Below are 72,089 nucleotides of genomic sequence, written 5' to 3' on the forward strand. Positions count from 1 at the left end.
GGAACATGCATGGTCAGTTAAGTCACTTGGCCACTGTAGGTGGTTTTTTAAAAAACATGATTCACATCTGCTTCAATCACATACACATTCATTGCAAGTGTTTTGTTTTGTTTTCTTTTCCTGGCCACACTGCATGGTATGTAGGATCTTAGTTCCCTGACTAGGGATCGAACCCACGCCCCCTGCATTGCGAGCACAGAGTATTAACCACTGGACCACCAGGGAAGTCCTGCAAGTGTTAAATTAGACAATTGATGCTAACAACTTAAAACTATGATCTTAAAAGAAAATTCAGTTTAATACAAAGAAACTCAAGAAGAAAATTTCAGGACCCTTGATCAGAAGCTTTTGATGCCTGTCACACTACGCTAGTGTACACAAAGGTTCAAGTAAGGCTGATAAAGAAGAGTTGTTTCCTTTTCCCTTTGAAGACATGATCCAAGAAATAGGGGAACTGCACATTCTATAGCAACTAGCCATCCATCCATACACTGCTAATAAAGGACTCCTTACATTAGTAACTAACCACATTTTAAAAGCCTTGGCCAATGTTACAAAAACAAAACATTTAGAGTAATATTTACGAATACAAGCATAATTGTTTTTTTGCCTTCTATAAATAATAATCTTTGAAATGCTAAAAGTGAGTTCCAGCTGTGGTTCTTTTCTGGTGTGGGAAGCTGCAGGTGCACGTGGGATGGTCTACTGATTTACCTTCTCAAAATATTCTTTGGAAGCAGTCGGATGGGGCTTGATTGTAGGAGAATCTGGTGTCCAGTTGGCTGGGCAGACTTCTCCATGGGTTTCTACAAACTGGAATGCCTTCACCAAGCGGAGGGTCTCTTCCACGCTTCGGCCCACTGGGAGATCATTGACGCTCAAATGCTTGATGACTCCGTTGGGGTCAATTATGAAGAGACCTCGTAGTGCAAGGCCGGGACCTTCTAACAGCACACCATAGTCTCGGGAAATCTGTTTAGTCAAATCTGACAAGAGTGTGATGTGCATGTGGCCCAAACAGCCATTCTTCCTTGGTGTGTTTATCCAGGCCAGGTGGGTGAAGTGGGAATCCACTGACACTGCAACGACTTCACAGTTCACATCATGAAATTCATTGGCTTTGTCACTGAAAGCAATAATTTCTGTAGGACACACAAAGGTGAAATCCAAAGGATAGAAGAAGAGCACTAAATATTTCCCCTTAAAGTCATCAAGGCTTATTTCTTTGAACTCTCCATTGACAACAGCTGTACCCTTAAAATCGGGCGCATGCTGGGTGACGGCAGGGGCATGGCATGAGGAACTGGTGCTAAAGGCGAATTTTGCTTGAGCAGAGCCAGGCCACAGTGCATTTGTCAAGCACGTTCTTCGAGAAGCAGCAGGCCTAAGGGCTGCAGAGGCAGAAATGCCCCAAGGAATGGCACTCACTTGTCGGACAAGCGAAGTCCGGAGCAACCTTCCCGCCACGGCCGCCATCTTCAGGGTGCACAGCACCCCCACTTCTCTTTATTTATCCAAAGAATACAAGAACACTAGTTCAATATGATATATGCACGCCTATGTTCATCACATTATTTTTAATAGTCAAGATATGGAAACAACCTAAGTGTTCATCCATAGGTGAATGTATAAAGAAGATATGGTATATATTTATAATGGAGTACTACTCAGTCGTTAAAGAAGATGAAGTCTTGCCATTTGTGAAGACATGGATGGAATTTGAGGTTATTATGCTAAGTGAAATAAGTCAGATGGAGAAAGACAAATACCATATGATTTCACAAATGTGGAATTAAAAAACTCTAAAAGTAAAACATAATAAATGAACAAACCAAGCAAAAAGAAACATACAGATACAGAGAACAAATTGGCTGCCAGAGAGTAATGGATAGAAAAGGTCAAAATGGGTAAAGGGAGTCAACAGTATGGTGAAAGATTAAAACTAACCCTTTGGTGGTAAGCACACTATATGCACACAGAAGTTGAAATATAATGTTGTACACATAAAACATATAATATTATAAACCAATGTTAATGCAGTTTTAAAAAGTTTAGTACATTGCAACAATAATCAAGACTGTGGTATTGTTGGAGGGATATATGCATAAATCAATGGATTAGAAGAGAGACTTCAGAAAAAGACCCCAAAAATATGCCCAATTGATTAGCTTATAAATGTTTTCATTTCAAGATATATTTAATTTATATAAAAGTTGCAAATATAGTAGAGACAGTTCCCATAACCTCCACATCAATTTTCCATATTATTACAGCACATTTGTTACACTTAATGAACTAAAATTGATAGAGTGTTATTAAGTGAAATAGACACTTTACTCAGATTTCCTCAGTTTTTCCCCAATATCATTTTTCTCTGTCAAGAACCTACACTGAATATCACATTACTTCTAGTTATCATGTCTCCTTAGTCTCCTCTTTGTTTTGACAGTTTCTCGGACTTATAATGTTTCTGGTGACTTTAATAGTTTCAAGGAGTATTAGTCAGGCATATTGTAGGATGTTGCAGAATAACTCTCTATGTGTCTAATGATTTTTTTTCTTATGACTAGAGTGGGATAATATGTTTTGGTGAGGAAGACCAAAGAAGTTGAATTCCATTTTCATTACATCACATCAAAGGTACATACTATTAACATGGTGTCACTGTTGATATTGACCTTTATTACAAAGCTAATTAGTGTTTCTCAGATTTCTCCACAATGTATTTCCTCTTTTTTCTCCTGTTCCATACTCCACTCTTTGGATGAAAGTTATTATGTGCAGCCCATACTCCTCCTCCTTGATGTGCCTGAAAGTAATGGATTGCTCAAAACTTTGATGGCAGTATGTCAAAGGGGCACAGGAGCCAATTGAAAAAGCTCTGAATGGCCAAAGCTGGAAAAATTTGAACAAACAAATGAATAATGCAGTATTGGACTATTACACAAAACATGAAATAGTTATCCATGAATCCAAACTGATATTAATAACTGACTAAAAACAAATGAAGGAGATGAATCTCCCTTAAAAAAGAATTCCAAATAATTTATGTACTACTTAGCCCTCAAGAAGTGGGAGTATAACTCTCTACTCTGTAAGTGAAGGCTATATATAGTGATTTTTCTTCCTAAAGAAAAACAGTAACTTCACAGTGGACAGACCTGACAAACACTATTCATCCCAAATGATCAAAGTCAACATCAATAATGGTAAGTCATGTTGATAGTATGTACCCTTGATATTATTTAAAAAGTATTCTGTTTTCTTTCTCCAAACAAATGCACTCCCTCGGTCTATTTATGACAAAATCATCGGGTAAATCACAACTGAGGGAAATTCTACAAAAGGCCCAACCAGTACTCCTGAAAACTGCCAAGTTTATCAAAAACAGGGAAAGTCTGAAAACTGTCACAGCCAAGAGGAGCTTAAGGAGACATGACTGTTAAATGTAATGTGGTATTCTAGATGGGATCCTCGAAGAGAGAAGATATTAGGAAAAAAGTGAGGAAATCTGAAGAAAGTATAGAGTTTAGTTAATAATAATATATCAGCATTGGTTCATTAAGTGGGGCAAATGTATCATATGAATGTAAGATGCTAATAATAGGGAAAACTGGGTGCAAGGTATACAGGGACACTTTGTACCATCTTTGTAATACTTCTGTAAATCTAAAACTGTTCTAAAATTTAAAGTTTATATAAAAATTGTAAAAAATGAATTATTGGTAAAAACAAATGAAATAAATAACTAAACCATTCCAAGTTAACCATTGTTATCATTTTGGGATATTTCCTTTCATTTTCTTCTTATAGGTTTTCCACCTACAGATATACACATAATGTTTTATAAAAATGGAATCAAACTGTATGCAGGGTTCTGTATAAACTGAAAAATTTACACAGAAGAAGATAATATAAATATATACATATTATTTGGGTCCTTATTTAGCATTATAATTATCAAGAACATATGCCTAGCATTAAACACATTCTTATTATTTAAATAAATTAAAGATAAAAATATTCCAAAGACCATATATATCAGTTATCACCTGATACAATAATTGGAACAGAATAGACAGTCAAAAATGTTAAGTAAATTAAATGGAATCTTCTATCTTCCCAGAAGCTCACATTGTTTCCTGGACCATATAAGACATGCTATTTACTTAAAAATAGATTTAAAGACAACTTTGAAAGATACTTTAACATTAACTTGGAAACCAAACCCAGTGGTTTTTTTTTTTTGATTTTTAGTTTTTATACTTGCTTAAATCTGGTAAATATGTGTCATAATCTGTTTTGAGTAAATTTTGAAAAATAGAAACGTGTAAAGAAGTAAAAAATTCACAATTACCCCACTCAGTCATTTCTTAATATTCTGGCACACTTCTTTGCTAACTTTTTCTAAATATTTTTTTAAAGAAAAGTTTATTTTAAGGATAAAAAAAATCCAATACCTTCCTTGTTTATGATGTCATCAGAGCACTTTCATTTTCATTGTTTTTTTTTGGATAATAGGGTCCTTGCAGAGGGAGAAGACAATGCTAAGGTTTGAGAAATTGAGTCAGTGGAGGGGATGGGAAAGGGTGGGGATGGCAGGAGAGAGGGGTTTGGAGCAGAGTGACCATCCCTGTTTTGCCTAGGACTGAGAGAATTCCTGGAATGCAAGTCTAAAACCAGGAAAGCCTAGACAAACTGGTGAAGCTGGTCATCCTAGCAGGGAAAGGGGATTCTTACATTAGATTTTATATTTTCTGGACCTTCCATAAGTGTCACAGAAGATATTCTATAGATTCAAATATACTACCATAAACGGAAAGCTGGTTCGTTTATGATTACTCACCTGATTATCCAGGCAGTGGTCTCATCAAGGAAGCTTGGGGTCATGGTCCACCACAGAACTGCCTTTCTAAGTTGGAGTAGAAGTCATCACCATTTTTAGATCCTCCAAAACTGCATCATTCCAGCTATTGGATATTCTTCATCTGTATGAAGAGTTCTCACTAAGAAAAAACGGTCTAAAATTTAATTCCTTTCTCCCTATTCATTCTTCTGACTGCCTCTCCCTTTCTCTCCTCCAGTAATAGTTTGGTAATTATCCTTACCAACAGCACATACTCTAGCACTCTCATCAGAACTTGTCTTCTCTCACCCCTCACTTCCCTAGCCTACTTCCTCCTCAAAAGACCACAAATTTAAACGAAATTAGAAATATTTGTTGGACACAAAAATGTATCCTGTATACTGGGATGACAGTGTAATGAAGCAAGAATTCAAAGCTAGTTTCTACTGCTTTATCAGACCAGTTCATGGACTGGAAATTAATGCACAGTGATCACTTACCCATCATTCTTTTTATTCTATGGCAATATGATAAAATTAAAAATGCTGACTCATCACTGTTTTAATTTACTTGCAGGTGACCGGGTGGTTTCATGATACGCCCACTTAAGAATCACACACACAAGATATTTGTATGAATCCACACATCACCGAAGGTCTGAGAAGCAGAGTGGAGTGGAATTAAGTCACAACAAGACATGGGAAACAACTTAACACTGAACATTTACAACCTAAATGCTGTCCAACAATTCTACCAGCAGCAATTTTTCACTTGTCCACTTCTGTAGGCTCTATTCTTGCACCTTCTTCCATGGCCCCATTCATCGCTTCTAGATGTTTTGCGTCCCCTCTTTCTAGGCACCTTTCCCTTAGGCATCACCCACCACACATACAACATGTACTCACATCACTACTGCCCCACATCTATCTTAAGTTAAGCTCTGCACCTTCTTCTACACAGACTAATTAATGGGCTCTGCTAAACAGTGGACCGCACTTTAGAAGCACAAAAGAACCAGCAGAGGCCTTAAATGTTTAATATGTTTAATATCATGATTCTCCTTTTCCCCAGTATTCTCTTAGGGAGGAAGAGATCAATAAACACACTTACTTCCACACTGGTATGAGTTATGACACTCACTATAGAAGACAAAGCAACCATAGTATATTCCTTTTAAAATGTTTTCCTCTCTCTATTACAAAACCACATATATACTCAAATTTCCTACAATGAAGAGATATTAGTTTCATACATTAAGAACTAAAACATGTTATTTCAAAAAAAAGTTTTTGAAAAGATATTTCTGCACAAGCCAAACTTATGAACTGCATCAAATTAACTGATCTGAAATACACACACATATATGCAATTGCAATCATGACACAGGGATGGCCATGATATCCTGTTGCAGAGTAATATGTTATTACACAATCTTGTTTTTGCATAAGTAAAACATGACAGAAACAAAAGACATACACACACATACATGTAGGTATGTCCATGAAATTTATAGCCAAAATTCATATGATTGGAACTTTTGTAACATAACGTTCCTCCCAAAATATTGTATTGTAAGATCCCCTGTCTGAGAGGGTTTTAATTATGAATATATATTCATATAAATTAATGCATACTTAGGAGCTTGGGTATGTTGCAAAATTATTATTTGGCAAATACCTTTTGCAACACATTGCATTAGTGTTCCACATTATTTTCTACCCTTCCCTGTGAAAGGATTATACTTTCCTACTCTATTGATATCAAGTTTGATATTTACATTCCATGCCTAAGCTCTTAGAGACATCTTTGCATGGTTCTATCATTCCTCCTCATTGTATAATAAGAGCAGCTGGTATCAGATAAGGGCTGCTCCTCTAACCTAGATTCTAGAATGAAAATGATATAGAGAAGAACCCCAAAGCCAACAAGTAACATTTTTTTGTTATTGTAAGTTATTGAATTTTGGGGGCTGTTTCTTCTCAAAGTATAAACTAGCAAAAACTAATAGATCATGGTAACTCTTATTTTAGAATATATCTTGGAATTATATATTACATTCACATTGACACCTGAAAGAAATTCCAAACTGTTTAAGCTGAAGTTTGAAATAGTTACAAATTCTGTTGATGTGGGGCGGGTGATTGGGGAGCTGGCAGAAAGAGTGACTTTGCAGCCATTTTGCAGCTTCAGACCACTAGGAAAAGACCTTCTACCAACCTAAACTCTTGAAGTCTATACCTGTGAGCTATATTGGAGTCATCAATCTAAGGTAATCAGAATGTAGGAAATCCAAATTTCACTGTGAACTCTTTTAAAAAATATTCTGTGGGTCATACATAACTTGTAAAGCATCATAATACCCTCTAACTGGAGTGAAATTGCTCTGTATTCCAAGTTAATGAGAGGAACATTAAATTGGAATGTTTATTAACATTCCAATTTAATGTTTATTAACATCCCTTGGCAAATCTTGTTTAGGGAAATAAGTAATTAATAGTATTAGGCTAAGCAATAGTTATGTGTTGCTGCATTAATAGTGTACTTACATAATAGGAAGCCATTATGCACAGGCTTAGCATCTGTGAGGACTGGAAATAATGTGCTGGCTATAAGAACTTCACAATTTGTAAAGGGTGGCCTTTGTCAAAATACAGAGTGTTTTAAAATATACTCATTTCATTCTTAAAAGTTTCATGTTACAAACCTAAGACAAGATGTTAAAAGGACAAATCTTATGTAGGAGAAAAACTTAGTGAATAGATTTACATACTCTGAAAAAAATCTCATGCTTGAGTTTTTCAAAATTATATTTTAATTACAAAAGTAATACATAGTATAAAAATCAATACCAAACGCATATGTAAAAAAGTGAAAGTCTCATTTCACCTCCCCCAATGTGAATCTCTCAGAGGCAGCCATTTTTAAAAGTTTGGAATCTATCTATCTACGTGCGTGCACACACACGCACACAACACACACACGCACACAAATATATACATATCTATAAATAACATAAGCTTTTTCCTACTTAAACTATACATTTTATTCAATTATTTGCTTTCTTTACTAATCATTATAACAGAGACATCTTTCCATGTCAGTACATTGAGCTCCTCCCTCACTGTTTCTCAAAGTTGCATAGTATTACAGTGTGAATACCTCCATAAAGTATTTGACAATTACCTGTTTGTGAGTGCTTAAGCTATTACAAATATTTTTTTTCTTTTACCAACCATGCTGCAATGTATATTCTCATACATTATCAATTTAGAATATCACAAAAAAATCCACAATCCAGAAGTAATGCTACTAAACCCTAAGCAAGATCCGATAATTTGGTCTCCTTGCTCAAATGGGAGAAAAATGCATGAAGATGCCTACATGAGCACTCTTAGGTAGCACTCTTAGGATCGTGATGGTGATGAGGTAATAGTGATAACTCATATTTAGTGAGTACTCATGTGCCACACACTTTACACTTTTAAACTTATTTACTCGTCACAAAAACCCTATAAGGTAGACACCACAATATCTCATTAATTCTAAGATTCATATCTTTTAATGTTCTAACACCTCTGAAATCAAGATGTGCATCATTTTATTTGGAAGTGATTTTTCTGCCATAGTGGCATAAATCGTAATAGTGTAGCTTACTATTGATTGGATTTGATAATACACAGTATCGTTATTATTTCATAGATGAGGAAACTGAGGCTCCGAGGACTAAAGTACCCTATCCAGCATCAGGCAGCTAGTAATTGGCAGAGGTGTGATTCTTACCCAGACAATCTGACTTGAATCTGTGCTTTTAAATGCTCTTCCTGAAGTGCAGGAAAGTGGAACAAATGTTGAACAACAATCCACCCCCCCAACACACACACACACCAAAATTTAACACTGGTTATAATTATCCAGTAGATTTAGAGATGATTTTTATTTACTAATACTCTTCCATAATTTTCTACCTTGAATTAGTTTTTTTTTAACTTATGGAAAATCCCGTACACTCATACAAAAGTAGAGAGAATAATAATAATGAACTCCCCCATGTTCCCATCACCCAACTTCAGTAATTATCAATCCATCTATTCCCTAATCCATTAGTCAATACCAATTATTTTCAGGCAAATCCCAGATATCATATTATTCCATATGTAAATATATCTGAATTAATCCCTAAAGACAAAGATTCTTTTAAAACATAACTATGATCCTATTTTCACATAGAGAACTAACAATAATTTCTTAATATCATAAAATATTCAGTGTCCAGATATCCCTAATTGCTACTACAAATAAAGCTTAATGAATACATTGTATGTATGTGTGTGAGTATGTTTACATTTCTATTAGTAATTGTGTTGGATAAGTTCCTCAGATAATATTTCTAGGCCATAGAGTAACAGGTTTTCAGATTTGTTACATAAACCAAATTGCCTAATACAAAACTGTTTTGCTAACTTACACCCTTAACAACACTGTTATTTAGTGTCAGTTTTCCTAAACCCTGCACAACACTGGGGATAAACTATCTTTTCCCATTCTTGTCAATCTTAATATGCTATCCTGTTTTATTCATGTGTGTTTATTATTGAAGGCAATTGACTTTTTCAAAAGATTACTGCTCCTGTGTGTAAATAGTGTCTTCTGAGTCTTTGCCCATTTTTCCATATTTTTAACAGCTCTTTGCACCTGTCAGGAAGGCTAACAGAGAACTGGCTCAGGAGCCAAACTGCTTACATTAGAATTCAGGTTCTGGAGCAAAGAAAAAGTGTAAACAGGAAAAGAAAGAATAAGGAGGAAATAGAGAGTGAAAGAGGACCAGCAAAACAGGACCCGAGCGTCTCAGGATCCTCCCACTTCACTGGCCCTGTTCCTTGCTTCCCCCACCCCCACCTCTAGCGGCATGCTGGTCAGTTCAACGTCCCCCTGGACAAAAGAAGAATCATAAGGAACTGTGTCCAATCTCATCTTCCCTTACTGACTCCCACCAGGTGTTCAAATCTAACTTACCGGACAGTAGCTGTCATAAGGCTGCCTGCCACGCTCCACTTCGCCAACTTCTGTGCCTTGGCCACAGGATCTAAGCTTTCTGGTAGGCTCCAGCTCGCCCAGACTGCCCAGCCAGTGCCCTTATTGGTGCCAGGGCCATCCACTAACCTGTCACCAACACTTGCTCCCACAGCATTCACTGGAAGCGCAGACCCCAGCTCAGGTCAGAATCCCGACACCCAGTTTGTGTCCAGAGGTTCCCACGTGACTTGTTTCCCAGGCAATGGTTCCTTCCTCCCGGATGTAACCCACCCCAAGGAATGTGGAGAGTGCTTCCCAGAGGTACAGCTCAAATAGCTGTGACTAGCGAAATGCAGAATAGCCTGCTGGAAGTGTTGTCTATTTCTATGGCATTAAACTGAGAATTATAAAGAAAGGAATGAAAGGAATTGGAGACTTTCACCAAGAACTATGCATAGCTCTGTATTGTTAGGATTCTTAGGATGAGTGTGTGTTATTTTGTAATTAAATCAACAAAGGGAAAACAAATTGTAATGAATAAATAACAATGGATTATGTATACAGGAAAATCCAATGATGACAGCACCCTATGTAGCTTTAGAACTATGTAATATTTTATAAGAGGGGTAATAGCAATGTGAAAATGTCCGTTCAGAATTCAAGCAGGAAGAATCTTCACAAAAGGGATTTTGAAAAGCCCTCTTTTACTGTCAGAGGGCCTAGGAGAATCTGATATTCTGAGCACTTCTGTCAGAAATACAGAGCTGCTGCATGTTGAATGTACATCAGAGTTAACCAAGACAAAGAACCTCTTGTGATCAGTAATAATGTCAAGTCCCTAAAGAAGAAACAGAGAAAGCCATGAAGATAAAAATTTAGGAGACTCAGACTTTGCAGAAATATTAAGCACAGGGACTCTGAAGCCATGCTACCTTGGTCAGAATTCAGATCTGCTCTTTACTGAGTTATGGGACATTTGGCAAGTTGCTTTATCTGTGCCTCAGTTTCTTCATTTGTTAATGGCTTGTCATAAAAATTAAATTAAACAAGTTAATATTTAAACAATGTCTGGCTAGTGGGAAGTCCTATGTTTGTTAAATAAATAAGTAAAATGTGGAACACAGAGAGACAAAATGTGCCAGAACAGGCCTATTAGCCACACTTAGTAATAGGAGCCACATGAGTAAACTGTTTATTGAGTTCATGGTTATGGAGTCAACAAAGCTTTTTGGCATTCACATAAAATTTAGAGATGACCAACTGCACTAACACCAGATGGGCCTCACCTGTGTATCAGAATCAAGTTTTGGTACTGAGGATGGGTTAAACCAAGTAAGCATCTCCACTTATACAACTATGTTCTTATGAGATACATTTATGTCTTGTTCTGTTAGAGCCTTGGGCAAACACAAAATGTCCAGCCACCTATCATTCCTAAGTAGGGAGGGAATACAAGAAGACCCTTAGATATGATGCAAATGTAGCATGTCTGACACATGGCAAGATCACAAATATTTTTAAAAATCAGATCTTTTGTAAAAGTGTTAGGGATTTTTTTTATTGGAGTAAAATTGCTTTACAATGTTGTGTTAGTTCTGCTGTACGAGGAAGTGAATTAGCTATATATATACTTATATCCCCTCCCTCTTGGACCTCCCTCCCACTCCCCCAACCCACACATCTAGGTCATCACAGAGCACTTGATATAGCTCATATTTCCCTTCTCAGAAGCTTATGGCGCTCTATAAACAAGTAACAGATGTGTCATGAACATTCCTTCTTAGATGGTTCAATGGTCTAAACTTTTTCAAACACAGCACATTCCGTTTCCAGCTCCCTACTCACCCTGCTTTGGGACACAGTGACACTCATTTTAGTTAAAGTAAATCATGGCAATTAAAAAGAAAATGCTCTCCTAAGATAAAAAGGCTCCAGTCATTGGCTCAAAAGAAGTAGGGTCTAAGTTTGTTAATCAGATAGTAGGAGAGAGGGATGGGAATACCATTAAGAAAATTAGCCCTTGAGGTCTGCACTGTGCAATATAGTGACCGCTGGCCAGAGGAGACTCTTTAGCATTTGAAATGTAACTAGTTCAATTTGAGATGGGATGTTAGTATAAAATGCACACCAGATTTCTTAGGCTAATTACAAAAATGTAAACTATTTCACTCATAACTTGCTTTTTAATATTGATTATATGTTGCAATGATAGTAAATTGGAAATAGTAGATTAACTAAAAATATTATTTAAATTAATTTTACTTATATTTCTTGCACTTTTTAAATATGATTGTTAGAAAATTTTAAATTGTAAACGTGGTTCACTTTATATTTTTGTTGGGCAGCACGGCTCTAAGACCTAAGTTTATTTAAATATGGATGTTATAGACTAAATCTACAATTGCAAAAGTAGGGAGTGTACATGCCAAGAGATATGCAAGATGATCCAATAGTCTGTGGAAAAATGTATTAGAACATCGATTCTTATTTATTTCTCATCTCATCTTTTTAAATCTTTATTTGTATATGTTTTATAATGTAATACTGTGAGTACAGAAATACACGTTATATATATATAAGTATGTATATGTGTATATGCATATATGAAACACTTTTTAAATATTTACACTTTTTCTGGTGACAAAGGTGAAAGAACTTTTCTCAACCATGCAAGCTCCTTTCTGACTTAAGGTTTTTTCACTTGCTATTTCCTCTGCCTGAAACATCTGTCTCTAGATCTTTGAAAAATTGACTCCATTTTGATGCTTGTGTCTTGATTCATATGTCACCCAGTATGGGCTTCTCTCTAATCTTCGAGCCCTATACAACCATTGCAGTCAGTATCATTTTCCTTCATCACCCTGTTCTATTTTCTTTTTAACAGTTCTCTCTGAAATATTCTTGTTTACTTGTTTATTTAAATATAAACTAGAAATCATCCAGAACATTATTCTTTTGTTCCACTGAGCTCCATTTTAGAAGAAAAAGCGCAGGAAGTGGAGCCAGACAGATCCAGAGTATGAAGTTCAGACTAAGAGAATAGAGAACCATGAATTTGTCATTTAGTGTAATCAACCGAGAGTGAAATTCAACCAGGTCCCTGAAGGGGCTCTCTATTGCAGCACAGCAGTGCCTTTATCACCAGTTCTAGGCTTCCAAAGAACACTGCTGATGCTAATTTAGCTGCAAAGGGAGGTGTCCTGTATGGCTGGCATAAACTTTTCAGGGTTTGTAAAGGAACTTTCATACATCATTTTTTGTGTGAAAAATAAAAAACATTCCAAGTATCAAAAGTCAGAATGAACTCTGGATCTAGGCTGCCTAGTTATGGATTCTAGCTCTGCCATTTATTAGTTATGTTATTAGCTCAAGTTATTTAACATTTCTGAGCCTCAATTTTTTCATCTTTAAAATAGGGATTGTACCTTTCTCATAGTTTTTTTTTGTGTGTGTGAAGAGTTAATATGTGTAATAAACATAATAATGCCTGGCATGTAGGTAATATATGAATACAAATTAAAAATAAGAGACAAAAAAGATTGGGAAACCAATACATAACCAACACATAAACCAACATATAACTACATCCCTGGCCTAAAGTGAATCAAATGCATGAACACTGCCAGAGACCTCATCAAGGTATTTAAGGTAGGGAAATGTTGTGAAATGATTGTATTGTAAAGCTGACAGGATTGTAATGTCCTTAGAAAATAAGGACAGACTCCTCAGAGATCTGAAGCAAGGATGCTCACACATACACACACAGAAAGTGAAATCCAACCAGACTAAGGCGAAGAAATGCTAACCAGAGCTAATAGAGTAGGTGTCAGTAAATGATAGCTCAAGGACCAAATCTGATCGGCAAGCTGTTTGAATATAGTCAGAGAACTAAGAATGATTTATACATATTTAAATAGTTGAAAAAATTAAGAGAATTACATTATGTGACATGCCAAAATTATATGAATTTAAAATTTCAGTATCCAAAAATAAAGTTTTATTGGAACACAGTCACAATCATTCACTTACATGTTATCTATGGCTGCTTTCACACTACAACTACAGGGTTGTAATTATTTTCCATCTCATGTTGTTTTATGCAAAACTAACTTGCAATACATTAGGCATCAAAATCATCACTGAGAAACCCAAATGAACATGAAATAACTAGGAAATCACCACAGTTGTATTTAACAATGAGCCAAATAATCCCAAGCTTTCTTAAACTTATACTAGGTTCTTCAAAGGCCTGAAGAGAATTACTAAGGTACATACTAGGTATTAACTAAATACATGATTTACCTGATTACCTAAGGGAGTAATCTTATCTACATAGGATTAAAAGACAAATGCATACAAAATAAAAATAAATGTATGTTATTGAGTACACATCATATAAAGATGTAAGTTGTGGCAATCACAACACAAAACTTGGTAGGATAGAGTTTTATAGGAGTAGAATTTTTGTATGCTATTGAGGTTAAGTTGGTATCAATTCAAACTAGATTGTTGTAAATTCAGGACATGAAATGTAATCTTTATTGTAACCACACAAAAAATCATAAACATTATAATAAAAAAATGAGAAGGGAATAAAAATGGTTGAATCCAAAAAAACAAACTAAATGCAAAAGAAGGCAATAATGGAGGAAATAAGGTACAAAGAGTGTATAAGACCTAATAAAAGCAAATAAATAAGTACCTGAAGTAAGTCCTTTCTTACCAGTAACTACTTCAAATGTAAATGGATTAAACCCTCCAATCAAAAAGCAGAGATGGGCAGAATGGATTTAAAATTAAAATGATAATACTATGTCCCATCTACCAAAAACTCACATTAGATTCAAAGACACAAAGAAGCTGAAAGTGAAAGGATTGAAAAAGCTTACAAATAGTAAGCAAAAGATTGCTGGGGTGGCTATCTCAAAATAGAATTTAAGTCAAATGTTGTTACATGAGGCAGAGAAGAACTAGATAGATAGATAGATAGGTAGATAGATAGATAATAAATAGATAGATAAAACAATTAATTCATCAAGAAGATATAATTAGGGCTTCCCTGGTGGCACAGTGGTTGAGAGTCCAGTCCGCCTGCCGATGCAGGGGACACGGGTTCGTGCCCCGGTCCAGGAAGATCCCACATGCCTTGGAGCAGCTAGGTCCGTGAGCCATGGCTGCTGAGCTTGTGCGTCCGGAGCCTGTGCTCTGCAACGGGAGAGGCCACAACAGTGAGAGGCCCACGTACCGCAAAAAAAAAAAAAGAAGAAGATATAATTATAACCATATAGGTATCAAATAATAGAGCTCACAAATATATGACACACAAATATTGACTGAATTGGAGGGACAAATAGACAGTTCCATAATAATAAATCAATAAAGAAATAGGACATGAATGACATTATAAATTAACCAGCCTTAAAAGACATATATAGACTATCCTAAAACAGCAGAATACACATTCTTCTCAATTTCACATGGAACATTCTCAAGGATAGATCATATGTTAGGCCAAACACTACACTTAATATTTTTAAGAAGATTAAAATTATATCAAGTATGTTTTTCAGCCACAGTGGTATGAATAAAATTAGAAATAAATTACAAGAAGAAAACTGGAAAATGCACAAATATGAGGAGGTTAAACAACATGATACCAAACAAGGAATAGGTTAAAGAAGAAGTTTTAAAAGAGAAATCTAAAAATATCTTGAGACAAATGAAAATGGAAATACAACATGTCAAAACTTATTAGATGCAGCAAAAACAGTTCTAAGTGGGGCGTTTATAGCAATAAATCCTTACATTAAGAAACAAAAGGTCAGTGATATCAGCATCATGACAACATAAAGTCATTTCCTCTTCTCTCCCATTTGATTCAGTTATTTGGCTATCCATAAGGAAGCAGAGGTGCCTCTGCACAGCACATGAAGATTCTCAATGGATCTTTCCACCTGTGCCTCTTTCAGCTGACTTGGACCTTGGAGGAAGCTGAAGAGCCCAGGGACATGGCAGCAGAGGTAGCTGTGGGACAGCTGTGACCTTGCTGGTAGAGAAGTTGGAGGGTGAAAGATGTGAGTGGGGTTCTGTCAGTCCATAGGTGCTTCAGTTGGAGGGAACTGTTGTTCACTTTGAGGAGAGACTGCATTGACTGTGCAGGGGGAAAGGAAAGGGAAGAAGCAGACAAAAAGAACTGAAGGAACACATTTCCTGCTGTCTGCCCTGGGACTATAGCAAGTGGTTCACCCACGGGATATTGGGACTCAAACACCCAAGGATTTCTCTACCAGGCCAAGGACACACCCAAAACCCGAGGTGCTAAGCACACACCTCCCCCCACTCTGCCACCAGCCTTTTTTAAACTCCAGCTTTTTACAAAATAATGTTGTTCTCAAATTTAGTAGCAAATCAGCTCTTCTAAAAGAAATAAAAAATCTATGCAATACTTTCACATTCTGGAAAACAACAGAAAGCCTTCTAATTACCAATCTGCTGAACTGTTAGAAACAAAGTAAACAAAACCTACTGAAATAAGGAAGGTGTTTGCTAATTCAAATGCTACAAAACCCCAAGGACAAATAGTAAAAGCAAAGCTATACAGACAAAATCACACAAATGCTACAGCAGAGACACATTTCCATGAACAGTATGAAAAATCATGGTACGATGATATCACAAAAAGAAAACAATTCTCCAGCAACCAAACTCAAAGGCATGGAATATTGCAAACAAACTGATAAAGAGTTCAAAGTAGCTCTTATAAAGAAATTCAAGGAGCTACAAGAAAACTCAGAAAGGCAATACAGTGAACTCAGGAATAAAACTAATGGATAGAGAAATATTTTATCAAAGAAATTAAAATTCTTTTTTTATTTTTCAGTATGCAGGTCTCTCACTGTTGTGGCCTCTCCCGTTGTGGAGCACAGGCTCCGGATGCACAGGCTCCGGACGCACAGGCTCAGCAGCCATGGCTCACGGGCCTAGCCGCTCCGCGGCATGTGGGATCTTCCCGGACCGGGGCACGAACCCGTGACCCCTGCATCGACAGGCAGACTCTCAACCACTGTGCCACCAGGGAAGCCCAAAGTAATTAAAATTCTAAAAAAGAACCATTTCGCCTTTTGGTTTGCATGGGTGGGCCAGCTTGCCGCGGGGAGAGTGAGGGCTCTTGAGGCCGCTCACGATGGAGGAACTGGAGCAAGGCCTGCAGATGCAGCCGTGGGCATGGCTACAGCTTGCCGAGAACTCCCTCTTGGCCAAGGCTTATATCACTAAGCAGGGCTATGCCTTGTTGCTTTCAGATCTTCAACAGGTGTGGCCTGAACAGGTGGACACTAGTGTGATCAGCCAGCAAGCCAAGGAGCTGAACAAACACCTGACTGCTCCTCCTGAGGCTTTTCATTGTCATTTGTATGACCTGCTTTGCCCATTGTTGAAGGACAGTGCTTGCCCTGGCAAAGCTACATTCTCCTGTGATCATGTGGCAGAGGTGCTGATACTCCAGGTGTGGAGTGAGCTCTCTGGTCTCCCATTCTATTGGAATTTCCACTGCATCCTAGCTAACCCTTCACTGTTCTCCCAACATTTGATTTGTCCTCTGATGGGCATGAGTCTGTCACTGCAGTGCCAAGTGAGGGACCTAGCAACATTGCTTTGTATGTAAGATCTAGAGATCCAGGACTACCAGGACAGTGGGTCTACACTGAGCCGAAATCAGTTGAAGACAGAGCCATTTGAAAAGAATTCCTTCTTGGAACAATTTATGGTAGAGAAAATACCAGAGGTATGCAGTGTTGGTGATGGAAAACCCTTTGTCACAAATCTACAGAGTCTGTATATGGCAGTCACCAGACAAAAGATCCAAGTGGGACAGAAGCTTCAAGGCACTGGAGATCCCCAGACCTCAAGCAGTGCCTCCTCACAAGGAACAGATAGCCAACTTCTGAATCAGCCAGAAGAGCAGGTCTCCTCAGCACCATCCTTCCCAGTGCCTGAAAAAGAGCCACAGTTACTTCAGGCCCTATGCAGAGACCTCAGTTGTTGAAGGTCAAGAGGTAGAAGCTAGGGGGGCTCTTCAGTTAACCTGTCACTGTCTCAACTGCTGAGGATGGACTTGGAGAGTAGTTTCCTAGTGTCACCTTGAAAAGAGGTCCTGTGACAGCAGCATCTCTGACACAGAGTTACACAGTCAGGGACTCCACTGTAAGGGCAAGATAACTGAAGTTCATGTTGACAGGCATGGATACTATTAACTGAGGGAATCCTGGCTCCAATCCATCGGGCACTGGCCTTCCCTGTCCGACTGGAAGCCAGTCTCTGGGAATCCCATACCCTCCTTTCTTTTGATGAAGGTTTTCTAGACCCAGGATCTACCATGGACTTTAAGTATATGGGGCAGGTTTTCAAAAAGGCACAGCATGCTTAGGAAGCCTTGTCTACCTTTCTTAAGAGTCCCTACCCAGTCCCAGGTGTTCCTCAGAGACCCTCTCCTCTCTTTAGCATGGAATGAAAAGCACTCACACTCTCCTGAAAAAGAAAAAAAAGAACCATTTCAAAATTCTGGAGCTGAGGAACACAAAAAACAAGGTGAAGAATTCATTAGAAAGCACTGGAAATAGAGCAGACCAATGTGGAAGAGAGACTTAGTGAGTTCAAATACAGAAAACTAGAAATGATACAAGTAGAAGAGGAAAGAGAAATAAGATATAAAAACCATGGGGGAAATGCTATGAGAGCTATCAGACTCTTTTAGGAAGGGCAACATTAGGATAATGGATATCTCAGAAGAAGATTGGGAGAAGGGAGTAGAGAGATAATTCAATGAAGCAATAGCTGAGAACCTCCCAAACTTGGGGAAGGAACTGAATATATAAGTCCTTGAAGCTAAGACAACACCTAATTACTTCAATGCTAAAAACCTCCAACATGCATAAATTAAAATTGTCAAAAGTCAATGACAAAGAAATAATTTTAAAGGCAGCCAGGAAAAAAAGGATAGTAACCTAGAAAGGAAACCCCATTAGGTTATCAGTAGAAATCTTATAGTCCAGGAGGGAGTGGAATGGAATTCTCAACATATTCAAAGCTAAAATCTATAACCCAAGAATACTCTATTGAGCAAAGTTATGATTCAGATCTGTAGGAAAAATAAAGGTTTCACACACAAACAAAAGTTGAGGTAGTTCATCTACACTAGATATGTCTTACAAGAGATGTTGAAATAAGCTCTTCTACCAGAAACAAAATAGCAAAAATACACAAAACTGTAAGCAAGGTAACAAAGAGACAGAACAAGAAAATTGCAAATCTTTATCAGAAAAGGTTTTCAAAAACTTTACTACAGTATAAAGTTTAAAGGGAGGAAAAATAAAGCTAAAAAATAACTATAGCTATCTCAGTTTAGTAACAAACTCACAACATAAAAAGGGATCATTTAACACAACAATAACATAAGAGGGGAAGAAGAAAAGGACTTGTTTAGGTAAATGAAGATTAGATGTTGCCAACAGAAAAATGACTGTTTTATCTATGAAATTACACACAAGCCTCAGGGTAACCACAAAATATAAATATAGAGCAGAGACCCAAAAAAAAAAACACAAAAAAGAGGAAACAATAAAACATCATTAAAAAATAAATAAAAATGGCAGATGGAAACACAAGAGAAAAGGAACAATGGAGATATAAAGCAATCAGAAAGCAAAAGATAAAATGGCAATACTGTCTCATCTATCAATAATCACCTTAAATATAAATTGATTGAATTCACCCATCAAAAGACAAAGAGTGGATGGAAGGATGAAGAAACAAGACTCAACTATATGCTGCCTCCAGGAGACACATCTCAGCTGTAAAGGCAAACATAGATTAAAAGTGAAGAGAAGGAAGATTATACTCTAAGCATAAAAGCAAATATCAGCCAAAAGAAAGTGGTGTAGCGATACTCATATCAGGCAAAAGAGATTTCAAGCCAAAAAAGGAAAAAAGAGACAAATGTGGATAGTATATAATAATAAAGGGGATATTTCATCAAGAAGACATAACAGTGAATAATATATATGTACCTAACATAAGAACACCAAAATATATAAAGTGATTATTAACAGGCTAAAAGGGATACAATTGACAGCAACACAATAATAGTATGGAAATTTAAGACCCCACTTATATCAATGGATAGATCATCCAGACAGAAAGTCAACAAGGAAATTGCAACCTTAAATAAAACATTAGATCAGATGGCTTTGATAGATTTTTACAGAATATTCCATCCAAATGTAGCAGAATACACATTCTTATGAAGTGCAAATGGAACTTCCTCAAGTATAGTCCATATGCTGAGAAACAAAACAAAATAAATTTAAGAAGGTTGAAATCTTACCAAGAACGTTTTCTGATCACAATGGTATGAAACCAGAAATCCACTACAAAAAGAAAACTGAAAAAAAGTAACAAATATGTGGAGACTGAAATACACGCTGCTGAACAGCTATTAGGTCAACAAATAAATCAAAAGAGAAAAAAATATGCAAAGAAAAATAACAAATGCAAATATGACATACCAAAACTATGGAACATAACAGAAGCAGTACCAAGAAGGAAGTTTATAACAATGCAGACCAACTCAAAAAATAAGAAAAATCTCAAACAAACAATCTCATCTTACAGCTAAAGGAAGTAGAAAAATAAGAAAAAAAGAAGCCCAAAGTCAATAGAAGGAAAGAAATAATAAAGATCAAAGTGGAAATAAGTGAAATAGAGACTAAAAAGATAATAGAAAGAGGAATGAAACTAAAAGCTGGTTCTTAGAAAAGGTAAACAAAGTTGAAAAACCTTTAGATAGACTTACTGAAAAAAATAGAGAAGACTCTGACAAAATCAGAAGTAAAAGAGGAGAAATGAAAATGAATATCACAGAAATACAAAGAATTATAAAATAATATGATGAGTATCTATACACTAACAAATTCAACAACCTAAGGGCAGAAGTTTTCATGAGTGAAATTTACCAAACATTTAAAGAAAAATTAACACCTAACCTTCTTAAAATATTCCAAAAAATTGAAGAAGTAGGAAAGCTTCCAAATTCATTCTATGAGGCCAGCATCACTCTGATACCAAACCCAGGCAAGGACAACAAAAAAAAAGAAAACTGCAGGCCAATATCTCTGATAAGCATAGATGCAAAAATCCTCAATGAAATATTAGCAAACTAAATATGACAATATATTAAAAGGATAACACACCATGATAACATGGGATTTAATCCAGGAATGCAGGAATGGCTGAATTTCCACAAATTAATCAACATGATACAGGACATTAACAAAATTAAAAGTAAAAATCATATGATTATGTCAATAGACACAGAAAAACCTTTGACAAGATTCAACACCCCATTATGATTAAAAACTCTCAATAAAATGTGTATAAAGGGAGGATATCTTAACATAATAAAGGCCGTATATGACAGACCCACAGTTAACATCATACTCAATAATGAAAAACTGAAAGCTATCTCTTCAAGATCATAAACAAGACAACAATGCCTACTTTTGTCTGTCTTATTCAACATAGCATTGGAAGTCCTACTCATACTAATTAAGCAAGAAAAAGAAATAAAAGATAACCAAGTTGGAAAGGGAGAAGTAAAACTATCACTAGTTACAGATGACATGATTTTATTTATAGAAAACCCTAAAGATAATGTCAAAAGTGAATAGAAATAATAAATGAATACAGTAAAGTTGCAGGGTACAAAGTAAATATACACAAATCAATTGAGTTTCCATACACTAAGAATGAACTAGCAGAAAGATAAATTTAAGAAAAAACAATCTCATTTACAACCACAAGCAAAAGAAAATAAAAGAATAAAATAACTAGGAACAAATGAAACCAAAGAAGTGAAAAGTCTCTACACTGAAATCTGCAAGACTTCTTTGAAAGAAATTGAAGAAGACACAAAGAAACAGAAAGATATTCCATGTTCATTGATTGAAAGAATTAACATTGTCAAAATGTCCTTATTACCCAAAGCAATCTACAGATCCAATGCAAACACTATAAAAATCCCACTAACATTTTTACAGAAAAAGAACAATAAATTCTAATATAAATTTGGAATGGCAAAAGACCTCAACTATCCAAAGCAATCCTGAGAAGAAAAGAACAAAGCTGGAGGCATCACACTACCTGACTTCAAAATATATTACAAAATTATAGTAACCAAAACAGCATGGTACCAGCAGAAAAACTGTTACATAGACCAATGTAACATAATTGAAATCCCAGAAATAAACCCATGCTTATATGGATAATAAATTTACTCTAAAGGAGAAAAATATACAACAGAAAATGATTATCTATTTGAAATCATACACAAACCCCAATGTCCCTGTCTTTTGAAGCAGCAGGTTTTGCTTTAAGTTCTGGGGCCTTACCTAAGTTCCAAAATATCTTGCTCAAATATTAATGATCAGAGGAATGCAGAGACAAAGCAAAGCAGGTGGGGAGGAGAATTTGTGTCAATTTAAACAATAGATCAGCCATATAGCAGTCACAGAACTTTTAGTCCCTCCCTGAAGGACATAGATTACATACATTCCTAAGTTGTTTTACAGAAACCAGACTCCACCAGATGAAAACTGTTGACCACAAACAAGTAGATCCCAGACTGATTGGAACGAGGTTTGTGACTCAGATCCTTGAAACATCACCCTGTTACCTCACAGTCAACCAGTCAGAGAATTGTGCATGAGCAGATCATACAACCCATGAAGCTCTCCCTCACACTGTCTTTAAAAACTTTTCCCTGAAAGCCATCAGAGAGTTCAGGTCTTTTGCATATGAGCTGTCCATTATCCTTTCTTGGTGTCCTGTAGTGAATGCTACACTTCCTTCACTACAAACCAGTGTCAGTGGATTAGCTTTTCAGTGTGTCAGGTGAGCAGAACAGAATTCAGTTGAGTAAAAATTTTGGTGATCCATATGTCCTTGGCCTAATTAGTAGAACCTAAAACTAAAAGGTAAAAAAGAAAAAGGAAACACAGCCCTTTTAAACTCAAGTGAGTTAACTTATTCCCACTGTTATTTATAAACTAACAAGATTTATATTGAAATACCTGATTCATGACTAAAGTTTAAAATGAAGCTATAAGATTTATGGTTCTGTCTTTATGTAAAAATTAAATAATATATGAGCTTTATTTAATTGGCTAAAAAGAAAATAAGTGCTTACAAGTTAATATTTCTGAATACAGAAGAAATTAACCAAAAGTTTTAAAAGGATCATATGATCTAGGACTAATTATGTAATGAATGAAAATAAGTTTGTTGGTTTTATTAATATAGACATGTCTTTTTAAAATTTGTATTGGAGTATAGTTGATTTAAAATGTTGTGTTAGTTTCAGGTGTACAGCAAACTGCAACAGTTATATATATGCATATATCCACTATTTTTTAGGTTATTTTTCCATGTAAGCCATTACAGAATATTGAATATAGTTCCCTGTGCTATACAATAAGTCCTTATTAGTTATCTATTTTATATACAGTATTGTATATATGTCAATCCCAATCTCTCTATTGATCCTGTCCCCTTCCGCTTACCCACAGTAACCAAAAGTTTGTTTTCTACGTCTGTAAATATATTCCAGTTTTATAGATAAGGTTATTTGTACCCTTTTTTGGATTACACATATAAGTGATATCATATGATATTTGTCTTTCTCTGTCTGACCTCCTTCACTCAGTATGACAATCTCTAGGTCCATCCATGTTGCTGCAGATGGCATTATTTCATTATTTTTTATGGCTGAGTAATATTCTATTGTAAATATGTACCACATTTTCTTTATCCACTCCTCTGTCGATGGACATTATGTTGCTTCCATGTCCTGGCTATTGTAAATAGTGCTGCAATGAATATTGGGGTGCATATATTGTTTCTAATTATGTTTTTCTCTGGATATATGCCCAGGAGTGGAATTGCAGGCTTATACAGTAGGTCTATGTTTAGTTTTTTAAGGAACATCCATACTGTTCTCCATAGTGGTTGTACCAATTTACATTGCCACCAACAGTGTGAGAGGGTTCCCTTTTCTCCACACCCTCTCCAGAATTTACTGTTTGTAGAATTTTGATGATGGCCATTCTGACAAGTGTGAGGTAATAACTCATCTTAGTTTGATTTGCATTTCTCTAATAATTAGTGATGTTGAGGATCTTTTCAGATTCTTTTTGGCCACCCATATATCTTCTTTGGAGAAACATCTATTTAGATTTTCTGCCTATTTTTTCTTTGATAGTGAGCTGCATGAGCTGTTTCTATATTTTGGAGATTAATCACTTGTCAGTTGCTTAATTTGCAAATATTTTCTCCCATTCTGAAGGTGGTCTTTTCATTTTGTTTATGGTTTCCTTTGCTGTGCAAAAGCTTTTAAGTTTAATTATATCCCATTTATTTATTTTTGTTTTTATTTTCATTACTGTAGGAGGTGAATCATAAAAGATCTTGCTGCAATTTTTGTAAGAGAGTGTTCCACCTATGTTTTCCTCAAAGGGTTTTATAATATCCAGACTTCCATTTGCCTCTTTAATCCATTTTAAGCTTATTTTTGTGTATGGCATTAGGGAGTGTTCTAATTTCATTCTTGTACATGTAGCTGTCCAGTTTTCCCAGCACCACTTTTGAAGAGACTGTCCTTCTCTATTGTATGTTTTGGCCTCCTTTGTCATAGATTGACTGTTCTTCTCTATTGTATGCTCTGGCCTCCTTTGTCATAGATTAAGTGACCACAGGTGCATGGGTTTATCTCTGGATTTTCTATCCTGTTCCATTGATATAAATTTCTCTTTTTTGTGCCAGTGCTATACTGTTTTGATTACTGTAGCTTTGGGGTATTGTCTGAAGTCAGGGAGCCTGATTCTTCCAGCTCCGTTTTTCTTTCTCAAGATTGCTTTGGCTATTCAGGGTCTTTTGTGTTTCCATACAAATTGTAAAACTTTTTGTTCTAATTCTGTGAAAAATGTTATTGATGATATGACAGGGGTTACAATGAATCTGTAGATTCCTTTGGGCAGTATAGTCATTTTGACAATATTGATTCTTCCAATCCAAGAATATGGTATATCTCTCCATCTGTTTGTGTCATCTTTGACTTCTTTCATCAGTACCTTATAGTTTTCTGAGTACAGGTATTTTGCCTCCTTATTTAGGTTTATTCCTGGGTATTTTATTCTTTTTGATGTGATGGTAAATGGAATTGTTTCCTTAAATTCTCTTTCTGATCTTTCACTATTAGTGTATAAGAATGCAAGAGATTTCTGTGTATTAATTTTGTATCCTGCAACTTTGACAAATTCATTGATGAGCTCTAGTAGTCTTCTGGTAACATCTTAAGATTTTCTATGTATAGTTTCATGTCATCTGCAAACAGTGACGGTTTTACTTATTTTCCAGTGTGGATTCCTTCTATATCTTTTTCTTCTCTGGTTGCTCTGGCTAGGAATTCTAAAGCTATGTTGAATAAAAGTGGTGGAAGTGGATATCCTTGTCTTGTTCTCATCTTAGAGGAAATGCTTTCAGTTTTTCCTTGTTGAGAATGATATTAGCCATGGGTTTTTCACACATTGTCTTTATTATGTTGAAGTAGGTTCCCTCCATGCACACTTTCTGGAGAGCTTCTATAATAAATGGGTGTTGAATTCTTTCAAATCTTTTTATGCACCTAGTGATATGATTATATGGATTTTATTCTTCACTTTGTTAATATGGTGTATTACATGGATTGATTTGCATATACTGAATAATCCTTGCATCTCTGAGATAAATCCTCTTGATCATGGTGTGTGATCATTTTAATATGTTGTTGGATTTGGTTTGCTAGTATTTTGGTGAGAATTTTTGCATCTATGTTCATCGTTGATATTCCATTTTTTGTGATATCTTTGTCTAGTTTTGGTATCAGCATGATGGTGGCCTTGTAGAATGGGCTAGGGAGTGTTCCTTCCTTTGCAATTTTTTGAAGATTTTCAGAATCTTCAAAAAGGTGTTAACTCTTCCCTATATGTTTAATAGAATTCACCTGTGAAGCTACCTGGTCCTGTACTTTTGTTTGTTGTAAGTTTTAAAATCACAGCTTCAATTTCAGTACTTGTGATTCATCTGTTCATATATTCTATTTCTTCCTGGTTCATTCTTGGAAGGTTGTACCTTTCTAGGAATTTGTCCATTTCCTCTAGGTTGTCCATTTTATTGGTGTATACTTGCTTGCAGTAGCCTCTTAAGATCCTTTGTATTTCTGTAGTTTCCATTGTAACTTCTCCTTTCTCATTTCTAACTGCATTGACTTGAGCCCTCTCCCTTTTTTTCTTGATGAGCCTGGCTAAAAGTTTATCAATCTGGTTTGTCTTTTCAAAGAACCAGATTTTAGTTTCATTGATTTTCCTATTGTTTTCTTCATCTCTAATTCATTTATTTCTGCTCTGATCTTTATGATTTATTTCCTTCTACTAACTTTCAGTTTTGTTTGTTCTTGTTTCTCTAGTTGCATTGGGTGTAAGGTTAGGTTGTTTATTTGAGATTTTTCTCCTTTCCTGAGGTAAGATTGTGTTGCTATAAACTCCCTCTTAGAACTGCTTCTGCTGTATCTCATAGATTTTGGATCATCATGTTTTCATTGTCATTTGTCTCTAAGTATGTTTTGATTTCCTCTTTGATTTCCTCAGTGATCTATTGGTTTTTTAGTAACATATTGTTCAACCTCCATGTGTTTGTGTTTTTCTACAGTTCTTTTCCTGTAATTGATTTCTAATATTATAGCATTATGGTTGGAAAAGATGACTGATATGATTTCAATTTTCTTAGCACATTATTGACCTGAGATATATTAATATTTCTTTTGTTACCCGAACGTTATTGACCCGGCACGTATCAATACGTTTTTAGAGAGTGAAACAATTAACATTACTGTGTGAAGTTGCTAGAACTTAAAATTGATCAAAGGTTCATTATACAACTTATGATTGTCATTATCATTCACATGTTGCTCCTTTAGGTTTTTGTTCCAATATTATGTATATTATAAACAAAAGTTTATTACTGTAAATTTTTATAAAATGACATATCGTGAAATTTTGAGTGAAAAAGTATTTTTCGGTGAATTTTATGTGGATACTTTCTCTGATTATCCATGTGACATATATACTAATGTCTCAGAAGATGATAGTTCTTTAGAATATAGTTCTGATTCAAATGATGTAAATATTAGACCAACAAAAAGACAAAAAACCTTGGTGATTGACTCTGATACAGAAAGTGAAAATGAAACTCATGTTGCTGGAGAATGCTCCTTTGCTTCTACAGAAGAGTGGCTTGAAGATATTTCACGAAAATTAGAAGACTTTACAGGTGTGTCAGGTGTGACTCTTGAATGTAATAACCTGCAAAATGTTAGGGAAATAACAGAATTAATTTTTGGTAACACCTTTTTCCAGTAGGTCACTTGTCAAACAAACTTGTATCACCAACAGAATGAATAATCATATAAAAAGTATGATAAGGCTTTAAAATGGACTGATGTAACCAATAGTGGCATGAAGAAGTTTCTTGGATTAATAATTTTGATGGGACAAATAAGAAACTCACACTGGAAAGAATATTGGTCGACTGATCCCTTACTTGAAATAACTATCTTTCCAAAGATTACGATGAAAAGAAAGTTCAAGCAAATAATGACATTTCTTCACTTTAATGATAACTTGGAAACTCCACTTCCTGCAGACAGAATTTCAAAAGAATTTCAAATAATCTTTTGGATTATTTTCTACCAAAATTTCAATTGATGTATATACCCAAACGAGAGCTATCACTTGATGAGGAAATGATAAAGTGGAGAGGATGACTCAGATTCAAAACCTATAATCCCAGAAAATTTACAAAATATGGAATTTTGGTCAGGATGGTTAGCGAAAATGAAACTGGATGTGTATGCAACCTTGAGATTTACACAGGTGAAGGAAAGAAACTGCAAGAAACAATATTATCGGTCCTACAACCTTATCTTGGTTCATCTCACCATAGTTACCAAGATAATTTTTACAACAGTGTGTCCACATCTGAAATATTGTTGAAAAATAAAACGAGAGTTTGTGGGATTATAAGAGAGAATCATGGTCTACCAAACCACTTAAAGGAGAAATCTAAAAATCTGCAGAGGGGAAAAAAAAACATTCTTATAGAAGGGAGAAGTGATTCTTCTTACGTGGAAAGAGAAGAGGCTAGTCTGCATGGTGGCAATTATTCATGATGCCTCTATAGCATCTACAGGAAAGGAAGAAAGGAGGACTGGCTGTCAGATAGCTAAGCCCACTTGTATATTAGAGTATAACAAATATATGAAAGGAATTGATATATTCAGTCAATATCTGCAAACTTTGATATCCTCCAGAAAACTCGAAAATGGCATAAGAAAGTGGGTTTCTGAGTAATTGCGGTTCATTCAATGTGCTTACAAATTTTTGTAGCAATAATGCACAGAATAAAATAACTTACAAGCAATTTTTGTTAGAAATAGCTAGAGAATGGGTAACTGACCATTCTGGCGAATGTAGTGGTAATCCCACACCTGGTCCTTCTTGTGGCATTTCTAAAAGACACCCCTGCAAAGATCTACTTTGTCAACTATCAAAATAAAAGAACATATTCTAGAGGAAATAATACCCACAGGACTAAAAAAGAATAAATGATGCAAGAAAGTGTAGAATCTACTTTTCCAAGGGAAAGCACAGTGAAACACGGTGTATTTTTAAATAGATTTTCTGTTCCCCTGAAGAGAGGTTCCTGCTATACTGCCTATCACACTCTAACGAAATGTTAGAATGCTTTAGTAAGACATGTACAAAGTTTCAAATAAATAAGTGCAAAAAAGTTGTTGATATTTATTCAAAAGTGGGTGTTTCAATATTCATTAACATTAAAAAGTCACTGGCCACAGGCATTAGTTTCTGCAAAAATCACCTGGTCAAAAATGTGTTAAAGTTACCGAGGCTTGATTTGTGACACAAGATGTGATTTCACCTGGAGACTGTTTTGTGTGCACTTGAGAAGTGTATTCTTCTGCTTTTGGGTGGAATGTTTCCTAAACTTCAATTAAGTCTAAGGTCTAACGTGTCATTTAAGGCTTGTGTTTCCTTGTTAATTTTCTGTCTGGATGATCTGTCCATTGGTGTAAGTGGGGTGTTAAAGTCCCCCACTATTATTGTATTACTTTTGCTTTCCCTTTTATCGCTGTTAACATTTGCCTTATATATATTATATATATATATATATAATATATATATATTGAGGTGCTTATATATTGATCTGTCCATTGGTGTAAGTGGGGTGCTAAAGTCCCCCACTATTATTGTGTTACTTTTGATTTCCCTTTTATGGCTGTTAACATTTTCCATATATATATATATATATATATATATACACACTGATGTGCTTATATATTGAGGTGCTCTTATATTGGGTGCATGTATATTTACAATTGTTATATCTTCTTCTTTGATTGATCCCTGATCATTATGTAGCATCCTTCTTTGTCTCTTGTAATGGTCTTTATTTTATTTTTTTTATTTATTTATTTTAATTTATTATTATTATTATTTTTTTTTTGCGGTACACGGGCCTCTCACTGTTGTGGCCTCTCCCGTCACAGAGCACAGGCTCCAGACGCACAGGCTCAGCAGCCATGGCTCACGGGCCTAGCCGTTCCACGGCATGTGGGATCCTCCCGGACCGGGGCACGAACCCGTGTCCCTTGCGTTGGCAGGCGGACTCTCAACCACTGCGCCACCAGGGAAGCCCAATAGTCTTTATTTTAAAATCTATTTTGTCTGATACAAGTACTGCTACTCTAGCTTTCTTTTGATTTCCATTTGCATGGAATATCTTTTTCCATCCCCTCGCTTTCATTCTGTATGTGTCCCTAGGTCTGAAGTGGGTCTCTTGTAGGCAGTATTTTTCTTTTGGTGTGTGTGTGTGTATCTATTGTAGTTTTTTGGCTTGCATTTCCCATGAGGATTTGATATAGCAGTTTATATATATATATATATATATATATATATATATATATATATATATATATATATATATATATATATATATATATATACACTGTTTTCTTAAGTTGCTGGTCTCTTAATTTCAAATGCAATTCCCATTTCTTGCATTTGCATGCTCCTTTTCTCACAGTTGCTGGTTTTGATATCATATTTTTGTATGGATGATTTCCTGCTTTTACTGTATGTTTGCTTTTACCAGAGAGTTCTCCAATTTGTGATTTTCTTGTTTGTAGTCGTGGCTTTTTTTTTTCCCCTACCTAAAGAAGTTTCTTTAGCATTTGCTGTAAAGATGGTTTGGAGGTGCTGTATTCTCTTAGCTTTTGCTTGTCTGTAAAGCATTTGGTTTCTCCATTGAATCTGAATGAAAGCCTTGCTGGGTAGTGTGTTCTTGGTTGTAGGCTTTTCCCTTTTCATCATTTTAAATATATCATGCCACTCCAGAAGACCTGCAGAGTTTCTGCTGAAAAATCAGCTGATAACCTTATGGGGATTCCCTTGTATGTTATTTCTTGCTTTTCCCTTGCTGCTTTTAATATTTTCTTTATATTTAATTTTTGTTAGTTTGATTAATATGTGTTTGGCATGTTCCTCCTTGGGTTTATCTTGTATGGGACTCTCTGCACTTCCTGGAATTGGGTGACTACTTCTTTCCCAATTTAGGGAAGTTTTTGACTATAATCTCTTGAAATATTTTCTCAGGCAATTTCTCTTTCTCTTCTTCTGGGACCCCTATAATTAGAATGTTGATTCATTTAATGTGGTCCCAGAGGTCTCTGAAACTGTCCTCATTTATTTTTCTTTTTTCTTTATTCTGTTCTGCAGAAGTGATTTCCACCATTCCATCTTCCAGCTCACTTATCCATTCTTCTGCCTCAGTTATTCTGCTATTGATTCCTTCCAGTGTATTTTTCATTTCCCGGTTACTGTGTTATTCATCTCTGTTTTCGTTCTCTTGTTCTTCTAAATCTTTGTTAAACATTTCTTTTATCTTCTCACTCTGAGCCTCCATACTTTTTCTGAGATTTTGGATCATCTTTACTGTCATTATTCTGAATTCTGTTTCAGGTAGGTTGCCTATCTCCTCTTCATTTAGTTCTTCTTATACGTTTTTATCTAGCTCCTTCATCTGCAACATACTTCTCTGTCATTTCATTTTGTCTAACTTATTTTTTTGTGGTCCCTTTTCCACAGGCTGAATGATCAGAGCTCCTCTTGTTTTTGTGTCTGCCCCCTGGGATGTGAGGTTGATCTAGGGACCTCTGCAGGCTTCTTGGTGGGAGGGACTGATGCCACCCTCTTGTGGGTGGAGCTGGGTCTTGTCCCTCTGACGGGCAAGACCATGTCAAGGTTTGTGTTTTGGGGTGCCTTTGAGCTTAATACTACTTTAGACAGCCTGTCTTCTGATGGGTGTGTGTGTGTTTCTATCTTGGTTGTTTGGTCTGAGGCACTCCAGCACTGGAGCCTGCAGGTTGTTGGGTGGTGCTGGGTCTTGCCTCTGAAATGTGGACCTCTGGGAGAGCTCCCTGGGGCCTCTGCTACCAGTGTCCTTTTTGCCACAGCAAGCTATAGTCAACCTTTGCCTCTTCAGGAGACCCTCCAAGAGCTCTGAGTAGGTGTAGCCCAGGTTCTTATGGAGTTACTCCTCTGTGTTGGGACCCAGTGCACATGAGACATTGTGTGTGCCCTCCACTGTTTAGCCCTGTAGAGATCCTGCAATCCGGCTCCACTGGTTTTCAAGGCTAAATGCTTTGGACACTCTTCCTCCCAATGCCAGACCCTCAGACTGTCTTGGAGGGGGGGCTATTTTATGTGGGAATGTCCCTGTGTAGCCTGCATGGGTTTAATATTTTTTATTGCAAGCACTGTTTTCAGTGTGGATGACTGCCACCTCTTTCCTCAGCGTATGCTGGCCATTATCCCATTGATAGAAGGTTTGACTGGTGTTGTGGTGAACAGAGTCTGCCCTGGATATTGAGTGGGGTCTCCTCTTTGCTTTGCAGTTGTCACTTCCCTGTCAGGGTGAGGTTTACTCCCTAGTTGTTGGAGTAGAGACCCCTAGATTTGTTTCTTAGCAATGTTTCTGATCTTCAGTGCAAGGTAGGTGGGATTGGAGCACTTCCACTGAGAGAGAAGCCACTGAGTATTCCTCCTCTTGAGCTGTTCACCTGTGAGAGAGCTATTAAAAGTAAACTGATACAAGACAGGAGGTAGGTGTTCTGCATTAAGAGAACAATGTTTTCTTGGAATATTCACCTGATTTGTATAACAGATTGTAAGTTTTATTACCTTTTAAGGATCTGTTGTAACTTTATGTATTTGCTTTTGAAATCTTTTATTGTCACTTTGGTTAAGTGAATAAGTATTATTTCTCAGTGACCTAAGATACTTTTTGACCAAGTATTTCAAAACCTTTTTGATATTTTTGACAAACTTCCTCAACTCAAATTCTAAATAAAGTTATTTTCACCTCTACTTAACTTTATGTTGTTTCAAAGGGCCCCTGAGTCATCTCAGAGAGAAATATTAAACTAATTAGGATTATTTAGTATGTTAAATTACATGCAAAGTGTTGTCAAATAAGTGGTGATAAACATTCTTAGGTTAACTGTGTGGATAAATATCGTTAATATAAATGTCCTAGAAATTATATTAAGTTTCTAAAAATTGAATATGTACTGGTATTATGTTATTAGTCATAATTCTAGTTATTATCCTATATATGTATGTCACATCAACTTAATTAATCTTCTTTGTCAATTACACCATAATCAGATCTTTAACTGTGACTTTTTAAGTCTTTTGTCATTCATAAACAGTTATTGTTTCACTCTGATGCTTTTGCAACAATGCTTCACCTTTAAGAAGATTCATAGAAAGGACTTTTTGAAAAGTACAGGTTTCTGATAACTTTCTGATCATACCACTGAACTGGGAAAGAAATTAAAGAATTCTGATGGAAATCCTGATGGTTTCAGAAAATTGTTAAAAAAGATTGAAATCAAGGATTAATTACATAGACTTGAATGAATTGATGAATATGGTTATAATTTCATGAGTTTTATCTGAAATATTACTGGATTTTAATATGCATTTTTCAGATTTAACAAAATCTTTCCCTTCAAGCTAATTGTGACTTAAATCAACTTGGTAAATTATACCTTTGTAAGTAGAATTGAAGCATTTATCTTTTCTATCTACCTTATCCCTCCAGAAATTGAAAAATCAGGTTGCCAGCAGCCTTTTCTGTGAATAAGGAAGGTCTTCTCCTGACAAGAGCAGTAATCTAAAAATATTTGGGGGACATCAAGAACAAAGTAATTCACTCATATCTATAGATATCACAGGTATAATTTGTGGTAAAACCTTGACATTACTTTCCTGGCCTTGAGAGACCTTTTAAAAGTTCAGTCTGAGATCTCTTATGAAATGTTCCAGCACATACAATTTAAAAGAGCCTATATGAACAGTTATACTTATGTAAATAATCAGGCCAAATTTATTGAAACCAGACATTTTGAAAATAAATTAGTCTTAATTTAGCTAGATTTTGTAGAAATGAGGATAACTTAGGGAGAAAAATTATATTTCAAGAATATATTTTTGTGGATATTGGGGTTTTATATATACTAAGGTTATTTACCTATGTCTAAGATGGCTTTTGTTGTTATGTTACATTATTGTAAAGTTTAATTGCATTATTAAAATGATGTTCTAATCTTGTTTATGATGCTGATCACAGTAATCTATCTTTGGATGAAGATCAGATGCCCCATGATCTGCATGCAACCAGGGGACTATGCATATGGAAAAGGCTTCATTTAAAGGACTGTCTCCAACTTAGATAAAAGGACCTTTATCAGGTACGTTTAACTAGCTCATGCATAGCAATACTGAAGGGAATTAATCCTTGAATTCATATTTCCCACTTAAGAATGGCTTCTGCATCAGACTGGTTTATAAAAAGGACTGCTGACCCCAAATGACACCCACACAGGATGAGAAGATGACAACAGCAATGGTAGATTGATGACCCAAGAATCAGGACCAGGACTGAAAGACCCATCCTACTATTCAATTGAGCTGCTTACCAAATGTTTGTCTCCCTATCAAAATTGAAAGTTATTGCTGAACTTCTAGCTATCCATTTGCCTTGATGTTCGGGAGGAAAAGAGAATTCTCCAGTGAAGTTGTCACAGAGTATAACTACATGACATATGTCACTGCTTATTTAAAATCTACTGCTAAAGGCACATGTACAATGTTTGTGTGACAATTCAGTATAATTGATAAAATGTATAGCTTATAAAATGTTTCCTCATTAGCATACCTTCTGAGCTTGTTCACTATGGCTGATTAGATTTCCCCCAATGTGGATATCTCGGCATATGTATATATATAAAGTAGGCCTAGCACCAAGTGACATGATGGACCCAGGGCAGGCAGCAACCAACTTGGCATTGAGGGACAAATATTTTCCATCAATTGCAAACAAAGAGGGGAAATGATAGAAGAAATTTTCACATATAGAGGTATGGGAAAGGCATTCTGGCTTATAAATAATTTAACTTAAACTAGAACAGCATGTTTTGTGACCTATCAAACATACATTGTACATCTACTTTAACCATTGAAGGAAAAGAATGCATTTAAAAATCAAAATAAAGTAACTGGTTCAGGCATCCAAAATAGAGCTGGATGGCCATTGTGTACATGATATCAGACACATTCCTTTATTACTGAGAACTTGAATTTTCTGAATGGTACCAGATTAAAGGACACCATCAGCTATTCTCAAAACAATATCTGTTAGCAGCTGCCAACTGCAACTTTATGGTCTCAAGGTAACTATAGAATCAGAAGTGGTTTCTAGACAGTGGCCCACCATACTGGGAACAGAAGACCAGGAGGCTCACTTCTCGGAGACTTATGGTCCTCCATGACTATGGGATGTTATAAGTGGCAACTGTAAACCTTCATTGTCACATCCTGATTGCTTTAGATCCTCTGATTAGTCAAAAGCAGTTATACCAACTAATACACTTGGTTGAAATAAGGAATGCATTTCAAAAGCAATACATACTACCCATGGGGAGATGTTGGACTTGATAAGATAAGAAGACTGAACCCCCCCCAAATTGGACACCAGTTTCAATGCTGAGCTGCACCTTAAAGAGCAATATTTGGTTATGCCCTCAAGCTCTGTGAGATTCTGAGACCATTTAACATGGCTCATGTTGAAGACTCTGGCACAGAACAACTTATTCTATATGGGAAAAGGAAAGTTTTGCTGGGAAGGCTCCAAAAATGAGTCTGTAACCTTAACTGTTTTTTACTGCCTTAATAATACCTTCCAAATTAATAACACTGGGATCTGGTGTAATTACATTATGGTTGGTAAACTACAATTAACAGAAAAAATAAAACCTATGAGAAAACAGATATTCATCATTACATGTAATTGGAGTTAGAACTGAAGACCCTATGTTCAGTTATAAAGGTAGAAGACAGCTGGCCATAAGATAAACTAGAGGAAAACTCTGAGCTAGTTCAAAAGGTACTTCAGTAAAGAGTGAAAGAGTTTCATTGAGTTCAAATAGTTGTAGATATTGGGGGAAAAGGATGATATAATTAACTAACCATTACACAAATACTTTTTCAAGGGTCATAGATAGGTTTTCTAACCTCTTCGGAGGAAACTGACTATTTAAAATGATTGGTTATCTCCCTCTTTATATTAATCCTTTTGCTTTTCTTACTGAAGTGTTATTGCAAAAGGAAATGATGGCAGGTCAGGGAAAGGAAAGAGAAAGGCTCTCTTTATTTTGGAGAATTTGAGACTGCTATATAAAACTGTAGAGTTCTTTGAGATGAAAGTCTAGGACTTTCTCTTCTCTAATCCTCACCATTTTTAATGTCATACCTCTTAAGCAGGAAGTAGTTAGAAAGGTCACCATATCTGATCCCCTCAGAATTCAGCAGCATCAATGAAAAGAAGGGATTGAAACCATTAAAAAAAAACCCATATCCCTGTCTTTTGAAGTAGAAGGCTTTGCTTTTGTTTTTCGGACCTTCTCTGAATTCCAAAACATCTGGATCAAGTGTTAATTATCAGACGAATAAGAACATGCAGAGAAAAAGAACATCAGTCAGGCAGGAGAACTGGGAACAATTTATAAAGAGATCAGTAGTATAGCAGAATCACAGAACCGTTAGATCCTCCCTGAAGGACATAGATAACAATGTCTGAGACACATTCTTAAGTTATTCTTTTTGGATATTTTAGGTACTTTTTTATTGAAGTATAGTTGACTTAAATATTATATTAGTTTCAGGTATACAGCACAGTGATTCAGTATTTTTTCAGATTATAATCCATTATATCTTATTAAAAGATAATGGCTATAATTCCCTGTGCTATACAATATATCTTCGTTGCTTATCTATTTTACACATTTTAGTTTGTATCTCTTAATCCCATGTCCCTAAATTGTCCCTTCCCCCTTCCCTCTCCCTTTTGGTAACCATCGGTTTGTTTCTATATCTGTGAGTCTCTTTCTGTTTTGATATATACATTCATTTGTATTATTTTTTTTAACATCTTTATTGGAGAATAATTGCTTTACAATGGTATGTTAGTTTCTGATTTATAACAAAGTGAATCAGTTATACATATACATATGTCCCCATATTTCTTCCCTCTTGTGACTCCCTCTCTCCCACACCCCATATCCCACTAATCCAAGTGGTCACAAAGCACTGAGCTTATCTCCCTATGCTATGTGGCTGCTTCCCACTAGCTATCTATTTTATGCTTGGTAGTGTATAAATGTCCATGCCACTTTCTCACTTTGTCCCAGCTAACCCTTCCCCCTCGCCGAATCTTCAAGTCCATTCTCTAGTAGGTCTGCGTCTTTATTCCTGTCTTGCCACTAGGGTCTTCATGACCTTTTCTTTTTCTTTTTTTAGATTCCATATACATGTGTTAGCATACAGTATTTGTTTTTCTCTTTCTGCCTTATATCACTCTGTATGAAAGAATCTAGGTCCATCCACCTCACTACAAATAACTCAATTTCGTTTCATTTTATGGCTGAGTAATATTCCATTGTATATATGTTCCACATGTTCTTTATCCATTCATCTGTCCTTGGACACTTAGATTGCTTCCGTGTCCTGGCTATTGTAAATACAGCTGCAATGAACATTTTGGTACATGACTCTTTTTGAATTATGGTTCTCTCAGGGTATATGCCCAGTAGTGCGATTGCTGGGTCCTATGGTAGTTTTATTTTTAGTTTTTTAAGGAACCTCCATACTGTTCTCCATAGTGGCTGTTTCAATTTACATTCCCACCAACAGTGAAAGAGTGTTCTCTTTTCTCCACACTCTCTCCAGCATTTAGTGTTTGTAGATTTTTTCATGATGGCCATTCTGAACCTTGTGAGATGACATCTCATTGTAGTTTTTTTTTTTTAACATCTTTATTGGGGTATAATTGCTTTACAATGGTGTGCTAGCTTCTGCCCTATAACAAAGTGAATCAGTCATACATAAACATATGTTCCCATATGTCTTCCCTGTTGCGTCTCCCTCCCTCCCACCCTCCCCATCCCACCCCTCCAGGCGGTCACAAAGCACCGAGCCAATATCCCTGTGCCATGCGGCTGCTTCCCACTAGCTATCTACCTTACTACGTTTGTTAGTGTGTATATGTCCATGACTCTCCCTCGCCCTGTCACAGCTCACCCTTCCCCCTCCCCATAACCTCAAGTCCGTTCTCTAGGAGGTCTGCGTCTCTATTCCTGCTTTACCCCTAGGTTCTTCATGACATTTTTTTCTTAAATTCCATATATATGTGTTAGCATATGGTATTTGTCTTTTTCTTTCTGACTTACTTCACTCTGTATGACAGACTCTAGCTCTATCCATCTCATTACAAATAGCTCAATTTCGTTTCTTTTTATGGCTGAGTAATATTCCATTGTATATATGTGCCACATCTTCTTTATCCATTCATCCGATGACAGGCACTTAGGTTGTTTCCATCTCCAGGCTATTATAAATAGAGCTGCAATGAACATTTTGGTACATGACTCTTTTTGAATTTTGGTTTTCTCAGGGTATATGCCCAGTAGTGGGATTGCTGGGTCATATGGTAGTTCTATTTGTAGTTTTTTAAGGAACCTCCATACTGCTCTCCATAGTGGCTGAACCAATTCACATTCCCACCAGCAGTGCAAGAGTGTTCCCTTTTCTCTACACCCTCTCCAGCATTTATTGTTTCTAGATTTTTTGATGATGGCCATTCTGACTGGTGTGAGATGATATCTCATTGTAGTTTTGATTTGAATTTCTCTAATGATTAATGATGTTGAGCATTCTTTCATGTGTTTGTTGGCAGTCTGTATATCTTCTTTGGAGAAATGTCTATTTAGGTCTTCTGCCCATTTTTGGATTGGGTTGCTTGTTTTCTTGTTATTGAGCTGCATGAGCTGCCTGTAAATTTTGGAGATTAATCCTTTGTCTCATTGTAGTTTTGATTTGCATTTCTCTAATGATTAATGATGTTGAAAACTCTTTCATGTGTTTGTTGGCAATCTGTATATCTTCTTTAGAGAAATGTCTATTTACGCCTTCTGCCCATTTTTGGATTAGGTTGTTTGTTTCTTTGATACTGAGTTGCTTGTAAATTTTGTAGATTAATCCTTTCCCAGTTTCTTCATTTGCAAATATTTTCTCCCATCTGAGGGTTGTATTTTCACCTGGTTTATGGTTTCCTTTGCCGTTCAAAAGCTTTTAAGTTTCATTAGGTCCCATTTGTTTACTTTTGTTTTTATTTCCATTTCCCTACGAGGTGGGTCAAAAAGGATCTTGCTGTGACTTATGTCATAGAGTGTTCTGCCTATGTTTTCCTCTAAGAGTTTGATAGTGTCTGGCCTTACATTTAGGTCTTTAAACCATTTTGAGTTTAATTTTTTATGGTGTTAGAGAGTGTTCTAATTTCATTCTTTTACATGTAGTTGTCCAGTTTTCCCAGAACCACTTACTGAAGAGGCTGTCTTTTCTCCACCGAATATTCTTGCCTCCTTTATCAAAGACAAGGTGACCAAATGTATGTGGGTTTATCTCTGGGATTTCTATCCTTTTCCATTGATACATATGTCTGTTTTTGTGCCAGTACAATACTGTCTTGATTACTGTAGCTTTGTAGTATACTCGGAAGACAGCGAGCCTGATTCCTCCAGCTCCATTTTTCTTTCTCAAGAGTGCTTTGGCTATGCGGGTTTTTTTCTGTTTCCATACAAATTGTGAATTTTTTTGTTCTAGTTCCGTGAAAAATGCCTGTGGTACTTTGATAGGGATTGCACTGAATCTGTAGATTGCTTTGGGTAGTAAAATCGTTTCACAAGGTTCAGTCTTCCAATCGAAGAACATGGTATATCTCTCCATCTATTTGTATCATCTTTAATTTCTTTCATCAGTGTCTTATAATTATCTGCATACAGGTCTTTTGTCTCCTTAGATAGGTTTATTCCTAGATATTTTATTCTTTTTGTTGCAATGGTAAATGGGAGTGTTTTCTTAATTTCACTTTCAGATTTTTCATCATTAGAGTATAGGAATGCATGTGATTTCTGTGCATTAATGTTGCATCCTGCTACTTTTCCAAATTCATTGATTAGCCCTAGAAGTTTTCTGGTAGCATCTTTAGGATTCTCTATGCATAGTATCATGTCATCTGCAAACACTGACAGCTTTACTTCTTCTTTACAATATGGATTCCTTTTATTTCTTTTTATTCTCTAATTTCTGTGGCTAAAACTTCCAAAACTAGGTTGAATAATAGCAGTGAGAATGGGCAACTTTGTCTTGTTCCTGACCTTAGAGGACATGGTTTCATTTTATCACTATTGAGGATGATGTTGGCTGTGGCTTTGTCATATATGGCCTTTATTATGTTGAGCAAAGTTTGCTCTATGCCTATTTTCTGGAGAGTTTTTACCATAAATGGGTGATGAATTTTGTTGAAAGCTTTCTCAGCATATATTGAGAGGATCATATGGTTTTTCTCCTTCAGTTTGCTAATATGATATATCATATTGATTGATTTGCTTATATTGAAGAATCCTTGCATTCCTTGGATAAACCCCACTTGATCATGTTGTATGATCCTTTTAGTGTGCTGTTGGATTCTGTTGGCTAGTATTTTGTTGAGTATTTTTGCAGCTATGTTCATCAGTGATATTGGACTGTAGTATTCTTTCTTTGTGACATCTTTGTGTGGTTTTGGTATCAGGGTGATGGTGGCTTCATAGAATGAGTTTGGGAGTTTTCCTCCCTTTGTTATATTTTGGAAGAGTTTGAAAAGGATAGTGTTAGCTCTTCTCTAAATGTTTGATAGAATTTGCTGGTGAAGCCATCTGGTCCTGGGCTTTTATTTGTTGGAAGATTTTTAATCAGTTTCAATTTCAGTGCCTGTGATTTGTTTGTTCATATTTTCTATTTCTTCCTGTTTCAGTCTTGGAACGTTGTGCATTTCTAAGAATTTGTCCATTTCTTCCAGGTTGTCCATTTTATTGGCACAGAGTTGATTATAGTAATTTTTCATGATCCTTTGTATTTCTGCAGTCAGTTGTTACTTATCCTTTTTCATTTCTAATTATATTGATTTGAATCTTGTCACTTTTTTTCTTGATATGTCTGGCTAATGATTTATCAATTTTTTTATCTTCTCAAAGAATGCCTTTTAGTTTTATTGATCTTTGCTATCATTTCCTTCATTTATTTTTCTTTTATATCTGATCTCATCTCTATGATTTCTTCCCTTCTGCTAACTTTTGGGTTTTTTTGTTCTTCTTTCTCTAATTGCTTTAGGTGTAAGGTTAGGTTGTTTATTTGAGATGTTTCTTGTTTCTTAAGGTAGGATTGTATTGCTATAAACATCCCACTTAGCACTGGTTTTGCTGCATCCCACAGGTTTTGGGACATCATGTTTTCATTGTCATTTGTTCTTATGTATTCTTTGATTTCCTCTTTGATTTCTTTAGTGATCTCTTGGTTTTTAAGTATTGTACTGTTTAGCGTCTATGTGTTTGTATTTTTACAGATCTTTTCCTGTAATTGATATCTAGGCTCATAGCATTGTGGTCGGAAAAGATACTTGATATGATTTCAGTTTTCTTAAATTTACCAAGCCTGGATTTGTGAACTAAGATATGATATGTCATGGAGATTGTTCCATGAGCACTTGAGAAGAAAACGTATTGTGTTGTTTTTGGATGGAATATCCGATAAACATCAATTAAGTCCATCTTGTTTAATGTATCATTTAAAGCTTGTGTTTCCTTATTTTTTTTTCATTTTGCGTGATCTGTCCATTAGTGAAAGTGGGGTGTTAGAGTCCCCTAATATTATTGTGTTACTGTCAGTTTCCCCTTTTATGGCTGTTAGTACTTGCCTTATGTATTGAGGTAGTCTTAAGTTGGGTGCATAAATATTTACAATTGTTGTATCTTCTTCTTGGATTGATCCATTGATCACTGTGTAGTGTCCTTCTTTGTCTCTTGTAGTAGTCTTTACTTTAAAGTCTATTTTGTCTGATATGAGAATTGCTACTCCAGCTTTCTTTTGATTCCCATTTGCATAGAATATCTTTTTCCATCACCTCAGTTTCAGTCTGTATGTGTACCTAGGTCTTAAGTGGGTCTCTTGTAGACAGCATATATTTGGCTCTTGTTTTCGTGTCCTTTCAGCCAGTCTATGTCTTTTGCTTGTAGCATTTAATCCATTTACTTTTTTTTTTTTTTTTTTTTTGGTGGTACGTGGGCCTCTCACTGCTGTGGCCTCTCCCGTTGCGGAGCACAGGCTCCGGACGCGCAGGCCCAGTGGCCATGGCTCACGAGCCCAGCCGCTCCGCGGCATGTGGGATCCTCCCGGACCGGGGCACGAACCCGCGTCCCCTGCATCGGCAGGCGGACCCTCAACCACTGCACCACCAGGGAAGCCCCAATCCATTTACTTTTAAGATAGTTATCGATATGTATGTTCTTATTACCATTTTCTTAAATGTTTTGGGTTTCTTGTTGTAGGTCTTTTCCTTCTCTTGTGAATCCTGCTTAGAGAAGTCCCTTTATCATTTGTTGTAAAGCTGGTTAATTCTCTTAGCTTTTGCTTGTCTGTAAAGCTTTTAATTCCTGCATCAAATCTGAATGACATCCTTGCTGTGTAGAGTAATCTTGGTTGTAGGTTTTTCTCCTTCATCATTTTAAATATGTCCTGCCACTCTCTTCTGGTTTGAAGAGTTTCTGATGTATGATCAGCTATTAACCTTTTGCAGATTCCCTTATGTGTTATTTGTTGTTTTTCCCATGCTGCTTTTAATATTTTTTCTTTGCATTAATTTTTGATACTTTGATCAATATGTGTCTTGGCATATTTCTCCTTGGATTTATCCTGTATGGGAGTCTCTGTGCTTCCTGAACTTGATTTATTTCCTTTCACATATTAGGGAAATTTTCAACCATAATCTCTTTATATATTTTCTCAATCCCTTCCTTTTCCTCTTCTTGTTCTGTGACCCCTATAGTTCGAATGTTGGTATGTTTATTATTGTTCCAGAGGTCTTTGAGGCTGTCCTCAATTCTTTTCATTCTTTTTTCTCTATTCTCCTCTGCAGTAGTTATTTCCAAGATTTTATCTTCCAGTTCACTTATCAGTTCTTCTACCTCAGTTATACTGCTATTGATCCCTTCTAGAGAATTTTAAATTTCATTTATTGTGCAGTTCATCACTGTTTGCTCTTTAGTTCTTCTAGGTCCTTGTTAAACGTTTCTTGTATTTTCTCCATTCTATTTCCAAGATTTTGGATCATCTTTACTATCATTATTCTGAATTATTTTTCAGGTAGACTGCCTATATCCTCTTCATTTGTTAGGTCTGGTGGGTTTTTGCCTTGCTCCTTCATCTGCTGTGTTTTCCTCTGTCTTCTCATTTTGCTTCACTTATTGTGTTTGGGGTCTCCTTTTCCCAGGCTGCAGATTCATAGTTCCTGTTATTTTTGGTGCCTGCTCCCAGTGGCTAATGTTTGTTCAGTGGGTTGTGTAGGCTTCCTGGTGGAGGAGAATAGTCCCTCTGTTCTGGTGGATGAGGCTGGATCTTTCCTTCTGGTGGGCAGGTCCACGTCTGGTGGTGTGTTTTGGGGTGTCTTTGACCTTATTATGATTCCAGGAAGCCTCTCTGCTAATGGATGGTGTTGTTTTCTTGTCTTGCTAGTTGTTTGGCATAGGATGTCCAGCACTGTAGCTTGCTGGTCCTTTAGTTAATCTGGGTCTTGTTGTTGAGATAGAGATATCAGGAAGATTTCACTGTTTGATATTATATGGAGCTGGGAGGTCTCTTGTGGACCAGTGACCTGAACTTGGCTCTCCCACATTAGAGGCACAGTCCTGACACCTGGCTGAAGCACCATGAGCCTTTCATTCACACAACTCAGAATGAAAAGGAGAAAAGAAAGAAAGAAAGAAAGAAGAACATAAAATAAAATAAGATAATGTAAAATAAAATAAAGTTATTAAAATAAAAAGTAAAAATAATTATTAAGAAAAGTTTTTAAAAGTAATAAATATAAAACAAACAACAACAAAGAAAAACAGACAGACAGAACCCTAAGACCAATGGTAAAAGCAAAGCTTGGCAGACTAAATTACATGCATACACATAACATTCCAAAAAAGAGAAAAAGGGAAAAAAATATATATCTTTGCTCCCAAAGTTCATGTCCTCAATTTGGGATGATTCATTTTCTATTCAGTTATTCCACAGATTCAGGGTACATCAAGTTGATTGTGGACATTTAACACGCTGTTCCTGAGGCTGCTGGGAGAAAATTTCCTTTCTCTTCTTTGTTTGTACAGCTCCCGGTGTTCATCTTTGGATTTGGACCTGCCTCTGCATGCAGATCACCCTAGGGTGTCTTTTCTTCGCTCAGAGAAGATGGGGTTAAAGGAACAGCTGATTCTGGGGCTCTGGCTCACTCAGGCCATGGGGAGGGAGGGGTACGGATGCAGGGCAAGAATGCGGTGGCAGAGGCTGGCATGACATTGCACAGCTTGAGGCACACCGTGTGTTCTCCTGGGGAAGTTGTCCTTGGATCCTGTCAGTGGCAGGCTGCACAGGTTCCTGGGATTGGAGGTGTGGATAGTGACCTGTGCTCACACAGAGGCTTCTTGGTGTCTGAAGCTGCAGCCTTAGCATCTCATGTCCGTCTCTGGGGTCTGCGCTGTTAGCCATGGCTCGTGCCCATCTCTGGAGCTCCTTAAGCAGCACTCTTAATCCCCTGTCCTCACGCACCAGGAAACAAAGAGGCAAGAAAAAGTCTCTTGCCTCTTCGGCAGCTCCAGATATTTCCCTGACTCCCTCCCGGGTGGCTGTGGTACACTAGCCCCCTTCAGGCTGTGTTCACACAGCCAACTCCAGTCCTCGCCCTGGGATCTGTCCTCCGAAGTCCGAGCCTCAGCTCCCAGCCCCAGCCCCTCCTGGCGGGTGAGCAGACAAGCCTTTTGGGCTGGTGAGTGGTGGTCGGCACTGATCCTCTGTGTGGGAATCTCTCTGCTTTGCCATCCACGCCCCCGTTGCTGTTCTCTCCTCCGTGGCTCCAAAGCTACCCCCTCCGCCACCTGCCGTCTCCGCCCACGAAGGGGCTTCCTAGTGTGTGGAAACCTTTCCTCCTTCACAGCTCCCTCCCACTGGTGCAGGTCCCATCCCTATTCTTTTGTTTCTGTTTTTTCTTTTTTCTTTTGCCCTACCCAAGTATGTGGGAAGTTTCTTGCCTTTTGGGAGGTCTGAGGTCTTCTGCCAGCCTAAAGTAGGTGTTCCGTAGGAGTTGTTCCACATGTAGAGATATTTCTGATGTATTTGTAGGGAGGAAGCTGATCCCCACGTTTTACTCTTCTGCCACTTTGAAGCTCCTCCTCTTAAGTTACTTTTACATAAACCAGACTCCCAACAGATGAAAACTGCTGACCACAGACATATAGATCCCAGACCAGTTGGAACAAGAATGTCTCTCATACAATAAATGTTGTAAGTAAAATACACATATAATCACATAGGAAAGAAAGAAAAGCAATCAGGTTGGGACCTGTGCCTCTGGGAAGGGAATCAGAGGAAAACAGGCAGACAGCCAACCTGGCCAGTAAGCAGTTTAAAACACATATTGGGCGTCCAAGTCCTTGGGTTCTACAAAGAGGAGACAATACTTGTTGGCTGGTTGGAATGCCATGGGAAGTAATAGAAGGGCTGGGGGAAGGCTGAACTCCACATGTGAGCAGTGTGCACATAATGGCTTAACCCTGAGGCAGGGCATGAGGTCTGCTCTAGCAAGTGATGGGTTTTCCACAACCAAATAACAGAGCATCCCAGCCCAAGATGAGCAAATTTTCAGGCCCTGCTCTCTTCATACCACAGCATTGCACTGGATCTTAGGAGGCCATGAGCAGGGAAAATACATTACTGTGGGATGCAGAGTCATCCCTCTACCAGGGCAGAGCCTGGCTGGGGCAGTGGCAACCATTGTGGGCACTTGCTCAAATACCTCCTCAGAAGCCAAACAGATCTCAGACAGAAGCAGGACCACCACAGTTCAATTCCCGACACATGAAAAATAAAAAAACATGTAGGCCTGACGTGCCCTGTGAAGTCGTTTCACAATGGAGCAAGAGCAGTGGAGGCTGGGGTCAGTGATCAGCTGTGAGAGACAATGAAGCCTTGCCCCCAAGGCAGGGCAGAGAGAGGTCTCTCCTAGTGGCTGCCAGGTTTCAACAACCACCTCACTATGTGTTTCAGATTGGGTCAAGTGAATGCTTCAGCCACACTCACTCCATGCTAAAGCACGGACTTGGATATAGGATGCACACAACTGCGGAAATATTTTTACTATCAGACACAGGGGTGATTTGATCCTGGGGGAATTTGCATGGGGTGGCAGTGTCCATTGCTGGTGTGTACTCAAATGGCACCTCAGAAGCCACATAGATGTCTGATGGCAGCTGCTCCAGCACAACTAACCTCCCCAAACATGTTGAGAGTCCATGTGGGTCACCACCAGCCCTGTGGAGCACTTGAATGACAGGGTGGGGGCAGGGATGGTAGGGAGAAGTGATCTGCTATGAGGAATAAAGGGGCCTTGCATGTAAGACTGTATCTGAGCAGAGCCACAGGCACCTACACAGGCAGCACATCAGACCTGTGCATGGACCCCAACTGCATTAGCACTCACCTCTTCTGGGGCAAAAGTCTTGAGCAGGGAAAGGGAAAAACACACAATTAAAGGGAACAGAGCCATCTTGGGAAAGACCCTCAGGGATTATTCCCCAGCAACTTGGGATTCAAACCCCACAAACAACAGGCCAGTCACAGCCACTGAGCAGAGCGTAAGTCTTTCTTCACACCAGGTGCCATCTCTAGCCCCTCCATCTCCAGTCCTACCAAATACCAAGGTGATATTTTCCAGTACACCCTGAGGAAAGATGTGACACAAGCAGTCTGTACAGAGATACAAGTAGTCTGTACAGAGATACTCCCACATAAGAAGACACCTTTAAGTCTGCAATAGGTAACTGTTTCACCTAAACTCATAGAGGCAGAGGAAGTTCAGAACAATGAAAAAGCAGAGAAACTACTGTGAATAAAAGAGCAACAGAAAACTCCTGAAAAAAAATCATACAGAAATAAAGTTTACAATATAAAAATTGATAACATCTGTAATAAAAATATTAACTAAATTAGGGGTAGTAATTGATCTAAGCAAAGACCATTATAACAAGGAAATATAGAAAATATTAAAAAGACAAAATCAGAAATGAATAATTCAGTGGCTTAAATGAAGAACACACTGGAAGGAATAAATAACAGATGAAGTGATACAGAAGAATGCATAAGTGATCTGGAAGAGAGTATAGAAAGAAATCACCCAATCAGAATGGCAGAAAGAAAAACAAATTTAAAAATAAACAATAATGATCTACAATATAGCACAGAGAACTATATTCAATATCTTGTAATAAATTATAACAGAAAAGAATGTGAAAAAGAATAGATACATATGTATAACCAAATCACTTTGCTGTACAATCTGAAACATTGTAAATCAACTATACAATAAAAAAAGAAATAGTCAAAAAATATGTTAACATCTCACAATAAAGTGTAATTTCAATCATAAAAATAATTTAAACAATCTCAGGCATATTATCAAACATACCAATATTCATATTATAGGAGTCCAAGAAGGATAAGAGCAAGAAGGGGATCAAAAAATATTTGAAGAAATTATATCTGAAAAATTCCCAAACCTGTAGAAGGAAGTAGATATCCAGGTACTGAAAGCACAGAGTATCCCAAACAAGAAGAACCCATATAGGCCCACACCAAGACATTTTATAATTTAAATGGCAAAGTTAAAGATGAGCAGTGAATTCTAAACACAGAAGAGAAAAACAAAGAGTGAAATCAAGGTAATTCCCATAAAGTTATCAGCTCATTTCTCTGCAGAAACGTTTCAGCCCAGGAGGGAGTGGAATGATATATTCAAAGTGCTGAAAAGGAAAAACCAGCAAAAACCTAGTAGCAAGATCATCATTTAGAATAAGAGTGATAAAGAACTTCTCAGACAAGCAAAAATTAAGAGTTTGTCAATACTAAGCACACCCTAAATGAAATGTTGAAGGGTCTTCTCTAAGGGGAAAATAAGTAAGAATCTATAGGAAAGGGTAAATAACACTAGGAAAGACATATATATCATAAGGACTGTGGATCAACCCCTTAAATAAACCAGTACATAGATTAAAAGACAAAAACTAAAAACAACTATAATTAAAATAAAGAAAAGGTACGCATGAAGATGTAAGACATGACATCAAAATACAAAATATGGGGGAGGGGAGTAAAAAATATAAATCTTTTAGAATCTGTTTGAACATAAATGACTACCAGTTTAAAACAAGTAGATATAGTTATATTTGAAGATATATGAACCTTATTGTAAGCACAAAATAAAAACCTACAATAGACAAAGAAAAACTAAAAAGAAAGGAACAGAAGCATACTGTTGAAGAAAATCATCAAAGCACAAAGGAAGAAAGAAAGGAAGAAATGAACCAAGAAGAACTACCCCTAGAACCAGAAAACAAGAAATTAATTGGCAATAAGGACATTACTATTGAGGATTACTTTAAATGTCAATGGACTAAATGCTCCAATCAAAAGACATAGGGTGGCAGAATGGATAAAAAACAAAAACAAGATATTTCTTATGCTGCCTATAAGAGACACATTTCAGGGCTAAAGACACAAAATGAAAGTGAGGGGATGGAAAAAGGTATTTCATGCAATGGAAATGACAAAACAGCGGGTGTAGCAATACTCATATCAGAAAAATTAGACATTGAAACAAAGGCTATAACAAAAAACAAAGAAGTGTATTACATAATGATAAGGGGATCAATACAAGAAGAGGATATTACATTCATTAATATATATGCATCCAAATATAGGAGCATCTAAATATATAAAGCAAACATTAACAGACATAAAGGCAGAAACTGATAATAATGCAATCATAGTAGGGGACTTTAACACCTTATTTACAACAATGGGCAGAACATTCAGACAGAAAAGCTATAAGGCAACAGTTGTCTTAAATGACACAATGGGCCAGCTAGACTAGTAGATAGATATCTACAGGACATTCCATCCGTAAATAGCAGAATACACATTCTTTTAAAGTACATATGGAACACTCTCCAGCATAGATCACATGCCAGGCCACAAAACAAATTGCAATGAATTTAAGAGGACAGAAATTATATGAAGAATATTTTTCCAAATAAAAGAATATGAAACTAGAAATCAATTTAAAAAACAAAAATGGAAAAGAAGAAACATGTGGAAACTAAGCAATGTGCCACTAAAAAAAAGGGTCAAGGAAAAAATCAAATGGGAAATCAGAAAATAACTTGAGATAAATGAAAATTAAAAAAGAACACTCAAAATTATATGGATGCAGCAAAGGCAGTTCTAAGAGGGAAGTTTATAGTGATACAGGCATTCCTCAAATAACAAAAAGTATCAATAAACAACCTAATCTACCTCCTAAAGTAATTAGAAAAAGAGCAAGGCCCAAAGTCAACAGAAGGAAGGAACTAATAAAGATCAGAGAGGAAATGAATAAAAAAGAGATAAAAATTAGAAAAGATCAAAGAAAGGAAGAGCTGGGTTTTTTTAAAAAAGATACACAAAATTGATAGTCCTTTAAACAGGCTCACCAAGAAGAAAAGAGCAAAAACATAAATAAACAAAATAAGAAATCAAAGAGGATAAATAACAATACCACAGATATAAAAAATGTCATAAGAGAATAGTATGGGCTGGAAGCTGAGGCTCGGGTTTCAGTAGGAGCACAGGGAGAGGACTGGCAGAGTGAACACAGCCTGAAGGGGTTAGTGCACCATGGAGAGCCGGGAGAGAGTCTGGGGCAAAGTCTGGATCTGCTGAAGAGGCAAGAGACTTTTTCTACCCTCTTTGATTCCAGGTGCGCAAGGAGAGGGGATTAAGAGCGCTGCTAAAAGGAGTTCCAGAGAAGGCCACAAGCCGCGGCTAACAGTGCAGACCCCAGAGATGGGCATGGGATGCTAAGGCTGCTGCTGCCGCCACTAAGAAGCCTGTGTGTGAGCACAGGTCCCTATCCACACCTCCCTTCCAGGGAGCCTGTGCAGCCTGCCACTGCCAGGGTCCCGGGATCCAGGGACAGCATCCCCAGGAGAATGTAGGACATGCCTCAGGCTGGTGCAACGTCACGAAGGCATCTGCTGCCACAAGCTCGCCCCCCATTGTGCCCCTCCCTACCCCCGGCCTGAGTGAGCCAGAGCTCCCGAATGAGCGGCTCCTTTAACCCAGTCCTGTCTGAGCAAAGAAGAGACGCCCTCCGGTGACAGAAAGGCAGAGGCGGGGCCAAATCCAAAGCTGAGACTCAGGACTTGTGCGAACAAAGAAGAGAAAGGGAAATATCTCCCAGCAGCCTCAGGAACAGCGGATTATATCTCCAGAATCAACTTGATGTACCCTGCATCCATGGAATACAGGAATAGACAACAAATCATCTCAAATTGAGGAGGTGGACTTTTAGAGCAAGATTTATTATTTTTCCCACTTTTCCTCTTTTTCTGAGTGCGTATGTGTATGCTTCTGTGTGAGATTTTCTCTGTATAGCTTTGCTTTCCCCATTTGTCCTAGGGTTCTATCCAAACATTTTTTTATGTTTTTACTTAAAATTATTTTTCTTAATAATTAATTTTAATAACTTTATTTTATTTTATCTTACTTTATTTTATTTTCTTTTATCTTCTTTCTTTCTTTCTTTCTTTCTACTTTTTCTCCCTTTTATTCTGAGCCATGTGGATGAAAGGCTCTTGGTGCTGCAGCCAGGAATCAGTGCTCTGCCTCTGAGTTGGGAGAGCCAACTTCAGGACACTGGTCTACAAGAGACCTCCCAGCTCCGTGTAATATCAAATGGCAAAAATATCCCAGAGATCTCCATTTCAACACCAACATCCAGCTTCACTCAATGACCAGCAAGCTACAGTGCTGGACCCCCTCTGCCAAACAACTAGCAAGACAGGAAAACAACCCCACGCATTAGCAGAGAAGATGCCTAAAATCATAATAAGTCCACAGACACCCCAAAACACACCACCAGACATTCTCAACAGAGAGACAAGATTCAGCCTCATCCACCAGAACACAGGCACTAGTCCCCTCCACCAGGAAGCCTACACAACCCACTGAACCAACTTTAGTCACTGGAGACAGACATCAAAATCAACAGGAACAACGAACCTGCAGCCTGCAAAAAGGAGACCCCAAACACAGTAAGAAAAGCAAAATGAGAAGACAGAAAAACACACAGCAGATGAAGGAGCAAGATAAAAACCCACCAGACCCAACAAATGAAGAGGAAATAGGCAGTCTGCCTGAAAAATAATTCAGAATAATGATAGTAAAGATGATCCAAAATCTTGGAAATAGAATAGAGAAAATGCAAGAAACATTTAACAAGGAACTGAAGAACTAAAGATGAAACAAACAACGAGGAATAACAAAATAAATGAAATTAAAAATACTCTAGAAGGGATCAATAGAAGAATAACTGAGGTAGAAGAACGGATAAGTGACCTGGAAGATAAAATATTGGAAATAAGTACTGCAGAGCAGAATAAAGAAAAAAGAATGAAAAGAACTGAGGACAGCATCAGAGACCTCTGAGACAACATTAAACACACCAACATACAAATTATAGTGGTTCCAGAAGAAGAATAGAAAAAGAGAGGGAATGAGAAAATATTTGAAGAGATTATAGTTGAAAACTTCCCTAATATGGGAAAAGAAAGAGTTAATCAAGCCTAGGAAGCACAGAGAGTCCCATACAGGATAAATCCAAGGATAAACACGCCAAGACACATATTATCATATCATACCATATCAAACTGTCAAAAATTAAATACAAAAAAACATATTAAAAGCAGCAAGGGAAAAACAACAAATAACACACAAGGGAATCCCCATAAGGTTAACAGCTGATCTTTCAGCAGAAACTCTGCAAGTCAGAAGGGACTGGCAAGACATATTAAAAGTGATGAAGAAGAAAAATCTACAATCAAGATTATTCTACCCAGCAAGGATTTCATTCAGATTTGGTGGAGAATTTAAAACCTTTACAGACAAGCAAAACCTGAGAGAGTTCAGCACCACCAAACCAGCTTTACAAAAAATGCTAAAGGATCTACTCTAGGCAAGAAACACAAGAGAAGTAAAAGACCTACAATAACAAACCCAAAACAATTAAGAAACTAGGAATAGGAATATACATATTGATAATGATCTTAAATGTAAATGGATTAAATGCTCCCACCAAAAGACACAGACTGGGTGCATGGATACAAAAACAAGACCCATATATATGCTGACTACAACAGACCACTTCAGACCTAGAGACAGATATAGACTGAAAGTGAGGGGATGGAAAAATATATGCCATGCAAAATGACACCAATAGAAGGCTGGAGTAGCAATTCTCATATCACAAAATATAGACTTTAAAATAAAGACTATTACAAGAGACAAAGAAGGACACTACATAATGATCAAGGGATTGATTCAAGAAGAAGATATAACAATTGTAAATATTTATGCACCCAACATAGGAGCACATCAATACATAAGGCAAATACTAACTAGCCATAAAAGGGGAAATTGACTGTAACACATTCATACTAGGGGATTTTAACACCCACTTTCACCAATGAACAGATCATCAAAAATGAAAATAAATAAGGAAACACAAGCTTTAAATGATACATTAAACAAGATGGACTTAATTGATATTTAGAGGACATTCCATCCAAAAACAACAGAATACATATTTTTTTCAAGTGCTCATGGAACGTTCTCCAGGATAGATCATATCTTGGTTCCAAATCAAGCCTTAGTAAATTTAAGAAAATTGAAATTGTATGAAGTATCTTTTCTGACCACATTGCTATGAGACTAGCTATCAATTACAGGAAAAGATCTGTAAAAAATACAAACACATGGAGGCTAAACAATACACTGCTAAATAACGAAGTGATCATGGAAGAAATCAAAGAGGAAATCAAAAAATACCTGGAAACAAATGACAATGGGGACACGATGACCCAACCTATGGGATGCAGCAAAATTAGTATTAAGGGGGAAGTTTATAGCAATACAACCCTACCTTAAGAAACAGGAAACATCTCGAAAAAACAACCTAAACTTGGCACCTAAAGAAATTAGAGAAAGAAGAGCAAAAAAAAAACCCCCAAAGTTAGCAGAAGGAAAGAAATCATAAAGATCAGATTAGAAATAAATGAAAAAGAAATGAAGGAAACCATAGCAACGATCAATAAAACTACTAGCTGGTTCATTGAGAAGATAAACAAAAATGATAAACTGTTAGCCAGACTCATCAAGAAAAATAAGGAGAAGACTCAAATCAATAGAATTAGAAATGTAAAATGAGACATAAGAAGTGACACTGCAGAAATACAGAAGATCATGATAGATTACTACAAGCAACTCTATGCCAATAAAATGGACAACCTTGAAGAAATGGACAAATTCTTAGAAATGCACAACCTGCCAAGACTGAATCAGGAAGAAATAGAAAATATGAACAGACCAATCACCAGCACTTAAATTGAAACTGTGATTAAAAATCTTCCAACAAATCAAAGCCCAGGGCCAGACGGCTTCACAGGTAAATTCTATTAAACATTTAGAGAAGAGCTATCACCTACCTTCTCAAACTCTTCCAAAATATAGCAGAGTGAGGAACACTCCCAAACTCATTCTATGTGGCCACCATCACCCTGATACCAAAACCAGACAAGGATGTGACAAAGAAAGAAAACTACAGGCCAATATCACTGATGAACATAGATGCAAAAACCCTCAACAAAATACTAGCAAACAGAATCCAACAGCACATTAAAAGGATCATACAACTTGATCAAGTGGGGTTTATTCCAGCAATGCAAGGATTCTTCAATATATGCCAATCAATCAATGTGATACACCATATTCACAAATTGAAGGAGAAAAACCATATGATCTTCTCATAGATGCAGAGAAAGCTTTTGACAAAATGCAACACCCATTTATGATAAAAAACCTTACAAAAGTAGGCAGAGTGGGAACTTTCCTCAACATAATAAAGGCTATATATGACAAACCCATAGCCCACATCTTCCTCAATGGGGAAAAATTGAAAGCATTTCCACTAAGATCAGGAACAAGACAAGGTAGCCCACTCTCACCACTCTTACTCAACATAGTTATGGAAGGTTTAGCCACAGCAACCAGAGAAGACAAGGAAATAAAATAAATCCAAATTGGAAAAGAAGAAGTAAAGCTGTCATTGTTTGCAGATGACATGAGACTATACATAGAGAATCCTGAAGATGCTACCAGAAAACTACTAGAGCTAATCAATGAATTTGGTAAAGTAGCAGGATACAAAATTAATGCACAGAAATCTCTGGCATTCCTGTTTACTAGTGATGAAAAATCTGAAAGTGAAATCTAGAAAACACTCCAATTTACCACTGCAACATAAAGAATAAAATATCTAGGAATAAACCTACCTAAGGAGACAAAAGACATGTATGCAGAAAATTATAAGACACTGATGAAAGAAATTAAAGATGATACAAATAGATGGAGAGATATACCATGTTCTTGGATTGGAAGAATCAACATTGTGAAAATGACTCTACTACCCAAAACAATCTACCAATTCAATGCAATCTCTATGAAACTACCACTGGCATTTTTCACAGAACTAGAACAAAACATTTCACAATTTCTATGGAAACACAAAAGACCCCATATAGCCAAAGCAATCTTGAGAATGAACAATGGAGCTGGAGGAATCATTTTCCCTGACTTCAGACTATACTACAAAGCTACAGTAATCAAGACAGTATGGTACTGGCACAAAAACAGAAAGATAGATCAATGGAACAGGATAGAAAACCCAGAGATAAACCCACGCACCTATGGTCACCTTATCTTTGATAAAGGAGACAGGAATGTACAGTGGAGAAAGGACAGCCTCTTCAAAAAGTGGTGCTGGAAAAACTAGACAGGTACATGTAAACATATGAGATTAGAACACTCCCTAACACTATACACAAAAAAAGCTCAAAATGGATAAAGACCTAAATGTATGACCAGAAACTATCAAACTCTTAGAGGAAAAGTCTTAGGCAGAACACTCTATGACATCAATTACAGAAAGATCTTTTTTGACCCACCTCTTATAGAAATGGAAATAAAAAGTAAAATAAACAAATTGGACCTAATGAAACTTAAAAGCTTTTGCACAGCAAAGGAAACCATAAACATGGCCAAAAGACAAGCTTCAGAATGGGATAAAATATTTGCAAATGAAGCAATTGACAAAGGATTAATCTCCAAAATTTACAAGCAGCACATGGAGCTCAATAACAAAGAAACAAACAACCCAATCCAAAACTGGGCAGAAGACCTAAATAGACATTTCTCCAAAGAAGATATACAGACTGCCAACAAACACATGAAAGAATGCTCTGCATCATTAATCATTAGAGAAATGCCAATCAAAACTACAATGAGATATCATCTCACACCAGTCAGAATGGCCATCATCAAAACATCTAGAAACAATAAATGCTGGAGAGGGTGTGGAGAAAAGGGAACACTCTTGCACTGCTGGTTGGAATGTGAATTGGTACAGCCACTATGGAGAACAGATGGAGGTTCCTTAAAAAACTACAAATAGAACTACCATATGACCCAGCAATCCCACTACTAGGCATATACCCTGAGAAAACCATAATTCAAAGAGTCATGTACCAAAATGTTAATTGCAGCTCTCTTTACAATAGGAAGAAATATGGGAACATATGTATATGTATAACTTTTGTCTTAGTTATAAAGCAGAATCTAACACACCATTGTAAAGCAATTATACTCCAGTAAAGATGTAAAAAAAATAAGTAAAATAAAATTAATTAGTTAATTATTTAAGAGGAAAGAAAGGAGGAAAGGATGGGCAGCTATCAGAACTCCACATCTATGTTTTGTGGGGGGTTTTCCTCACTCTAAACAAGGAATTCCTACCATTCTCAAGGGACACTTAATCCTGCTGTTCCATTGCCACTCATGTAACTGTGCCTTTCTTGTCACCACTGTATCCATGCTCTCCGTCTGGCTAAAGAGATGGGAAAGCAATAAATACACACTTCCAGGGAGCAAATCTTACTCAGGACAGACAACGGTTAAACAGTCGATGTATTCTTGTCTTGGCAATTGAAGGAAAATAATTCAGGGGAGCTTCTAAGGAATTTTTTTTATTTAATAATATTTTCATTGTAAATATTAATACTTGATGCAACCAACTTTCCATTAATCTTATCCCAAGAAAAAGAATACAGATAATAGAAACTTAAGAATTCCTCAGTCAAGGTTGAAGAGAAATTGGGAATGACTGCCAATGGATACAGAGTTTCTTTTGGGGGTGATGTAAATGTTCTGAAAATTGATTATGGTAATAGTTGTACAATTGTATGAATATGCTAAAAGTCTTTGAATTGTATACTCTAAATGAGTGAATTATATGGTATGTGAATTATGTCTCTTCAAAGCCATAATAAAAGTCATTTGCAGCAATCAATCAATGTGAAAAAAAACCTCCTCAGTCAGACTCTAAGCTCTATGATGGCTTTAATTAATCACTGTATTCCCAGCATGGTGCTCCTAGAAGATAATAAAAAAATTTTTTTGAGAACAACAAAAAAATAAAATCTATAAACAATAAATGCTGGAGAGCGTGTGGAGAAAAGGGAACACTCTTGCACTGCTGGTGGGAATGTGAATTGGTACAGCAACTATGGAGAACAGTATGGGGGTTCCTTAAAAAACTACAAATAAAACTACCATATGACCCAGCAATCCCACTACTGGGCATATATCCTGAGAAAACCATAATTCAAAAAGAGTCATGTACCAAAATGTTCATTACAGCTCTTTTTACAATAGCCCGGAGATGGAAACAACCTAAGTGTTCATCATCAGATGAATGGATAAAGAAGATGTGGCACATATATACAATGGAATATTACCCAGCCATAAAAAGAAACGAAATTGAGCTATTTGTAGTGAGGTGGATGGACCTAGAGTCTGTCCTACAGAGTGAAGTAAGTCAGAAAGAGAAAGACAAATACCGTATGCTAACACATATATATGGAATCTAAGAAAAAAATGTCATGAAGAACCTAGGGGTAAGACAGAAATAAAGACACAGAACTACTAGAGAATGGACTTGAAGATATGGGGAGGGGCAAGGGTAAGCTGTGACAAAGTGAGAGAGTGTCATGGACATATATATACTACCAAAATTAAAATAGATAGCTAGTGGGAAGCGGCCGCATAGTACAGGGAGATCAACTCAGTGCTTTGTTACCACCTAGAGGGGTGGGATAGGGAGCATGGGAGGGAGGGAGACACAAGAGAGAAGAGATATGGGTACATATGTATATGTATAACTGATTCACTTTGTTATAAAGCAGAAACTAACACAGCATTGTAAAGCAATTATACTCCAATAAAGGTGTTAAAAAAAAGAGAGTAGTATGAACAGTTATATGTCAACAATTTGGACAACATAGAGGAAGTGAACAAATGTCGAGAAATATACAAGGTGGTAAGACTGAATCACGAAGAAACAGACAACTTGAACGGACTGTTCACTAGTAGTGAAGTAGAAATTTTAATTAAAATGAAAAAAAAAACAAACCTCCCAGCAAACAAAAGTCCAGACCTGGATGGCTTCCCGAGGGAATTCTACCAAATATATAAAGAAACGAATACCTATCCCTCTCAAACTAGTCCAAAAACACACCCAACTTCATTGTGCAAGGCCACTATTACCCTCATACCAAAACCAAAGTCAGTACAAAAAAAGAAGAGGAAAGAAAAGAAAAAAAATTACACACCAATATCTTTGATGAATACAGATGCAAAAATCCTCAACAAAATATTAGCAAACAGAATCCAGTAATATGTAAAAAGGATTTTTCCAGGGTCACAAGGTTGGTTCAACACTTGCAAAGCAATGTGATACAACACATTAGCAAAAGTATAAAAATCAAGTCATCATCCTAAGAGACCCAGAAAAAGCATTTGACAAAATTCTACATCCATTAATGATAAAAACTCTCATCAAAATAGGTATAGAAGGAACATCTGTCAACATAGTAATAAAAGTCAGTTATGACAAACTCATGGCTAACTTCATACTCAACAGTGAAAAGCTGAAAGCATTTCCTCTGAATTCATGAACAAAACAAGGATGCACACTCTTGCCACTTCTATTTAACATAGTTTTGGAAGTCCTGGCCACAGCAATAAGATAACAAAAAGAAATAAAAGGCATCCAAATTTGAAGGGAAAAAGTAAAACTGTCACTATTTGCAGATGACATGCTACTTGATAAGGAAAACCCTAAAAACTCCACCTCCCCAAAAATTAAAACTAATAAATGATTTCAGGAAGGTTGCTGTATACAAGATTAATATACTGAAATCTGTTGCTTTTCTATACACTAATAACCAAATATCAGAAAGACAATGTAAAAAAAATCCTATTTAAAGTCTCATCAAAATGGGTAAAATACATAGGAATAAACTTAACAAAAGGGACGAAAGACCTATTCTCTGAAAACCATAAAACATTGATCAAGGGAATTGAAAATGATATAAATAAATAGAAAGATTTCTGTGCTCTTGGATTGGAAGAATTGGTATGGTTAAAATGGCCATACTACCCAAAGCAATCTAAAGATTTAATGCAAACCCTATGAAAATATTCATGACGTTTTTTCACAGAAGTAGAAGAAATAAACCTAAAATTTATATGGAACCACAAAATACCCTGAATTGCCAAAGCAGTCTTGAGAAAAAGAACAAAGCTGGAGGTATCATGCTTCCAGGCTTCAGACTACAGTACAAAGCTACATTAATCAAAACCCAATGTTACTAGAACAAAAACAGACACATAGATCAATGGAACAGAACACAGAGTCCAGAAACCCATGGACCTATGTTCCATTAATCTATGAAAAAGGAAGCAAGAACATACACTGGAGAAAGACAGTATCTTCAGCAACTGGTGCTGGGAAAACTATACGGCTACATGTAAAACAATTATGTTAAAACATTACCTCACAACATATAAAAAAATAAACTCAAAATGGATTAAAGACCTAAATGTAAGACATGGGACCATAAAATTCCAAAAGAGGACACAGACACAATGCTCTTTGACATGAATTGTAGTAATATTTTTTGGATCTGTCTCATAAGGGAAAAGAAATGAAAGCAAAATTAAACAAATAAAACCTAATTAAACATAAAGCTTTTGGAGTAAAGAAAACCATTAAAAAATGAAAAGACAACTTACAGAATGCGAGAAAATATTTGCAAATGATGTGACCAAGAAGGGCTTAATTTCCAAAATATACAAACAGCTTATACAGCTCAATATCAAAAATAAAAAACTAATCAATGGGCAGAAGACTTAAATAGACATTTCTACAAAGAAGACATACAGATGGCCAACAGACACATGAAAAGATACTCAACATCACTAATTATTAGAGAAATGCAAATCAAAATTACAGTGAAATATCACCTCACATTAGTAAGAATGACCACCATTAAAATGTCTATAAATAATAAATGCTAGGGATGGTGTGGAGAAAAGGTAACCCTTCTCTACCTTGTAGTTAGGAATGTAAATTGGTGCAGCCACTGTGGAGAACAGTATGGAGGTTCCTTAAAAACCTAAAAATGTAGTTACAATATGATCCAACAGCTCCACTCCTGGGCATATAACAGGAAAAGAAGAAAACTAGAATTCAAAGATACATGAACCCCAATATTCATAGCAGTACTATTTACAATAGCCAATGTATGGAAGCAATCTAAATGCCCATCAGTAGACAAATGGATAAAGATGTGGTATATATATACACAATGGAATATTACTCAGCCATAAAAAACAATGAAATAATGCCATTTGCAGCAATCTGGATGGACTCTAGAGGTTATCATACTAAGTGAAGTCAGAGAAAGACAAATATATGATATCATGTATATGTGGAATCTTAAAAAAAATGATACAAATGAACTTATTTACAAAACAGAAATAGAATCAGACATAGAAAACAAACTGATGATTACTTGAGGGGAAAGAGGGGAGGGATAAATTAGGAATTTGGGATTAACAGATACACACTACTATATATAAAATAGATAACCAATAAGGACCTACTGTATAACACAGGAAACTATATTCAATGTTTTTTAATAACTCATAGTTGAAAGGAATCTGAAAAAGAATATATATATTCATATATATATATATATATATATATATATATATATATATATAACAAAATCACTTTGCTGTACACCTGAAACATTATAAACCAACTATACTCCAATTTAGAAAAATTAAAAAGAAAGCCATTTAAAGAAAAAAAGCAACCTACAGAATGGAAGAAAATATTTGTGAATGATATGACTGACAAGGGTTTATTAGTCCAAATATATAAACAGCATATACAACTCAATATCAAAGAAACACACCACGCAATCAAAAAATGGGCAGATGACCTGACATTTTTCCAAAGAAGACATACAGGTGGCTAATAGCCATATGGAAAGATCCTCAACATTGCTAGTTATTAGAGAAATTCAAATGAAAACAACAATGAGATATCACCTCACACCTGTCAGAATGGCTTATCATCAAAATGTCTACAAATAACAAATGTTGGAGAGGATGTGGAGAAAATGGAAATTATGTGTATAATTACACTCGTTGGAACATAAACTGGTGCATCCACTATGGAAAAAACGTGTGGAGGTTCCTCAAAAAACTAAAAAAGAACGACCATATGGTCCAGCAATTCCACTCCTGAATATATATCTGGAAAAACTAAAACACTAATTTGAAATGACACATTCACCCTAATGTTCATAGCAGCACTATTTACAATAGCCAAGATATGGAAGCATCACATGTGCCCATCAACAGCTGAACGGATAAAGAAGTTGTATCTGAAAAAGAATATATATATATTCTTATATAATAAATCTTATATATTTTATATATTGTATATATTACTCAGCCATTAAATATTGTATGATGTCACTTACATGTGGAATCTAAAAAATAATGCAAACGAATGTATGTGCAAAACAGAAAAAGACTCACAGATATAAGAACAAACTATGGTTGCCAGAGGGGAGAGGGGCTGGGGGATGGGCAAGTTAGGGGTATGGGATTAAGAGATACAAACTGCTATGTATAAAACAGATAAGCAACAAGGATATATTGTATAGCACAAAGAAATAATATAAGACCATTATCTTGTAATAACTTTTAATGGGGTGTAATCTGTAAAATACTGAATCACCATGCTGTACACCTGAAACTAATATAATACTGTAAATCAGCTATACTTCAATAATAATAATAAAATTTTAAAAAGAAATGAAAAATTATATTGGTAGGGTGTGGTAGAGCATATTGGAGGAGGTTGGTCAGATGCTACAAACTTTCAGTTATGCAATCAATAAGTACCAGGGATGTAATGTACAACATGATAACTATAGCTAACACTGCTCTATCACATATAAGAAAAGTTGTTAGAGAACATCCTAAGAGTTTTTATCACAAGGAGATTTTTTTCCCTTTTTTTCTTTATTCATTTTTTTGTATTGTATACATGTGAGAAGATGGATGTTATCTGAACTTATTGTGGGAATCATTTCACAATATATGTAAATCAAACCAAACCATCATGCTGTATGTCTTAAACTTATACAGTGATGTATGTCAATTATTTCTCAATAAAACTGAAAAAATTTAAATATAATAATGTATTTAAAAGAAAAGAATAGGAAAAAAAGTGATACTATTGACCCTTACTAAGATGGCTATAATAAAACTGATGGACAATAACTAGCATTGGAGAGGATGTGGAGAAACTGGAACACTTATAAATTGTTGGTGAGACTATAAAATGGTGCAGCTGCTGTGGAAAACAGCTTGACAGTTCCTCAAAAAACTAAACAAAGTATTACCATATGACTCCACTTCTAGGTGTATACCCCTGCCCCAGAAAATGAAAAGAGAGTCTCAAACAAATAGCTTCACACCAGTGTTCATTGCAGCATTATTTACAATAGCCAAAAGCTGGAAACAACCCAAGTACCTACCAATAAATGAACTTAAAAACAAAGTATGGACTATACAGAAAATGGAATATTATTCTGCCATAAGGAATTGTCCTAATACATGATACAACATGGATGAACTTTGAAAATATGCACAAGTGAAATAAGCCAGACACAAAAGGTCAAATATTGTATGATTTCTGTTATATGACATATCAAGAATAGGCAAATTTCAAGAGACAGAAGATAAATTAGAGATTGCCATGGGCTGGGATAGGAAAGTGGGGAGTTATTTCTTAATTGTTACAGAGTCTTTACTTGGGGTGATGAAAAGTCTTCAAAGCAGATAGTGGTGGTGATGGTTGCACAACATTCTGAATGTAATTTATGCCAGTGAACTCTACACTTAAAAGTGGTAAAAATGGCAAATTTGGTTAAATATATTTTATTACAATAAAATATTTTTTAAAATCTCTATTGTAGATGTAGGTTACAGAGAATAATAAGGATACTCCCATAAAATCAAACAAGCTCTTAATACATTCTTTGTTGTATGTAATATTTGGTATTCATGCTATCATACTTGTTTTAACCTCAAAAGTAACAGAAAAAGATGTGACATATCTATCCATCTATCTACACAATGGAATATTACTCAGACATAAAAAAGATAAAATATTGCCACTTGCAGCAACATGGATGGACCTAGAGAAAATCATACTGAGTGATGTAAGTCAGACAGATAAAGACAAATATTATATCACTTATCTATGTAATCTAAAAAATAATACAAATGAATCTATTTACAAAACAGCCTCACAAACAGAAAATAAACTTATGGTTACCAAAGGGGAAAGGGGGGATAAATTAGGAGTATGGGATTAACAGATATACATTACTATACATAACAAAGATAAACAACAAGGATTTACTGTATAGCCCAAGGAACTATATTCAATATCTTATAATAACCTAAAATGGAAATGAATCTGAAAAAAAATACGTGTAACTAAATCGCTTTGCTGTATACCCGAAACTAACAGAATACTGTAAATCAATTATACTTTAATAAAAATAAATAAATTTTAAAAAGCAAAAAAGAAAACTAGCCTTAATGATTCAAGAAAGTAAATTTAATGGACTAAATCAGAAGTTCCAATAATTGCCCATTTTTACTGATGTATGAAAGTTCAGAAAAAAAATCATACACATTTAAAGCTTCTTTATTTTTCTTTAAATTACTGTATATCAAACAGTACAATATTCATATAGAATATTCCACACAAATAGGATTTTGCACATTTGAGTTCATGAGAGTTAACCATCTTAGACACTAAAAACAAATTAAGTAAGACTCCAGAACATATAGAGTACATCAATTTTATAAAAACAAATCTTTAAGGACATACACATATGTATATATGCACATGAAAAAGTACACCTATAAATCAATAAGAAGAGACAAATTCTCCAGTAGAAAATAAGCAAAGGCAGAATGAAGATGAGAAAAGGTGAATGCCCAACAACCATAGTAAAACATGCTAAACCTACCTGATAATCAGGGAAATGCAAACTACAACAATGAGAGATTCCATTTCCACAACTCAAATATGTACTGACATCTAAAAATGTCTGAAACATATTTAGTGAAACAATATGTTTTCCCTTAAACACATATTTTCACTGAAATATATTAAGTGTAAAAAAAGCAAATTGCAAAATAGCTGTATATATATGTTTTTATATGTGTGTGTCTATATATATGTATGTACATATATATAGACACACACGCATATATATATATGATACTTACACACACACTAAATGTATATAAACAATTTGGAGGGACACCTACCAAATTGAAATATATGTCTAAGGAGAGGCCTGGGATTGGGAGAAGAGATGGTCAAGAGGGTACTTTCACTTTTTCTGTAATATTTGTATTTTTATGAAACTGTACCTGGAGAGTGACATAAAAAATGGGGGCACAGGAATTTTTACAAATCAGTCATTTTCAGAAACATCAATTTGAGCAACTATCTGTACATGAAAATACAGTACCTTCACAAGAGCCAAGGATTTCAGGTGAGGGATTACAGCATCTGGGTGAAGCACAGAAATAAGAAAGAGCACATTGAGAGGGTAGGAAAGATAGATTTTCACTAACCTTATTACCCCTCTTCCAAGCCCAGGCAGCCCAGTGGGGAGACATACACTGTCCCTGTGTTTAGAGGAACGTGAACACTAGACTTCACCATGGACCACAAGTCCACCCTAATAATGGACTGATACCTGCAGCATTAGATGACTCTCTGAAGGTTCTTACAAACCCAGGCCCCCATTCACTCTAGCAATTGGCTACCCCAGACGCCCCAGGTACTTCCCAGCCACAGGTGGTTTCCATGGCAAGACTCCTGCAAACTCAGGCCCCTACTCAACTCAGCACTTGCCTACTCTAGTGACCCCAGGCAGATCCCATAGCACCAGGTGCCCTGTGGGCTCCAGGAACACAGGCCCCATCTCACCCCAGTACGTGCCTACACTAGCAACACCAGGCACCTCCTAAGGCCTCACATGGCTTGCATGGCAGAGCTTCCAGTAGGCTCCTGCCAACTCAGACCCCCAGCTCATACCAGTGCCTGCCTACTCCAGTGATCTGGGCAGCTCCCAAGGTCCAAGGAAACTTCTATGGCAGACTCCCAGCAGGGTCCTGCAAACCCTGGTTAACTCTGAAGCTTACATTAAACTGACCCAGGCAGCTCCCTCAGCCCCAGGCAGCTCCCATATCAGAGCTTTCTGTGAGTACCTGAGAACCAACTCTCCCATCCCACACCAGCACGTGATGGCTCCAGCTGTCCCAAGTGGCCCCTATGATACCAGGCTCCTGGAAGGCTCCCAGGAATCCAGGTCCCTGTCACACCCAGGCATCTACCAACTCCAGTGCCCCAGGTAGCTCATGTGACATCAGAACCCCATTGAGCCCCTGTGAATCTTAAAGCTGTCTCACCTCAGTGTCTGCCTACTCCAGCAGCACCAGATACTTCCTATGGCTCCAGGCAGTTTTCAAAGCAGCACTCTCTGTGGTCTCCCATGAACTCAGAACCCGTCTCACCCTACACTTGCCTATTCCAGAAGCCCCAGGTGGTGTTTGTGGCACAAATCTTCTCCCAGGTCCTTTATAATTCAGACCCCCAGCTCATCTCTATGTCTGCTGGCTTCAGTGGCCCCAGGCAGCCTCCATATGGTCTCAGATGGTATCCTTAGCACCAAGATCCTGGAAGGTCCTGGTGAACCCAGGCTCTCAGCTCACCCTGGCACTTGCCAGCTTCAGTGGCCCTAGGCAGTTTCCAAGGAACTAGGTGGCTTCTACAGTACCAGGCTTCTGGTACTTCCAAGCCTCCACTTTACCCCAGTGCCTGCCAACTCCAGTGGCTCCAGACAGCTCCCACTTCTCCTTGGCTACGGAGTCTCAAAATGACTCTGCAAAACCAAACTCTTACCCATCTGAGTGCCAGCCACCTCTAGCAGTCCACAGGTGGTTCCCTTGGCATCAGGTTCCTAGAGGGCTCCTGTGAACCTGGCTCCCGTATCCCATCCAGTGCCTGCTGGCTCCCACAGCCCAAGGTGACTTCATGGTAACAGACTCCAGGGGGCTACTATCAACCCCCTGGAGGTTGACAGACTCCAGACTCACCCCAGCACTAGCCAGCACTTGCATCCCTGGGTGGCTTCTGTGACCTCAGGCTCCCCAAAATGCCCATGAATCCAGGATTCAAGGGGGCATCAGGGTCAGTGCCAGGCAGACTACTGCTCTCCCAGGTTTTCAACCCACACCAACACCCGTCTACTCAAGGACTCCAGCAGCAAGCCTGTCCGTGGACACCACCAAAAACATGACACCAAGTGAAACTAATAAAATTCTAATGACTGACCCTAAGGAGATAGATATCTATGATCTGTCTGGTAAAGAAATCAGAATAATCCTCTTAATGAAATTTTGTTAATCATAAGAAAACACAGAGAGGCAACTAAATAAAATTAGCAAGACAGTGCATGAACAAAATGAGGAGGTCAATAAAGAAATAGAAATCCAAGAGTTGAAGAATAATGACTGCATGAAAAATTCAATAGAGAGCTTTAACAGCAAATCAACCAAGCAGAAGAATTAGTGAACAAGTAATTAGAAATCATACAGTCACAGAAGCAAAAAAGATGAAAAAGAGTGAAGAAAGCCTATGTGATTGTAGGCCACCATTAAAAGAAGAAATGTATGCAATGTTGGAGTCTCAAAAGGAGAAGAGAGGGGAAAAGGAGGAGAAAGCTTATTTAAAGAAATAATGATTGAGAACTTCCCAAATCTGGGGAGAGATTTAAATATCCAATTTTATGAAGCTAATATGCTACCCCCAAATTTCAACTCAAAAGTATCTTCTCCAATACACATTATAATAAAACTATCTAAAATCAAAAACAAAAAGAGAATTTTAAAAGCAGCAAGAGGAAAAAAATTCTCACATATAAGGAAACACTCATAAGGTTATCAGATTTTCTCAGCAGAAACCATGGAGGCCAGGAGAGAGTGCAATAATATACTCAAAGTTCTGGGGGGAAAAAAATAAAAAGAAAGTACCACCAAGAATACTCTATCTGACAATGTTATCCTTCAAAAATGAATGAGAGGGAAAGACACTCCCAGACAAACAAAAGCTGAGAAAGTTCATCAGTCCTAGACCTGCCTTACAATAAATGCTGAAAGGAGTTCTTCAAACTGAAAGGAAAAATGTTAATTAGTAATAACTAAGCATATGAAAATATAAATCATCCTGATAAAGGTAAGTCCATGATCAAATTCAGACTATTCTAATGCTGTAGTATGTGGTGTGTTATTCACCTAACACTAGTATAAAGGTTTAAAGGAAAAAAGTTTTAAAAATAGGTATAGCCATAATAACCTGTTAATGGTACATAATATAAAAACAGGTAAATTGTGACATCAAAACCCAAGATTATGGAGGGAATAATAAAAGGATGGAGTTTTGTATGTAATTTAAGTTGTCATCCACATAAAATAAACTTTTATATCTATAAGATGTTTTATGTAAGCCTACCTACAGTAGACACAAAAATATAAAGAGAGGGCTTCCCTGGTGGCGCAGTGGTTGAGAGTCCGCCTGCCGATGCAAGGGACATGGGTTTGTGCCCCAGTCCGGGAAGATCCCACATGCCGCGGAGCGGCTGGGCCAGTGAGCCATGGCCGCTGAGCCTGCGCATCCGGAGCCTGTGCTCCGCAACAGGAGAGGCCACAACAGTGAGAGGCCCGCGTACCACAAAATATATATATATATATATATATATATATATATATATATATAAAGACAATATAATCAAACATAGTAACACAGAAAAACATCAACCCAAAAAGAAACACAACAAGAGAAGAAAAGAGAAAGGAAATCACAAAAAAGTTAGAAAACAATTAACAAGATGGCATTAGGTTGTTTTACTTATCAGTAATTACTTGAAATATGAATGGATTAAATTATTCAATTAAAAGGCATATAATGGTGAATGAATTTAAAAAACTCGACTCAGTTATGTGCTGCCTACATAAGATTCACTTCAGCTAAAATATTACACATAGGCTCAAAGTGAATTGATGGACAAAAGTATTCCATGCATATAGAAAACAAAAGAGAGCAGAAAAAATAGGTTTTAAGTCAAAAACTGTACCAAGAGACAAAGAAGGTCCTTATACAAGCACACCTTGGAGATTTTGTGGGTTCAGTTTCAGAGCACTGCAATAAAATGAATATCACAATAAAGCAAATCACACGAATTTTGTGATTTCCCAGTGCATATTAAAGTCATGTTTATACTATACTATAGTCTATTAAGTCTGAAATAGCATTGTCAATAAAAATGTACATAATTTAATTTTAAAATAATTTATTGCTAAAAATGCTAACCATCATCTGAGCTTTCAGCAAGTCATAATATTTTTGCAATAGTAACATCAAAGATCACTGATCACAGATCACCATAGAAAGGCAATCATAATGGAAAAGTTTGAAGTATTGTGAGAATTACCAAAATGTGCCAAAGAGAAAGTAAGCAAATGCTGTTGGAAAAAATGGTGCCAATTGTGACACAAGGTTGCCACAAACCGTCAATTTATTAAAAAATGCAATATCTGTGAAGGACAATAAGAAAGATATGTCTGTATACTTAAAGAGATCAATTCCAAAGAAAATATAACAATTGTAAATATATATGCAGACATCACTGGAGCATCTAAATACATTAAGCAAATACTAACAGATCAGAAGGGAGAAATAGTCCATACAATAATAGTAGAGGACTTCAATATCCTACTTTCAATAATAGGTACATCATCCAGACAAAAAATCAATAAGGAAATACTAGACCTGAACCACATCTTAGACCAAATAAAACTAGCAGACATATACAGAATATTCCATTTAACAGGAGCAGAATACACATTTTTTCAAGTGCACACAGAACATCCTCCAGGAAACATCTCATGTTAAGTCACTAAACAAGCCTTAGTAAATGTAAGGAGACTGAAATCATACCAAGTACTTTTTCTGACCACAATGGTACGAAACTAGAAATCAATGACAGAAAAAAAAAAAAACCTGGAAAACTAAAAATGTGTGGAAATTAAACCACACCTAAACAACTAATGGATCAAAGAAGAAATTAAAAGGGAATTTTAAAATATATTAAAGAGAACAAAAATGGAAACACAACATATCAAAACTTATGGGATGCAGCAAACTCAGTTCTGAGAGGGAAGTTTATAGCAATAAATGTCTATCCTAAGAAAGAAGAAAGATGAAAAATAACCTAACTTTATACCCCAATATTAGAAAAGAAACAAAGCCCAAAGTTTAGCAGAAGGAAGAAAATAATAAACATAAAGATTAGATCAGAAATAAATGAAATAGAGAACAGAATAACAAAAGAAAAAATTAACAAAACTAAGAGTTTGTTCTTTGAAAAGGTAAACAAAATTGCTAGACCAAGCAAGGAAAAAAGAGGGAGGACCCAAAACAACAGAATTATAAGTGAAAGAGGAGACATTACAATTGATACCACTGAAATACAAAGGATAATAAGAGACTATTATGAACAACTGTACACCAACAAATTGGATAACCTAGAAGACATAGATATATTTCTAGGAATATACAATCTATAAATACTGAATCATGAAAAATAAAAAAATTGAACACACCAATTACTAGTAAGAATATTGAATAGGTAATCAAAAACCTCCCAACATAGAAAAGCCCAGAAACAGATGATTTCATTGGTGAATTCTCCCAAATGTTTAAAGTAGAATTATTAAGTCTTTCTCAAATTCTTCCAAAAAAGATAAAAAATGAGAGAACACTTCCATACTTATTTCATAAGGCCAGCATTACTCCAATACCAAAGCCAGACAAGGATACTACAAGAAAAAAATTATAGGCCAAAATCCCTGGTGAATATACATGTAAAAATTCTCAAAACCTTTAATACTAAACTGAATTAAACATTCCTGGGATGCAATGATGGTTCGACATACATACATCAATAAATATGATACCTCACATTAAAAAATGAAAGATAAAAATTATATGATCATTTCAATAGAGGCAGGAAAAGCATTTGACAAAATTAAATAGTTTTTCATAATAAAACTCTCAACAAATTATGTATAGAAAGAATGCACTTTAATATTTTAAGACCACAGATAACTTCATACTCAGTGGTCAAGAGCTGAAATATTTTCCCTTAAGATCTGTAACATGGAAATTATGCCCACTCTCACCACTTCTATTAAACATAGTATGGGAAGTTCTATCCAGAGCAATTAGGCAAGAAAGGTAAATAAAAACATTAAAATTGGAAAGGAAAAATAAAAGTTGTCTGTTTGCAGATGACATCATCTTAAACACAGAAAACTGTAAAGACTCCACCAAAAAAAATTATAACTCATAAGCAAATTCAGTAAAGTTTAAGGATACAAAATCAACATATAACAATCACCTTCATATCTGTACACTAACAAGAAACTATCTAAATATTTTTAATCCACTTTCAATAGCATTAAAAACTTAAAAATACTTAGGAATAAACTTAACCAAGGAGATGAAAGACATTTACACTTAAAACTATGAAACATCGATAAAAAAATTAAAGAAGACACAGATAAATGGACACAAATAAATGTTCATGAAAGGGAAGAATTAAACTTGTTCAAATGTCCATACTACCCCAAATGAGCTACATACCAAATTTGATCCATATCAAAATTCCAGTGATATTTTCTGCAGAAAAAGGAAAATTCATCCTAAAATTCATATGGATCCACAAAGGACCATGAGTATCCAAAACAGTGTTGAGCAACATGGAGGCAACATACTCCCTTACTTCAAACTATTACAAAGTTATAGTAATCAAGAGTATAGCACTGGCTTACAGACAAACATATTGACCAAGGGAACATTATAAAGAGCCCAGAAATAAACCAATTCGTATCTAGCCAAATAATCACCTGTGTGCCAAGACTCTTTCCCAATGGGAAAAGGATAGTTTTTTCAAGAAATGACATTGAGAACACTGGATATTCACATGCAAAAGAATGAAAGGGGGGGATTCCCTGGTGGCGCAGTGGTTGAGAGTCTGCCTGCTGATGCAGGGGACATGGGTTCATGCCCCGGTCTGGGAAGATCCCACATGCCATGGAGCGGCTGGGCCCGTGAGCCATGGCCACTGAGCCTGTGTGTCTGGAGCCTGTGCTCCACAATGGGAGAGGCCACAACAGTGAGAGGCCCATGTACCACAAAAAGAAAAAAAAAGAATGAAAGAGGAGGGCAGGATCAAGATGGTGGAGAAGTAGGATGTGGAGCTCACCTTCTCCCACAAAACTATTAAAGCTACAAGTGGAACGATTGACACATCTACTGAACACTGGCAGAAGACTTTAGACCTATGAAATGGCAAGAATATTTCCATGAAACCAGGTAGGAGAAAAGGAAAAAGAAAAGGAAAATGAAAGGAATCAAGAAAAGTTCCCACACCCTGGGAAGTCTCCTCACTAGTGGTGAGATCAGCCTAGACAGAGGGGGAGCTTCAGAGACTAGGAGGAGAGTGCAGCAACCAGTTTGTGGAAGTCAAAATGAACAGTAACCTGCACAGAAGGTTGGCACCACAGTCTTGCCTTTACCAGCCTGAGATTCTCGTCCATAGGTGCAGGTGGGGGCTGTGTGCTGAAGCTCCGGCTTCAGAGGTCATACCCAGGGAGAAGACCGGGGTTGGCTGTGTGGACACAGCCTGAAGAGGCTGGATGGTAGTAACTGAGGGGGTACCCAGAAGAAGCCTGGCCCCATCAGAGGGGCAAGTCACCATTATCGGGGGACACACAAGGAGAAAGACAGGACTAGCATAAGAGCTTCTTTCCCTGTGAGCTCTCTCAGGTAACAGGACACCACCTACAGGAGCCCTGGAGGTGAGTCCAAGTCACTGCGGCTGAGAATGCAAGCAGGCCCCAAGACCTGTTCCCACTGTCTTGGGAGTGCATGGGCCGCAGCTTCCCATACAAGACCCACAAACAGGCGAAAAGCCCTGCCCCCACTGTCCCAGGAGTTCATAGGCTGCAGCTGTCACTACAAGACCTGCAAGCAGGCACCAAGCACTGCTCCAGCCATCCCCAAAGTACACAAGGGCCGTGGAAACTGCAAACACCAAATGAAAGTGATAACAGTCAGCACATGCTGAGGAAGGACGCAGCCAGCATCCAAAGTAAAAGCAACCACTTGAGTCCAGACAAGATGGTGGAGTAGAAAGACTTGAGCTAAACTCTTCTCATGAAAACTCCAAAATCACAATTAACTGTTGAACAACCATCAATCAGAAAAGACTGGAACCTATCAAAAAAAGATATTTTACATTCAAAGACAAAGAAGAAGTCACAACGAGATGGTAGGAGGGGGGCATTTGTGACATAATCAAATCCCATAGCTGCTAGGTGGGCAACCCCCAAACTTGAAACATAATTATATCTTAGAGTTTCTCCCACAAGAGTGAGAGTCCTGAGCCCCATGCAAGGTTCCCCAGCCTGAGGGTCTGGCATCAAGAGGAGGGAACCCTAAAGCATTTGGCTTTGAAGTCCAGTGACTCTTGAGTACAGCAGCTCCACAGGACTGGGGGAAATAGGCACTCCACTCTTGGAGGGCAACACAA

At 36.7% G+C, this 72,089-nt stretch overlaps 1 protein-coding gene and 1 pseudogene across 2 annotated transcripts in view; one reads left to right on the forward strand and one right to left on the reverse strand.

Moving 5' to 3' along the window:
* Positions 1–1,482, reverse strand: part of LOC309978235 (thioredoxin-dependent peroxide reductase, mitochondrial) — a 1,924-nt gene extending 442 nt beyond the window's left edge. The window contains exon 1 of the mRNA XM_082864613.1: positions 1–1,482. This exon is cut by the window's left edge and continues 442 nt beyond it. Within this exon, the coding sequence (XP_082720739.1) occupies positions 703–1,476 (774 nt within the window). The 5' untranslated portion in view covers positions 1,477–1,482 and the 3' untranslated portion in view covers positions 1–702.
* A 15,560-nt stretch (positions 1,483–17,042) lies between these two features.
* Positions 17,043–17,941, forward strand: LOC309977951 (non-homologous end-joining factor 1-like; annotated as a pseudogene). Its single transcript has one exon. The product of its transcript is annotated as a non-homologous end-joining factor 1-like (transcript).
* Positions 17,942–72,089: the final 54,148 nt, after the last annotated feature.

The sequence above is a fragment of the Leucopleurus acutus genome, assembly GCF_964270905.1.
Source record: "Leucopleurus acutus genome assembly, chromosome: X".
Taxonomy (NCBI): Eukaryota; Metazoa; Chordata; class Mammalia; order Artiodactyla; family Delphinidae; genus Leucopleurus; species Leucopleurus acutus.